This window comes from Pyrgilauda ruficollis, unplaced genomic scaffold, assembly GCF_017590135.1.
Source record: "Pyrgilauda ruficollis isolate IOZ18807 unplaced genomic scaffold, ASM1759013v1 scaffold233, whole genome shotgun sequence".
In the NCBI taxonomy this organism is placed as follows: domain Eukaryota; kingdom Metazoa; phylum Chordata; class Aves; order Passeriformes; family Passeridae; genus Pyrgilauda; species Pyrgilauda ruficollis.
The window spans coordinates 167,066-225,605 of NW_024522873.1; the positions used below are offsets into that span (position 1 = coordinate 167,066).

General features: G+C 46.6%; 3 protein-coding genes across 6 annotated transcripts; 2 read left to right on the top strand and 1 right to left on the bottom strand.

Annotated features, from left to right (window-relative positions):
• Positions 1 to 19,348: 19,348 nt before the first annotated feature.
• Positions 19,349 to 25,149, bottom strand: TYW3 (tRNA-yW synthesizing protein 3 homolog). Its single transcript, XM_041469430.1, has 6 exons — positions 24,991 to 25,149; positions 24,736 to 24,816; positions 23,910 to 24,008; positions 23,041 to 23,112; positions 22,641 to 22,774; positions 19,349 to 22,453 (listed from the first exon to the last, which is right to left on the bottom strand). The coding sequence occupies exons 1-6, from the start codon at positions 25,147 to 25,149 to the stop codon at positions 22,249 to 22,251; spliced, it is 750 nt and encodes a 249-aa protein (XP_041325364.1). The 3' UTR covers positions 19,349 to 22,248.
• A 17-nt stretch (positions 25,150 to 25,166) lies between these two features.
• On the top strand, positions 25,167 to 33,473 carry CRYZ (crystallin zeta). Of its 4 annotated transcripts, none has more exons than XM_041469429.1 (9): positions 25,167 to 25,270; positions 26,008 to 26,135; positions 26,473 to 26,625; positions 27,848 to 28,011; positions 28,563 to 28,665; positions 29,828 to 29,977; positions 30,381 to 30,482; positions 30,632 to 30,727; positions 30,980 to 33,473. In XM_041469429.1, exons 2-9 carry the CDS (start codon positions 26,025 to 26,027, stop codon positions 31,139 to 31,141), a joined length of 1,041 nt encoding a protein of 346 aa, XP_041325363.1. In that variant the 5' UTR covers positions 25,167 to 25,270; positions 26,008 to 26,024; the 3' UTR covers positions 31,142 to 33,473. The 4 variants fall into 4 exon arrangements, with proteins under 4 accessions (XP_041325363.1, XP_041325362.1, XP_041325360.1 ...); XM_041469428.1 differs by having other exon boundaries at positions 28,614 to 28,665; XM_041469426.1 differs by having other exon boundaries at positions 25,205 to 25,270; positions 26,011 to 26,135.
• Positions 33,474 to 34,940: 1,467 nt separating this feature from the next.
• ERICH3 (glutamate rich 3) lies at positions 34,941 to 56,106 on the top strand. The gene is given in 16 exon segments (XM_041469439.1): positions 34,941 to 34,960; positions 37,907 to 38,000; positions 38,611 to 38,736; positions 39,350 to 39,421; positions 41,397 to 41,516; positions 42,668 to 42,817; positions 44,146 to 44,364; positions 44,972 to 45,146; positions 45,913 to 46,108; positions 48,027 to 48,364; positions 50,115 to 50,339; positions 51,655 to 52,122; positions 52,387 to 52,533; positions 53,303 to 55,326; positions 55,835 to 56,050; positions 56,053 to 56,106. Coding segments are annotated over 16 exon segments (4,644 nt in total).
• Positions 56,107 to 58,540: the final 2,434 nt, after the last annotated feature.

Here is a 58,540-nt window from a genome sequence, read left to right on the forward strand (position 1 = left end):
TGCTATTTTTTTCCCCCACTCTATAAATAACTCTTGGCAGGCAGAAACAACCTTGATTGCATGAGATGAAGTAGAGCAACCAGCAGGCTCTACAGCAGAATAAATGGCACAGTGCCAAGAGCTTCATCAAATGAATAATAGCTTCCACTTGACAATCAGTAAAGTGCCTCTTCTCCTGTGGATTTAGTTTTTAATGATGATTAGAGAGGATGGGCCCCTAAAATTTCTCTGGTAGGAATGACCTCCTATTAATTTCTGTTACTTGAAATGCTGAATTCAAAGCTATTTTACAGCTGCAAAACCAAAGGCACTGACATAAAGGAACTATTATCTTTGTAATTGTAGCAACAAGTACTAAATTTGTCATTGATTAAGAAAGACTTTTAAACTTTATGATTCTTCTGTTGTCAATGTCCCTTACATAATGTTCTGGGCTACCCAGATTGCTGTCCTTTGGAAGTAAAATGTTTGCTAAAGTGTGAAAGCTTACCTTGTGTATTAGGGACCCTTTCTATAGTACTGCCTTTGTCTAATTTAATTCCTTCATGTGTTTTTTTCTGACATTTGGTACTGATGGTTGTGGGAAGCCAAGGGCATGTTTCCCTGCGTGGAGCGTGGGAGAACCCTTTCCAGGTGCGTGGTCAGGGTGGGAGGAGTGCTTTGGCAGTGGGGTGCCTCGCAATGAGAACAAATAAGTAAATCCCAGTCGTCACTTTCCCCATGAACAGAGAGATTTTCTCTGCTCTGCTGAGTAAAAAACCTGGGGATTTCAAAGCAGAAGGATTTAATTGCCTTGAAAACAGAGACCTGCAACACATACCCCATGCAAATTTCATTTTTTGTTTTGTTTCGTTTTGTTTAAAATAAAACTGTAGAAAGAAACTTTGGAGAATGCTGTTAGACCCTCCAAGGTGTTGTTTTAATTGGGAGTGACAGGAAAGGCTGATTAGGAGTTAATTCTTTATTAAAATGTAGAAGCAAATTGTAGTCTAGTCTAGGCTTCTGTCCTTGGGCTGCTGCTGCTGCCGGGGGCTCAGGACAGCACGCACCACACAGTGTTTAATAACTGGGTGTAATTTTACAGAGCTATAAATTACTTTGTGTGATCAGCTCTGAAGGTCCCAGAGGTGCCTGTGTCCCTGCTAGCGAGCCCTGAAGGGCAGCAAAAAGCTGCTGATGGGGAGGCTCACGGGGGCTGGCTGCCCACTGCCCTCGTCCCGGGGACCACCGCGGTGGCAGGGAGACCCTTCCAGCCCTGCCGCCGGCTCTCAGCCACCACGGCCACCGCAGGGGCCACCCCAGCACACAGAGGCTTCCCGGGAGCCTGGCTGGCCCTGCGTGCTCCTGCAGGAAGGAGAGAAATGGTAGAGGAAAGCAAGAAAGGAGACAGCATTCATTAATGATCGCGGGCATGTGGCTGTAACTAATGAACAAAATGAGTACTTGGGGTAAGTAAAATAGGTTCCTAAATGAATTTTAGAGCCAAAGGTGGTTTCAGAGGGCTGCCCCAGCATGCCACGCTGTGATGGAGCATTAGCAGAGGGTGAGTAAGGAACGCTCTAATGAGAAATGTTTGTCAGAGCAGGTCCTCAGACTTGTTACTTATGGGGCTGCGGCTGCCACAGTGTGTTGGACTTGACTCCCCACAAAGTGAGCCCTCTGCATCAGTCTGAATCATGCTGATAGAAAGCTCTGGCATCTATGGATCATACTTAGAGGGATGCTGAAGGGAAAAAATAATGACAAAAGACTTAAGACCACTGTCCATATTACTGCATGTACCATTAAGATGCGAGGAAGAACTGAAAATACAAAAATTAAGTGAGTCAGTTGTAACTGCTTGCTTAGAATATTTTTAAATATTATGTTCTCAATTTAATTTTTTTTGTTTCATATTATATTTTTAAAATTTGTGAAAAAATGATTAGTTTTTCACAGTAAAAGACTGACTTTGAATAAAAACTTGGAACTGTTATTTTAGACTTCTAAAATTGGATTTTGGATTGGATATTGAAACTATCAGTTTCTCATAACTGACCTTTTTCCCTACATACAAAATTACTGTTGATGAATCAGCACATTTTTTTGTATAAACGTTTCTCTAAAGCCACTTGGCAGGCAAGAGAAGTATAGACAGCATATGCACAGAGATAGAAATTTATTTCTGGACCTGGTATGTGTATTGTGGGAGTTGGGATTTTCTTCAGTTTTGCCATGAGTGAAAATTATCCTGCGAATCTTTTCTGTGATACATCCTTTGGCTTGCTGTGCTGCGTTGCACTGCGGTTTTTTGCCATGCCAACAAAACCCGAAGTAAGGGTTTTGGGGTGAGACTGTGTGTGCGCAGCTCGGCGCTGGGCGCTGTGCCCTGGCTCAGCGCTGGCACAGAGGTGCTGCCAGCTGCCGCGGAACCGCACGGCGCGCCGGCGGAGCGCGGCTGGAGAGCAGAGCCCGAGCAGCCGGGGCTGCTGCTGCCCTGCACGGGACTCCGGGGCATTCTGGCCCATCCCGGTTTTCTCCTTTTAGCCACTGGGATCTGCACTAAGCAATTTCACAATCCTACTTTGTGGCAATTGGCAGAAGCTGGCTTTCATTTAGCAAGGAGCGACCTATCACTTAGAATTCTCACAAATGATGCGTGATCAGTTAACAGCGTTTAAACTACATTTCTCTGCTATCAGATGTGTACTTCAGGGAATTTTCACTGAAACTACCGGAGCTTTTTTCAAGGTTTGGAAAGTACAATAGAATATCCAATGCTGACAACAATTAATTGTTTTTGTGAGATGTCACAACACTTCAAAAATCATCATCTGCTTAAATTAGGGGACTGTGGGACTGTTTTGGACACTACTGTTAGTGAGCACTTCTGTGACAGTGACCTGTGTGTGACCAAGGTAACACTGAGCCAGGAATGCAATCCTGGCTTGTGGTTTAGGGATTGGAGAGGCAGAGGGGTGTCCAGAACATCAGGTTACACTGTGAGGATTCATTTTCTCCTGGCAGAGGCTGTGCACCATACCCTGTAGACCTTCAAAGTTCATACTCAAATGACATGGTGGTAAGAAAGTGCTTTTGCAAAGTCCCTCCTACTGACAAATGGCCTTTGCACAGTCACGCACCTTCAAGAAAATCCAACATCTTATTTAGTAATTGATGACCGGTTTGTCCTTTCTGTTTGCACCTTCCTTCATCACAGAAGAACATCCCAATGTCTACTCCGGATCTTCAGTGTAAATGTTGGCACTATGGGCACCCTTTGTAAGGCTGTGGCAGCCTGGTATTTCTGTTTAAATGTAAATTTAAATATATCTGGACTATTTCAGAGGCACTAGCATGGTCTATGGAGCTCTAAGTTGTTGTACATCTGTGAAAGCAAAACAAGGTACTGTGTAACACCTTCCCAGGAATGCTGCCAGGACATTGAGTCAAATTCAACTCATATACATTAAAAGTTTGAGTGTATTGTTTCAAGTTAATGAGCTTTAACTCAAGACAAAAAACAAAAGCTCAAACCGGGTGAATACGGGTTTGAACCACACAAGAATTTCTCTCATGATTTCTTTTTTATCTTTAAGTTCAATTGAGTAACGTAATCAAAATACTTCATAATAATGGTAAGCTTTAAAGTGTTTTATTCCAGTAGTGTGGCTTGGTAATTTTGTGGCAGCCTGTAACTCAGAATGTGGTAAAAATAATTTATTGCAGGTATTAGGAATAAAAATTAGTTTAGAATAAAAATGGTTTAGAAACCAACCCCGTGAGAAATTCTTGTGATTTTATCTTGTAGAAACTAATTGGACTCCTTTGGAAAGCTTTGTCACAGAGATGTGTTTTGTAGGGAATCAGGTTTTAGAGAGAATTAATAATTTTCCATATGAAATCTAACTCTTCTCTATATCTTCATAATTTTATAATTGTTAAGAACAATTATTATTGGGTTTTTTTTCTGGAAGATCCTTCCCCATTTCAGTCTCCATTTTCTGACTACATGAAAGAAAAAAAAAAAAATTGGCTAAGTGTTTCAAGGACTTGTTAAGCCCTGAAACCTTCTGAAATCTAAACACACAAGACAAAGGAATTAAGACTGAAGCTTCCCACAGCAATCCTCTGACAGCTGCCTCAGCTGGGAACAGAGATGTTCACAAGTCTTGTACTGCTGTAAACTGCAAGCTCTTACCTGTGCTGCAAAACAGAATAATGGTCCTGAGGGTCATTCTTGTCTTAGCTACAGCTGATTTTCCCATCATGGAGCAGATTCTTCTCACATAGATGGTCATGGTCCTCTTTTATCTGCTGGAGGTCAGACCACAGAAATTTTTGAATATCTGGATGGAAGTGGAATCAAAACTACTGCTTTATTATTTTGGGTTTAGTGTATTTTGTACAGGTTTTATAAGTCTGAGCTATATTTAGCAACCAAAGGGACAGTCTCTCTTCTCAGGGAATGCAACATTTGTTAACAGATCACAAGAAAATGCTGCAGCACAATCTCTGAGGCTCTGAAAGTCTGCTTGGTGATTTCTGACACCTAACACTTTTTTATTCTTAATAGGCAGGTTTTTACCTTTGCAATAGGCACAAAACCTTGAAATTAATAGAAATCCCACCAAGTAAAAATTGACTTTTGGGCAGCTCTTGAGGGGAGGGAGGTGAACTCTAGTGTGTTTACAGTCATGTGCCCACTATTGCCTGGGAATTAGCCAGCAGTCGTAACAGAAAAGAAAGCCAAGTAATTGATGCAAAATCTTTGGCACAACGCCTCTACATCACTGTGGCAGAATCATTTCTGGTGTGACCTAGAACCCTGGAGCACTGCCTTTGTGTATGAGGTGGATGTGCCCTAAAATCACGGTATCTGATCCCCGAGTGGCCAGAGGCAAATCCTGCCCCACACACTACTGCACAGGTGACGAAGATTTGGCTCCATTGAGTAAAAGACAGGAAAGTCTTGGTTCACTTCCAAAGGCTTTTACTGGTGATGCAAAATCTTTTACAAGACTATGAATCTTGGCTTCTCCAAAGTGGTGTTCCTGAGAAAGTGCCTAAAAAACTGCTTAGACCCCATTGAAGATGGAGTTTAATCCTTTCGGTTCCCAAGTGATTACTTCTTGCTAGAGGAAAATTGGCTGAAATATTCTAATAGTTTCCTGAAGTCAGTATGAATTTGGCTTGAGCTGGTAAACTGCAGAGCTGTAACATCTAAGAACTGGGATGGAACAATAACTATTCCAATATTCCCAAGGAGCATGGGTAAAAAATGAACATGTTCAGGGCTCTGCTTTGTTAATATGGGAGTAGTAATAGATGTGCATTGTGAAATTTAAGATCAGAACTTGTTGCCCTTGCTCTTGCTGTGGTAATCAAAATTATTATATTTTCCCAGTATCATCATACTGATCGTCCAAAATGCAAAGGCAAAACATGATGCAGTTCAGTGACTCACACCAAAGAAAACAATGCTTAATTATCTTTAATAAAAGCTGCATTTTTCAAGAAACTTAAGTCCCAGAACAGCCATGTTGAGGCAATCTGGTATTTATCAGTGAACACAGCCCCTTCGTGGGATATGTAAGTGTTTGCCACAACATATGGAGAAGAACTGATTGATCCCTGAGTGTCCACAGCAGCGTGGGGGTTTGTCTCTGGAGGGTGCTCAGCCCTGGCCCACCCCCATGCTGTAGGTCCCTGGCTTATTCCCTTTCTTCGCCCATGTTTCATTATGGATGTCAGTGAGAGGACAGGAACGAGCTGTTAGAAACTCTCACTCACCCCAAAAGGCTGCAACCACTCAAAGACCAAATTTAGGCTAGTTATTTGATAAGCAATTAGATGGGAGAGATACATTTCAGGAAAAAATGTGTATCCAGAACCAGCAGGGCTGTAATGAGCTGAATTCTGCTGGTTGTGTCTGTGATGTGCAAGCACCTCTGAAAGCTGACTGTTACTGCAGCCAGTTCTTTGGCTGCTCAGACCTCTCTGAGAACCTGCTGTTCAGTCACACCTGTGATTTTTTTGGTAGCAGCAATACTTTACCTCTTTCTTCTACAGACGAAGCTGATTGTCTCCTCACCAGACACAGCCAGCCCTCCTGCTCCTGGAACTGCCTTTTGCCTCTCCCTGTGTCACACCACCATGACAGTCTGTAAGGAGCTGCCCAGTGAAAAATATAGTAAAAACATGGTTTTTCCAAATAGCAGAGAAGAAACTCCAACCACAGAATTATAGAATTGTTAAGGCTAAAATAAACCTCTGAGATCATCAGGTCCAGCTATCAACCCAGCATCAACCTCATGTTCACCATCAAACCGTGTCCTTAAGTAATACAGCCACATGCTTTTTTTAACATTTACAGGAATGGTGACTCCACCATTGCCCTGGGCATCTGTGCCAGGGCTTTACAACCCTTTACATGAAGATTTTTAACCTTACATCTAATCGAAATCCCGTGGTGCATCTTGAGGTCATCTCCTCTCATCCTGTCAATGGTTTTTGCAAGTTAGATTCACTGGGAATAGTATGGCCCCAGTCTTCAAGCAGTATGTGGTCCTTGTCCCCGAGCAGTTGTGAGCACCACTCAAGGCTTGCTGGGCTGATGTAGTTTGTGAGAGAGGCACAGAGCACTGAAGTGGCGCCTGTGGTGCTGCTCGTGAAGGATTGTGAGGTGGGTTTTGGTGCCATGTCCCTCTGGCAGTGGCACATAGCCTTGCTAGCCCAGGGGGTGGCCAGGGGATGGGATGAGAGCAGACAGCTCAGAGGAAGGGAGGGAAGAGCAAAACCACGACTTTGTTTCCCAAACCACTGAAATAATTCTCCTTGCTTTGGCACTGATTCCTAAGCTTCTCTCTTTGCTTCCATGGGACTTCAGTGTGTGTTTAAATGCATGTTTGATTCCTCTCCTGGATTAGGAACCATTGAAAACAGATAAAGTGTCTTGTATAAGGGTATGCAAGCCAAAAGAATGGTTGGCACGGCAACAGCTGAAAGATTTCTGCAGTGCAAGAAGCTGGAATACCCTGAGCAGAAGAATGCTTGTCCCCCCTTTCTGTCCATCTGAGGATTGCCAGGAAGCCCAGCCAGCACCTGGACCCCCCCAGCCACTCAAATGTGGTCAGCCCTCGCTCAGAGCTGGGTGACTGGGTAGAGACATCTTATTTTTTGGTAACTTTGGTCACCTTTGCATTGTATTTATGAAATCTCCAAGTGGACCAAATTTAGCCTTCACTCAGGAATTTTTTGTGTAATTGTTCCTGCCTCAAGTTAGATCTGTGTGTTCGACCATGGGTGTTTCTCCAGCCACAGACATATCCAGTGCAGCCCACACAGGCTCTCAGGAAGACCCCTGTAAACTGACACATTTACATGACTTTTGAACATATTATCACGGGTACTTTGGTCTCGGCCCAACAATGTGCATAGGATTATGGAATACCCTGAGCTGAAACAGACCCGTGAGAACCCTCGAGTCCAACTCCTGACTCCACACAGAGCAACTGGAAAGCTAAACCATGTATCAGAGAGCTCTCTCCAAAGAGTTCTTAAGCCCTGGCAGGCTTGGGGCTGACTAATAAAGTTGTTATTTTTTGTTACTGTAAGTAGCGAGTACCCGATGTTTCATGTGAGTACATAGGCAACTATATTACAGATAAGGTTCCAGCACTCAGGAGTGTATAGCCTAATTCCTGAGTTTGAGAACCTTTGTAGAAAATTAGTAGTGATGAAGACAACTCTTTTGTTCAGCTGTTAACTTTTAACACTGAAGAGCAAATAGGGTCTTGATGGTGAAAAATGCTGAATAAGTTGAATTTTACAGGAGATGCCATGATGAACAATGCTACTGTGACCTTGCTGTTTATTGGGCTGGGTTTGTAATACCACAGTGTTTTGAAAAAATCATTTCCATATGAGCACTGGTGTGAGATTTTCCTTTCTGAGCATACCTTCCTCAGCTTGTCATGGTTTTCACTGCCATGGAGCTGTGAGCAGGAACCTATCTGTTTTCAATTGGTTGCCAGAACACTCACATATTTAGACTGTGCAGTTAAAACTGATTTATATTGTGGATATGAAGTTGCAGTTACAAACTTTTATTGAATAATCATCATTGGTAAAGAAAAAGCTGAGACATGCTGCAGAGAGATGAAATACCTCTGAACCCATGGGCTTTCATCTGAGTGGCGAAGTACAGAGCCATCTGCTATCATCCTGAGGGCTGAGAAGGGCCTGGAATGTTCCATCATCAGTCTGCTAGGAGATCTCAATTTGATACTGAGTGTTATGGTGTATGTGGTAATGGATGTTTTTGTTTCCTTCCAAACATTTTTGGAAGGAAAATCCTGAATAAGGTCAAACCTCCCTTTGCTTTTCTTGCCACAGTCCTGCTTCAGAGGGAGTTCTGTTCACTAACCATGATACCACGCTGGGCATGAGGGCAGCCCATGCTGAACCATGTGTGGTCACAGCCAGAAGGTGACTTTTAGCAGCCCGTGCCTCTGCTATTCTGCTGGTTCTTGCTGGATGGCACATGCCCTTGGGCACGGGCTGGGTGTGGAGAGTGCACCTGTGGTTGGCAAAGGAGCCAAAGGCTCTGGACATTCAATTTCAGTCCCCTGCTATGGCATGACATCTGTGTGCCCCTGAGTAAATCATTCAGTCCCTTGGTATGCCTCCATTCATTTTCTGCAAAATGGCTCACAACTGCATTTCTTAGGGGTTTTACAACGGAAAATATACCCGAGATGGGGAGCTGTGCAGTTTCTACCTGAGCATTGCAGCCACACCAGTCCTCCCTTGGGTCCTTGAAAGTTTCCCTTCTGCCAGTCGTGGTGGGAGTCCGAGGGCCCCCAGTGCAGAGGAAAGGTTTAGATTAACAACTGTGTATTCCTTATACTCACATTCACCTGTCAGCTTGGCTCAGTCTCCCAGCATGATTAAGTCATCCAGGAATGAGTTGAAAGGGTTGCATTCGTAATTAAAACAGGAACACATGGCTTAGTTTCCTTTTACCTGTTGCAGAATGTGGAGCGTGGGGCATGTAAGACATGAAGCTGGATGCAAACTTCCAAGAGGAATTGAGTAATCATCTTGGCGATACTGCCCGGGGCTCAGTGGCTGCTTTTGATGCAGCTATAGGGTTACCAGAGGATTGCTCACATCTCTGTGATTGTTGGAATCCTGGGATTTTGATGACATTTCCTTTCACTGTCTGTATCTCTTCTATTCATTTGTAAGAGGGCATAAGTTTCTAATTAGGTTAAAGGTGTCCTAGCCATGCTGTTCCCTCAGATTCTTTCTCAAGGAATGAAAACTGAAAAGAACAGAGTCTTGACAGTATTTTGGCTCTGGTCTTTGGCTGGTATTGAGTCAAAATGTGGTGTGAAAAGTGTAGGCTTACACTGTTTCCATCTGCAGTGAGTAATAAGGGATTGCAACGAGTAATAACGGATTGCAGTGTTTGGTTTGAGTATCAGCTCAAACCCAGCACTTGTGTCTGTCTGGGGTCTCTCTGGGGTTGGTTCTGCACACAAGTGCTCAGGTCTGTGTGCAGGGGCACAGCTGGCACCCACAGGGCTCCATCACACTGCTGGCACCAGGACCCACAGTGCAGGCTGAGCCACCCTCACAAGATTGTTATTTGGGCAGGCTTTTAACAGCCCAGCCTGCCTCAAAGACCCCCTGACAGATTTCAGTGGCTGATGCTTGCAGAGAGCTGCCTGAGGCTCTGCTCTGGATGTGCCTCCACAGACTCTTGGGCAGTGCAAGAGAAATGAGTGAGGCAAAGGTGTTTAGTACTGTGAGTTATCAGCAGGTGCTTTACCTGCTGCTTTGGACATGCTACAGCCACAGTCTGAGGCTAAATCTCATGTTAAAAGGGAAACTATTATTTACTTGTGGAAAGACAGGTAAAATGGGGCATATATTTAAGTGACACAAGGAATCTACCGGAAAGAAAAAGACAGAGATCAATTCTCTCAAGCTGGGAGCCTCAACTACAATTACAAACCTGTTTTACTCTATTTTACTTGCACTTTCACCAGGAGCTTGTTTTGTTAAATTCCTAGAGGTCTCAGTGCTCCCTATGGCAGGAATGAGGCAGCGCAATGGTTCACTGCCTGCTGCACTTGCCATGATAAAACTGCTGGTGTTAGTATGTATATTTATTTACATACCCAGGAAACTCTTCTTGCAGATTAGTTTTGCTTGGCCCAATTGTACTTTCTCCATCAAATTACAAAATCTTGGTATTCCACTGGTAACCACCCTCTATCCTCAATTTGCTCAAAGACTGACCTAAGCAGGAGTGTTTTGATATAAATGCCAGACTCTGATTTGTTGGAAGCAGTATCTTGCTCCAGATTTAAGACTGTAACTTGGTAGCTTGGACAGGTGTGTCATGTTTGTGTGTTGATTGTTTGTGGCACATGTATTTAAGCTGCTAATGCAGCAGAAGAATTCAGAACCATCCTTGCTACTGTCAGACAAAAGATCAGTAAGGTTGGGAACAGAAAGAAATATTTGTTGGTGAAATTTCCTCCTTTGGTTTTACCCTCAGTCATTTTTCTGACCTAGTACCAGGGTTGGTACCAGCTGGTGCCAGGAGATCCTCGGCCCCCAGGCGTCCTCACAAGCTGTGCTGCAGTGGGGAGCTCTCTGGCTGTGTTGCAGCTGGAGCAGGATGCAAAACTCCCTGGGACACCCTGGCCCTCGCTGGGTGACACCATTGTCACCTTGTCTGCGGCTGAAGTGAGGAACCAGGAAAGGAGCATGTGTTCTGAAACAGATAGAATGGAAATTATTTGGCTGAGCACTTTTCACCCCGCTCTAATTTTAATATTTTAAGGTTGTATTAAAATGCAAACTGATGAACAATCTTCTGGAGTGCCTCATTCATAGCTGTGAAGATCCACATCTTTTCCACAGAGAGGTAGTGTTGTTGTGCCTGTCATTTTAGATTTGAATTCTGGTCTTTTAAAATGCATTTTTCCATTTGATTTGTGTGCTACTTTAATTTTCTATTCTCTGCATACATAACAGTAATGATAATTCCAAATAATTATTATGATAATAGTATGAAGAACTGATGGGTACTATGAGCTGTAGGAAGAAACTGAGGCATGTCTGATATGAAACTCACTGAAAATAACATGACTTTATGTGATGACCAAATAAAATACGTTGTGAAATCCCTTTTGGGTGACAAGAGCAAGAACAAAAAGCAGATTCTGTGTTTGTTGGAGACATACATCATGTTTCACTGGTGAAAACAAACAGAGCAGGCAGTGCATTTGAGTGGGGCTGTAGTTATATACAATGAGCTCATCTGGGTCCAGGTGCAGCCATCAAGGAAACATTTGATACTGTGAAGTTCCTTAAACTTCAAATGATGGTATTTCTAGAAAGTGAGTTATTTAATGTAAGTGTAAATACCAGACAAGAAAGGGAGCTGCTTTTCATAGCTTGGGAAGTCATGTGCATTCTCAATATAAATAGAATTAACCATTTCATACCTTTGCACACCAGGAAAAGGTTTGATGACGCAGGAGCTGTGATATTAGCCCTCTGTACTCTGTTGATACTTGAAACTGTGACAGCATTTCCTGCACTTTTGCCAAAAACTAGGTGTGATCTGTCTTCTGCCTGCAAAGCAGCCCTCCTGCCCCAAATCGGGGGCTGTTCCCAGCTGCTGTCTGCAGGCTCAGCTTGGTGATTTTCCTCTCTTCACACCCTGGGCTTTTTTCCTAGAGCCAGCCCAGAAGGGTGTCCAGACCATGGCATGTCAGAGGGGAACTGTGGCTGCCGTCCTGCCCAGGATGGAGGGGTCCTGGCTGGGACCCAGGGGGCTGTGCCTGGCCACTGCAGGGGCTGGAGCAGCAGATTCCACCAGCTGTTGGGTGGCTGTGTGTGCACCCAGCGCAGGAAAAGCCCGATGGTTTGTGTTCATGGATGTGCTGAGAGCTGGACTTGGGTAAGGAAACTGCTTTAGGCTAAGCAAAACATTAATTTAATATTAGTAAGGAAGACAGCCTCCAACTGCATTCCAAATTATTTTTTTTCTACATTGAAGAGTAGGAATTAGTATTTTTTTCACTATTTGCCTCCCTTTTTAAATGATTTTTAAGCAGTCTATCAAGTTGGTAAAGAAAAAAGATGGTCCCTTTGTAATGTCGTTAAGTGGGGGGACATCAATGTAGTTTAACACATTAGGGAGGGAATTAAATAAAAGTTGGTTAGCAAAACTCTGGGCCAAGCTCTACTGTCTGCAGATATTTATTCTCCTGAATACAGATACCAAATCTTTTCAGATTCTAAAGGCTGTCTTACACTTGTTTCTCAGTTTCTAGTACTAGAGAAAACTCCTCACGAATATTGTTTGAAATTCTTACGTTTTGGCCTTCACTGGCATATTTAGATCCTGCAATGTATTGGCCATACCTTTGTGCAGGACTAGAAATAAATTACCCTGGGTCAAGTTCTGTTTATACAGTGCACTGCTCTTGCAGAATTACCTCCTTGACTTAATAACTTCCTTTTGGATGACATTTCTGCCAGAAAGAAGACAAATTGGCTAAGGTCAGCGTGCGGATCAGCTCAGCGTGTAGGAGGAAATTGCAGCGGATCAGCCAAATTGCGATGGGCTGGCCGGTGGCAGCGCGGCTCGGCCCCACGGCCCAGGGCTCTCCAGCAGGGTCGTGCTGCAGTGCGGCCAGTTCCAACCTTTCTGGAGCAGACAGAGTTCAGCTGGAGCAGTGCCTGTGAATTAGATCGGCGCAGGGATCCTTTTGGATCCTCACTGGGTGTGCAGCTGCCGCTCGGACTGCCTGTGCTAATCCGCACCCAAAGCGCCCGCGGGTCTCCGCAGATGTCACACTGAGAGATTTTCCTGCATGTTCCTCGCACTCATTCCTGCAACCTTCTCTGAAATTGTTGTCTTACAAGTAGCTGGGAGCTGAAAGCTTGCAGCTGAGCCCATTCTCATCATCCACAACGGCAGGGGGGAAGATGCTGAATTTGCTTCCTGATGAGTGACATTGAGGCACAGGACTGAAGGATTGGATGCAGATCCCATAATCCCACTCTTGATGAGTACCTCGGTGCTGCTCTTTGTAGATCTGTATGTTATAATAGACCACATTACGTTAAATAGAATATGTTATGTTATACAGAACATATTATGTATCTGTTATATATTTAACATTATTTATTTTACTTATACATGTGAAGCCAAACAAATCTGAGTTGGTGAGGAACAGTTATACTGAAGTCAGTGGCTTTATATTGCATGGAATTGGTGGTAAGAGACCAGTGGAAGCTGCAGGTATTGGCCAGAGTGGAGCCAAAACCTTTGCAGAGCCTTTGCAGAAAATGCTTGAGAAGCTGAGCTGCCCCTTGGCCCCTGTCCATGTCACAGCCTGCCCGGGCAACGTTCCCTGGGGCAGGGACAGTGTGAGCCACTCCTGCAAGTGCTGTTACTGCACCTCAGCCCCCTCCAAAGTGCACTCCCATAGCCCAAGCACAGAGGGGAAAAGACAACAGCTAAACTGCAAAACATTTAAAATGGTGGCGTTACATTTTCCCTTTGCAAATTCTTGTATTTCTTCTGTGTTCTACAACAAAAGAAATGCAAAGGCCTCCTTTTAATTAAGCTCTTTATCCTTTGAAGTTATTTTGGACTTTTTTTTTCACATTGGTGATGTAATTTATGTAAATAATCATCTGTCTATGAAAGGAGTGTGTCTGTCAAAAGCTGAAATAAAAAACATCCGTCATTTTGAAGTGATTAACATTCTCCAGATGTTTAAATCATCAGATTTCAGGAGTTTCCCTTTGTTGTGATAATGATATAGTATCCAGAACAAGAATGTTTACTTTTTTGTAGGGGTCAAACATAGATTTTTCACAATCCTATTAAAGCAAGCAGTTTATTGTAATTGTATGTGCAGATGAAAGCATATGCAGTTATTATTATTTCCCTTAATTGTAAACTGCTGCTGGTAATTTTACTGTAAAGCTGAAACAAAAGGAACGTACTTGAAAGGACCACCACTGCCCACTTATGTAATCAATTTATAGATGTCAAGTTTGTACCGAGATGGTTATCCCTCTCCCTGGAAGGCCCGGTGACAGGCTGCCACCCTGCAGCGCAGGCTGTGCTCGGGGCTGCCGGGGAGCGCAGGAGATGTAGCTGATAATGATTAGTGACAGCTCTGAACCGCTGCACTCCGACCGTGCCCAGCTTCAGGCTGCAGGAGGAAGTGAGACACGCATTCCTTCCCGGCGCTGGGCTCGTGGCTGACCAAGAGAATTTTGCCTGTCCTGCGCCGGCCAGCCCGCTGTGGTGACTGGAACCACAGCAGCTTGATGCAAGAAAAAGGAGGGGTATAATCTGGGAAAAGGGGTACATGTGGAAAATGGACCATTTCCTTTTGCTCCCATAGTCCTTGCAGAGCAACACCCTTCAATTCATAAAACTGGCCACCACACAAGACGTGCATCTGACAAGTCACCCCACTGGCAAACTCCTCAGAGCTGACAAAATACAACTGGAGAGATCTCTGAGTGGGATGATGGGTAACAGCACCTGGCCAACCTTCTTCAATGTTTGTTTTTAACAGAACTTCTCCTGAAATATAAATTTAGGAAAAAAGAAATCCCTTGAAAAATACTAGATAGTTGTTCCACACAAATAACCACAGCATCTACCCCAAGATTTCAACTGGGCTGAACTTTTAACTAAGGTTTGTTCAAAATATAACATTTTTTTCAGTTGACAGAAACACCATGGGGGAATGTTGCAAGGACAGAAGCAAGCTGTCGCTGTGACCACTGCTGCTCTCTGCCCCCAGTTTCCCCACAGGGATGGTTTTGGCACCCATCCTGTCTGGCTCCAAATGGGCTGTTCTTAGAAAGAGACACAACCCATTGGAGCAATTTCTTCTGTGTCCCACCCAGATGAGCCGGTGGCTGGTGGCTGGTGGCTGATGTTAGTGATGCACTAGACCCTCCAAACATTTTGAAAAACATGTCTGACGAATGGGTGAGTTACAGATATGCACTAAATACCTGTTCTTCTGCGTTTGCAGTTTCCAGCACCAGGAAATATTAGTTCTGTTATTTTTCCACTGCCTGTTTTTGCACACAGTCAACAGGACTAGCCTTCTAATGCAGCATCACATCATACTACATCACATCACATCACATCACATCACATCACATCACGTGGTAAATGTTACATCAATTTACATGGCATTACATGGCACAGCCTGGCCCCTGTGCTCCCAGGGCCTATCACACCACTGTGCTTGGGGATTTGGTGCATTTCCATTCACCATGCTTGTAGGGATGTGCCAGTGGCCCATGGAGGTGAGTTTTACTGGGTTAGCTGACATAGTGCCGGCCTGCAAATGAACTATGAGGCAAAACTCAGCTATTTCAGGGCAGTAGCAATTAAAGGGAAGAGGTCTATGCCTGTGGCTTCTGGCAGATGTGCTGATGTGTTCCTGAGTCCAAAGTGCTGGCAGGCTCTGTGGCTGGGCTGGAGCAGGGTGGCCCTGGTGCTGCACAGGCTTCACTGGCTGCCACCAGGCTGGGGTGCCAGGGTGAACCCTGGGGTCTGCCAGGCACCAGCCCCCTCAGCTGTGCTTCACACCTCCAGAGATAGCTTGGGAGCAGCTCGAAAATACAGTATGCTAGCAAAACACATAACTTCTGGAAATAAATGGTATAAATACAAATTCTTGGCTAAACTCTGAGTTTCAGGCAAAGTAAACTCAACTCCAGCACCCAAACACCCATCAGTGCTTCTGGCTTACTTCAGTCCTTGAGCAAATTACTTCACCCCTATTTTTCATGTAACTGCAGATCTGATATGTACATAGAGCCAGATGACAACAAGCCAGCTTCATCTGCCTTCTTTCAACTTCATACTTGGAACTAAAGTTCACACAATATTTTCAGAGACACCCATCCCCCCAATCCCCCCTCAAAAAAAAAAAAAAAAAAAGGCAAAAAAAAAAAAAAAAGCATGAGGAAGGCAAAGGGAGGATAAAAGACAAACACAAAATGCAGTTCACTTAAAAATATCTCTGCTTGATGGAGGCTAAAAGGTGGCAGCTGTGCCAAAGTAGTGGACCCTAAATCGCTGAGCAAAAAAGAGCAGGGAAGACTCTGATTGCTCCCGGTACTGTGGTGAATGTGTGCTCTCAGCCACAAATCAAGCAAGCTTAAAAAAAAAAAAAAAAAACAACCCGGAAAAAAAAGACTCAATCAAGGCAATAATGGCCTCCACTTCACAATCAGACAAGTGCTTCTACTTCAGAAATCCTACCATTTATGGCTGATTGCTAACCCTAGCCTCATTTCTAATCTAAAGGGTGAGTAATAATTTGGAAAAGGAATTATAACAACTTCCCAACCATTTGGTAAATCGTCATTACTTTAAAGGGGTGTTGGGGAGCTGTTGCTGTTTGTCAGATATTTTTTTCCTGCTACTGCTCTTCTACTTCCACCACCCCTTTTCTCCTTGATCTCATACTGGAAGGGAAGTAATGTACAGTGGAAATATGTAAGAAAGAAGAGACTGGAGGGACCCTCTGACCGTGGGACTCTGACCTGTAGAAGTTGCCATGAGGCACAGAAAGGTGAAATGGCTCTTCCCTTTGTAGGGTGCCCAGAGATTCATGCAGGGATCAGCTCCTGCATTAACTCCCTAGAGTGGGAAACCTTCTGCATTAGGAACCTCCCAAAGGAAAGGATAAGGACCACCCATGCAGGTGGATGGGTGATGCTGGGTGCTGGTGCAGCAAGAGCCTGCTGCCCACCTGACCCCCCAGTGGAGACACCCTGGCATTTGGGCTCCCCTGGTCGGGAGCAGCCAGCTGGATGGAGCTGGTGCTTTGCTGTCCCAATCCTGCCTGGACTGTCTGGAGTAGGCAGAGAGACATTAACATTTGACCCATAGGTCATCCTGATGGGAAGTACCAAGTCTGGAATCCTGAGTTGCATTTATCGCATTTATTTCCTGGTTCAAGCAGGGAGAACTGCATCTGTAAATATTTTAGTAATTATGTGAATATTTTTTTCCATCTTCTGCAAGTCTACTGTGATTTTCACATGCACATCAGAGTTCATCTTAGAGGTTATTCCAACCAAAGCAATTCTGTGATTCTAGGGTCTTCTAGGGAGAAAATATCAAAACAGAGGACTTGGACAATGTTCTTCTGGCCATCACCTGTGAGTGCCACAGCTGTCCTGGACAGAACAAAGGACTTTGCCCACTGCTGCTGCTCTCAATGACAGAGTGTTTAAAAACAGATAAAACTTGATGCAGAAAAAAAGAATCAGGAGGGACCTGTGCTGGGGGAGACTTGCGCACAGCTTCACCTGGGTTATTTATTCTAATCCTGTGGTAATCATGATGGTGTTTTGATAATAGCAGACCTTTGTGATCAAAATACCTCTTATTTCAATGATTCAAGGACAAAATGGATGCTATTGTCTCCCTGGATGAATGTGAGATGTTTTATGAAAGGTACGATCAGTGTGTTCAGAGAATGACAAAATTTTCTTTCCTCTCTTGGGAGGTAACTGCAGCACCGGCTGTGCAGCACTGAGTCCCTTACTCCTGGGTTGTGCTGTGAAGGGATCTGTGTCACAGTTATTTATGTCTGTATTTTAAATATGATTTGAAAAGAGACTGATTCAAAAATTTTCAATGACCCAGTGAAATCTGAACTACTTATAGCAAGACAAGAAGTATAATGCTTCAATCAAAATAGCAACTTGAAATGTGTTTTATTAAACAGAGTTCATTTAATACTACCCCAGAGTGCTATGGATGTGAAAACACATTCTTGAATTGGAACTGTCATATCTGGGTAATAGGAATGAAGGAAAAATGGTAATTTTTAATATTGTACATTTTGGGATAAATTCTGGTCTCATATAGAACTACCCACAGCATTCCTGCGTATTTTCCAAAACTGGTGTGTCCCTGGATCCTGTATGTCACTATGAGGTAAAAATGTTACAGCAAAAACAATACACCCTGCACAGAGCTCTAAGTAAAATCCTGGCAGATTTAGCTTTCCCATCATTCTCTCTGCAGTATTTTCAAGGCGTTTCAAGTGAGAGAAAACAAAACAAGTCTCAGGCTAAGTGCAATTGAAGAAAACTCTGAAATAAGGCATCAAGAGATGCAAAATAACAGAAAAAAAAAGTGGATTCTATGTATAAACTCTGTGTGCTTTTCCCTTGTAAATATTCCTTGATTTTTGCTAGCCATATTATGCAAAAATATTTAAATTAGCAGTTTATAAAAGAGCAGTGCTGCCCGTGTAACATGGATGCCGAATCTATCGGGGACGAGCAGTTGGGAGGTGATGGGACCATTTATATCTCCATTAGTGGATATTTGCAGATCATCCCAAGGAAAACAGGTTTTTCCTTGTCAGCTGTTCGGTATTTCGGGAGTTTAAATGGCTTCTGCTACCAGCCGGAGCGTGAGCGCGGAGAGGCACAAGGGCTAATTTCTCCCGGACGCCGGGCGAGCTCACCGGCCCCGGGCTCCCCGGCGCGGGAGCGGGACCGGCGGCTGCGGGGGCTCAGCGCTCGTTCGGTGCCCGCGCTGGGCCCGGACCCGGCGCCGGCTCCCGATCCCCCCGGTCCCGCCGCCGCCGCCAGGCACCCACCGGGACATGAAGGCAAGGAGGAACTGGCGGACCAGGGCAGGCGCGGAGAGCTACGCTCCCTGTGCAGCGTTAAAATACGATTAAAAAGAACTTACTAGGTCCTTATTTAGAGAAACGACAAATCCTGTTCTGTTCACACGGAGGAACTCCAGTGCCTGTATGAATGAATTCTCACCCGCCGTTAGTGCTGCTCCTGCCGGCACCTTCCACCTCCGCCCGAATCCCCGAGACAGAGGGAGGGTGCCAGCTGAGCCCCGAGGGGACGAGCCCAGCATCGGGTTCTGCCCGCGCAGCATCGCGCTCACCGCCCGGTCCGGGCTGGGGCAGAGCCGGGGGATGCGGAGTGGAGCAGAGCCGGGCGGTGCGGGATGGGGCAGAGCCGGGGGATGCGGGATGGGGCAGGGCCGGGGGATGCGGGATGGAGCAGAGCCGGGCGGTGCGGGATGGGGCAGAGCCGGGGGATGCGGGATGGGGCAGAGCCGGGCGGTTGGGAATGAGGCAGAGCCGGGCGGTGCGGGATGGGGCAGAGCGGGTGTCCTCTGCCAGCTAGGCCAAGCACCCAACAATCAGAGCTGTCAGAACTACCCCACAAAAATCACGATTACAACTCTAAAACCTGATTTTGAGAAAAATATTTCTCTTTTCTCAGGATCCTGCAGAAAATGAAAACAAGCTTTTCCCCTCAAGTACAAAATTGACCAAAATAGTGTATCTGCTCAGGTACCATAAATAAACTGCATCCAGAAAGTGGAACAAGATCTTTCATGTAATCTCTACAAGGAATTTGGGTGTCATTCTCTGATTTAAGAAAAAAAAAAAAAAGCTGAGAATTCTCTGACCTTTATCCCAGGTAGCTGCCTGCTGTCACACCACTGCCAGCACAGCATATTTGACAGCAATTCTTACCAGCTTCATTTTCTCCTGGTGTGAAGAAATGAAGTTAGCAGCTCAGGAAATGTAGGTATTTATATAATTTTTAAAGACACAAATTTTTTAAAGACACACCTTTTTGAAAGTTCTATCACAAAACACCAAGCATATTCCCCTGAAGTACTTTCAACAATGGGTAGATCAGAAGTAAAACATTTCCCATAATATCCAACTATGTAAAATCAAATTCACAAGATATTACAAAGTAATTGTGTATTTTCAGTAACCAAAACTACTGAAGAGCTGCTAAGCCTCCAGTGCATGATACATTTAATATGATAAATTAAAAAAAAACTTGAGACTGATTAAATTGAGACTTGGTTAAATTCAAGTGAAGCCCTGCAGGAGTGGAAGCTGAGAGATGCAAAGCCACCCTGGTCTGGAGACATTTAACCCATGTGAAAACACTGATTTCACTGCGTTCTGCAGCTGTTACTGCCATGCTCTTGTAAACCATTTTAAGTATCTGAATTTCAGAGGAAGTTGTTTCAAGCGAACACTTGTGCTCTGACATCTGTGATTTACATGCACAGAATTACCCCAGCGACTGGGTCAAGTGACTTTGTGCCCAAGTGCATGGATGTGCTGGGGAGCACAACCGGCTCGGAAGCTGCGGCACAGCCACAGGGAATGCTGCGGCGCTGATTTGAGTAGTTTCCTGGTGTGGATGTGAAATGCTATGGGGTGAGAAATGACAATCAGCTCCTGGAATGAAGGAACCCATTTGCCTCCCCTGAAATAACTGAGTGCACAGGGCGTGAAATTGTAATTTTAAGAAATTTAACACAGTGAGAGCAAGTATAAAAATACGTTTTAGATTAATTAAGTGGCTAAGCACACTTACAAATTATGAAGATTTGATAGTTTTAGGAGTCCTGTTGCTTGTGGGTGAATTTTCCTGCAGCCACAACCCCCAGAATCCCCCTTTCAAGGGTGCTGCCTCCAGCTGCCTCTGGATGCTCTTCCCAGTTGCTGCCTGTGCCCTGCACACTGACAGCCCAGCACAATCGCATACAGCAGCTGGAAATAAAACACAGCCTGATAAAATTAACCTCAAAATGAGCTGGTAGAACTTGGGTGAGCACGGGACAAGGTCTAAGGGCAGTGGTGCATGAAGGAAAGTGTTGCTGGTCCCAGAACAGTGTCAGGGTGGTGAAACCTCCTCAGTATCACCCTCTGCAACCTTGGATGGTGTACCAAAAAAAAAAAAAAACCAGAAAAAAGTTGCAAAAATTGTTCTACATACTGAAGTAACGTTTCCCTGATCCTTCTCTGTTTATTTTCTTGTTGTAGGGTCTTGTTTAGTTTTAGTACGAGATCCCCAACATTCTTCAATCATTGGCGACGATGGAAATAAATGCACTTAGGGTAACATTTTTGTGTCAAGATGCCAGAAAGTCTTCCTGAATTTTTTATCATTTTTCAGAGGAATGCGGTAATAGTTTCTGACAAACTGTATTTCTCAGAATGTAAATACTGTAGTGCTGTTACACAGGGTGAGGGTTTGGGCTGTTACAGGGCCTGTGGGCACTGCTTGTGCTTGGTGCTGGTGTTGTCAGTCCCTTGAGCCGTGTCCAAAGGACCAGTGCCAGACATTTTAAGAAATGTCACATGCAGAGGAGGGTTCAGACTATTCTGAACAAACTCCCTGAAATCCACAAGCAACAACTACCTCCTCAGTGTGCAAGGCATGCCCCCCAGGTGGTGAAGAGGGATCTGCAGGAATAGTGGGACTCCCAGCAGTGGGAATGGCAACAGGGGTTCCCAGGGCTTTGCAAAGGCAGCAGGCTGGGGAGGACCCTCTGCATGGAGGCAGATGTTGCTTTTTGTTGATGGAAGCCCTGGGGTTTGAGCTCAGCCCAGACAGGCAGCTGACCCTCAGAGAGGAGAGGAAGGTCTGTGGAAAATGGTGACTGCAAAGGTCTGACACAAGCCCGCATCCCAACAATGCTGCAGTAACACCTGTGGCAGAAGCCACATCCCCACACCTGAGGAGCTGCTGTTTTTTGCCCCACTGTGGGCTGCTCCCACCACCTGCCTGCTGCCCCATGGGCTGTGGGACTCCAGTTTTGTTCACACAGCTCCTGGCCAGCAGCTCAGCACTGTTAGAAACTATGCCCCTGGGTTGAGTCATACTTTAACCAGTCCGTCCAAACGCACATGAGGTCTCAGACCGGTGCACACAGCGCTGCTTTGGAAGGTTTCTGTGGAATTTCCACCACATGTACTGGCTGTCTCACAAGTGGATGGTCTTCAGTCTTCATTGCCTGTCTTCCCCTTCCTGAAGGAGAAAACTGCAGAGCTGGCTGGCTCTGCAAAACCCAACAAGTTGGAAGTGAAGTGCTGCCACAGAGAACACAGTGAAAATCTGCAGCAAACCAGTTGTTTCTGGGACAACTGATGGAGTACCACTTTGTGAATTCAACAGTACACTTTAAAAACTCACAAAACATTCTACGGCTTTTGTTCTCTGTGTCCTGTAGCTACACCTGCTCACTATTCTGTTAATTACCTTTTTTCTGGTCAATGTCCATGAGAGTATTACTACTTGGAGCACAGGAGTATATAAATATCTTAAAAAGAGCATTAAAATAACTTTTTCAGTTCACCATTTGCTTTCAAATGTCTTAGTCTATATCATGATTTCAGCAAACAGACCAAGGCTGCTTTCAGTATCATCCTGGGGCTCCAGCTCTCTGCTGGGATCAGCCTGCTCCCGAGCAGTCCGTCTCTTTCTTCTGTGCACATACACAGAGTGGCTCTTCTCTGGCCCCTTGGGAAACAAGGTTTCTGCAGGGACAGCAGCTTCCAGAGCCAGCTCCAAGCCTTTGTGGAATCTAGACAGAAACAAGTCTGTAGTTACTGTTTTTATAGATTTGCTCAGGATCTGCAAATTACTCTGAGAAACTAATGCTTTTAGAATGTAATCAAAACATGCAAGGGGAGAAAAGTGGTTACTAACATTTTACTTAATACTGAAGAAAAATTAGATGTCATGAACAGAACTGGTGTATTTTTACAAACCTGTCAATCCTCCTTATGTTCTCTTCCATTTTCTGATTGGCTACATGTACCAGAAATTCAATATATTCTTCAGAGACCATCAATCTCCCTTTGTGGCTCAATGGAACTTCTAAGCAGTGAGTGCTCCGCACAGCCTGAAAACACACACATGATTTACCTGGAATAAAGTTTTTTAGTTTACGAAGGTTATTTAAATAATGTAGGGAGTTCATTATAGTAAAAAACCTGCTTAACCATATGATTATTTAGGTTGCTGTCACCTAAAGCAGCAAGCTATTTCTTTGCTATAGCATGCCCTGTGACAGCTCTTAAGCACCAGTCAGGTCTTGGCTGGTACAAAAATAAAGGTTAACGTAACAATATGACTTCATTACATCCCTTACAGTGCCAGAGTCCTTACCATTGTAATTTTTCCTCCTCTGCCAACTGTAATACCAGAGTTCCTGAATCCAGAGTCAATAGCCACCGAATGCTGCAGAAAAAATAAATGCTTAAGCAGGTCTTGTACACCTTCACAGCAAAAAATATTTATGGACGTGTTGCAATGCAGCGTACAATCTCAATTTTGCAAAAAACGTATTCAAATAATCTACCCAGACTTATTCAAAAATAGTTACATTAAAATACTTTTTAAGATCAAACCCACAAATGGAGGGTGTTTTTCAGAGGCCCACGGTGGATCCTGACTGAATCCATCAATGCACAAGGCATGTTACGTCTCTCTAGGCACTGAACTATTTTATCCCAATGAGCTGGAACTTCACAGACAGTTGTGCCACCCTTTGACAACGACAGTGCAGCTGCACTCTACACGAGCCCCTCAGCCCTTCTGCACTAACGCCAAAACCAGCCCAGCATGGCACACATTGCTCTCCGCAGTCATACTGCAAAAGCAGAAGGCAAAGGCATCATTCAATGCACTGAAAATGGAGCCAAATGGCCTGGCTGGTAGCAAAGCACCATCTAAAATCCAGCCCTTTCAGGCAGGGAGAGCAGCCCAGGTCCCTCAGGTAGTGCTTCATGCAGCAGTCTGCTTCGGCTCGAAGGCTGAATTGCAGGTGAGTCTTTTTTCTTTCTCAGTACGGTAAAACTCTCACCAAGTTTAAAGCTGTGTTTTTTCTTCAGCTTACTTTACTACCCTGATTATTAAACACACAGCGCACCTGGGACTGTTTCTAAGTGCAACTGCTTACCGAGGAGCCAATACTTTTATTTTTGCAGGCAAGAATGTAACAGAACAATGCCACATTGTACTTGACGTGGCTTTACCAGCAGCTGTGCATCCTGCAGCTCCCGACACAGCACGTGAAGAACAAACGGTTCAAACTTGAACACAACATCACCAGTGGCTTTCTTGAGTGCCGTCATCTGGAAAATACACCAAAATATTTATATAAAAGTCAGAGCACTTCCTCTCGTAAGAGTTAACAACACCCTACTGCATCCTCCATGGCCTGAAATTTTATCAAGTTTTGCTTTGCTGGAACGAATACTAACGAAAACAAATATTCTGGAGGACACTTCTGTGCATGTGTGAGAATGTATATGTATGGTAAAGTGAACTATGAATTGAGTGAGAAAATGCTGATCTTGCAACTGCCTCTTTTGTGGGACAAAGCAATTTATGCAACGAGTAGATTATTTTGAAAGCATACTAAAAATGAAAAACCTCCTACTATAAATGTTTTTAATTTTGGGGTATTTAATGATACTAAATTAACAATGCAGTATAAGAGATTTCCTGTTACACCACTTTCAGGTGTCTGTCTGCTAGCCCAGCAAGCTGGGCTCAAGAGATTTTTTAATTCAAGTGTTTTAAATATGACTCCTGACAGCAAGGAATTATATAAGTTTCTGGAATATTAGCTGCCTTTGTAACTATGCAGAGAATTTGACACTGAATTTAAAAGCATTCTCTTTAAATGGGTCTGAAGAATTTACTAAGCAACACATCCAAGGAAAATTTAATTTTGAGAGTAGGGTATCAATTAATCGCAGTAGCAGAAATAAAAGCCCTTTGACATGACGTGTTTTCCATGACACCAGGAGCATTTCCATGAATAAATACAAAGGCTGTATCTCACTGTGCCCGTACCAGATCGCCTTTGGCACATGGGTCATGCGTTACCAGGAGCCACGTGCAGTTCTTCTTCTGGATCCCCGTGCCATCTGTGTCCTAGTGATGGACAGAAACCATTAAAATGGCTTGGCAGCTCGGTGAGGTTTAATCTCGTGCTGCTACAAAAACGGTCCTTGGAAATAAAGAAGCATCCCCTCAAAGCAAGAGCCCATTCACACTGCGACCAGACCCACCGCCACGATCACCCTGCCTGTCCCATCCCTCACCCACCGTCACGATCACCCTGCCGTCGCACGAGCTCGTGGTGCAGAAGCGCTCGCGCGCGTTCAGGAGCCGCACGAGCTCCGCGGCCCGCGCGTCCAGCGCGCGCTTCCGGCTGGGGTCGGACTGCGCGAGCCGCTGCGCCTTGCGCCGCGCGAACGCCGCCATCGCGGGGGGACGGCGTCCCACGCCGGACAAACCTCGGCGCGCGGCCGAGCCGGGGCGGGACCGGCAGTGGAACGGCCCCGCCCCCGTCCGCGCTCCGCCGCGGGGCAGCGGCGCTCCGCAGGTAGGCGGTGGGCACGGGGGCTCCCGGGCGCTCCGCCAGCGGGACGGGCCGGGAAGGCAGCGGCTCTGCACCACCCGTGCGAGGCTCCACAGCCACGGCGGCACGGCCGGGCTACACGGGGGCAACGGCTACACGGGGGCGGCTCGAAGGGGCGGGGCCTGACCGCAAGGAGCGCTTCCGGGGCACGGCGTGATCGCGAGGCGGTGGAAAGGGCGGGGCCTGCCGGCGGAGGAGTGTTTGTGGGCGGGGTCTGACGACAGAGGCGTGTTTGTGGGCGGGGCCTGACTGCACAGGTGTGTTTGTGGGCGGGGCCTGACTGCACAGGTGTGTTTGTGGCGGGGCCTGGCGGCGCAGGTGTGTTTGTGGGCGGGGCCTGACCACACAGGTGTGTTTGTGGGCGGGGCCTGACTGCACAGGTGTGTTTGTGGCGGGGCCTGGCGGTGAGAGCGGGTCACGGGGCGCTCCGGCCGGGCCCGGCCCTGCGCCCCCTCGGCCGGCGGTGCCCCGCAGCCCGGGCCGCGCTTCCCGCCCTCCCCGCGCAGCATCCCGCAGCATCCCGGAAGGTGCTCCCAGCGGGGAGGCCCGGGGCTGCTCGGGGCCCTGCCCGCCTCTGCCCCGGTCCCTTATCGCAGGATCGATCCGCACTTCGGCCCCGCGCTGTGTGCCGTGTCCAGGCCGTGTCCGCAGGCCATCGCCGCCACCTGAACAGCCGCCAGGGCTCTCACTGTTTCTTTTAGCAGATCCTCTGGCCGCCATGGCAACCACCAGGAGTGCGATGAGAGCGGTCCGAGTGTTTGAATTTGGTGGCCCTGAAGTGCTTAAACTGCAGTCAGATGTGTTAGTTCCTGTTCCAAAAGAAAACCAGGTATATGTGAGCTCTGTGAAGGAAAATAGTGGTAATGAATGTTAACAAGTGCCTGCAGGACAGAATGAGAGACACGGCCCAGAACCCGACACCTGGAGTACGTGAGTTTTGTCAGTGTGTGCACACTGCTTGAGATACCATGCTTAACAAAAGTGGGCTCTTTACTCTGCGGTGGGCTATATATTCCACGTCCAGATATCCCTGAAATTAGCTTCGCTTTGACGCTGGGTTGTTACAGAGGCTGTTTGAGAATTCAGTACAACTGCTACAACACCATGCTGTGAATTGAAGAACTAAATCTTTTTAGTTATTGCTTAAGAAGTGTCTTTTCTTTTAGGTATTAATTAAAGTCCATGCCTGTGGGGTAAATCCTGTTGATACATATATTCGTTCTGGGACTTATGCCAGGAAACCAGCTTTACCCTACACTCCTGGCTCGGATGTGGCTGGGGTGATTGAAAGTGTTGGGGAACACGTGACGGCGTTCAAGGTATTTACACACTGGGTATAATTCACTATTGTTTAATGGGTCCTCTGGCTGATTGCTGTGCTGCTGCACCTGGTTTCATGGCTTATAATCACGTAATCTCTTCAAGGGGGGAAGCCCCTTCACGGACTGGTAAAAGCACACAGTGGGATCCCACTGGCAAACCAGCCTGCTGGTGGGACTGTGAGGAATGCTGTGCCCTCCTGAAGTTCAGAGGTCTCAGGAGAGGCACTGCACTCTGTCTGCTTAAAGCAGTGATATCTGGTGTGCAAAAGTTGGGGTCTGGAGCTATTTTTATGGCATTGCAGAAAAGGTTGAGAATGGATGCTTCTTGCTGGGGGTAGTAATTTCAGGCAGAACTGAAAATTTTTCTGTAAAGTATTTGAGAAGTGGAAATTGCTTACTTATAAAGCTCCATAAATTCTGTTATTTGTTGCTGAAATTGTTCAAATACTGTATTACTCCTGTCTAGTAATTTTACTTGGATTTCTCAGTGGAAAAGTCTTGGGACAGGAGAAGGCAAATATCAATTTGCTAAAAGATATCTATGACGTCAATTTAGTTTTTTAATTGGTTCTCCCATTTAAGTCATTAGACATTTGGTCCCAAACCAAAATCAAAATTGTAGGTAAAATTGGGCTGGAATTTCCTGATTTGGAATTTATGTAACAATTTTGGGAGGTCTGAGAGCTAGGGTTATCAAGAGAGAAGAATCATCTTTGTTCATATTTTCTTATCAACAGCTTGCTGTATCTGCTCTGTGTGACTTTTTGCTTCCTCTGACAGTTGTGATTGGCTTGAATGAGAGAGAGATGTCTTAGGGTATATTAAGAGGATACATATTTCCACATTTAAATAATTTAGAAATGTTTCTTTTGTGTTTGTAAAAGCTTTTGAGGTTTTGCATTTGTAATCTGTGGATGGAATTCCTGACTTCAGTCAAAGTTCATGAAGGTTCATATTAATGAGGCAGGTTTGTGTGTTACACTGCAGGGTGGGGTTATAATTATGATACTTAGATTCAAGTATAAGAAATTATACAGTTCATGTTGCATTGATAGTATGTATCAGAATTTTTAAAAATTTCTTTGACAAATGTAACTGGTTATTTTTGATAGAAGAGGTTTTAGCAATAGCCTAAACCTCTGTAAATTTCATCTTAATGTTTATTAAGGAAAAATAAGGGAAATGATTGATTTCTGTGTGTTCCCTCCCTCCATTCTAGAAAGGTGACAGAGTTTTCACCCTTGAAACACTTTCTGGAGGATATGCAGAGTATGCAGTTGCTGCAGCCAACAGAGTCTTTCCTTTGCCAGACAAACTGGACTTCAGGCAGGGAGCAGCGATCGGGGTGCCCTACTTCACTGCCTACCGGGCCCTTTTCCAGAAGTAAGGCACAAAATCCCTGTTTGTGCACTTTAATCTTTGGTATTTACAATACCGAAGTTCGTATTTTCACTGCCCTTTAAAAGGGGGAGGTTGGTGAGAGGGAAATGTTTAAAAACATTGCACTGATGCAATTGTCAGATAATTGTGATCTAGAAGCTTGTGACTGTGTTTTCCTGTTAAGTCTTTTTTTCTTGATAGAACCTACCTGGAAAGGCTTCATAGAATAAAATATGTGACTCCCTTTCAGTGCTCACTGGTATTTTGGCTGGGGAAGAAAAGAGCAATAGTTCTAATTTCCTCAGCAAGCAGACAGGTGCTGTGGAGCAGAGCCATTGCTTTCCTGTGGCAGGCCAAAGTCCTGGACTGAGGCTCAGTGCCAGGCTCTCACTGGCTGCATGTTGCTTCAAGTCATCAGTCACAGGATTTATTTTGCCTCCTTGTTCTCCCAAAAAGGCTTAAGATATCTGTTTAGCCATAAACTGGAATATAATTGTAACAAACTGGAAGCAATGCTGTGTGAACAATGAGGTGTGGTGTCAGCCCATGCTCAGGCAGTGTGTGCTGCAATCCCAGTGCCAACATTTCCTGTGTTCTTCACTCAGAGGCTGTGCCAAAGCCGGGGAAAGCGTGCTGGTCCATGGTGCTAGCGGCGGGGTAAGTGTTCCACAGAGGCAAGTGGTACAGAGCACTGCTCTCTGTCCTTGCATCTGCTTCTTCCTGGGGTGTGAGTTATGCTCATATTTGTATCAATAGATCAGCAGGTTAGGTTTTTATTCCATATACTCTAGGATACACTTCCTTAGGAAAACCCTGTTATTCCCACTACGTGTGAGACTGCACGAGTGCTGGTGTGAGTTCCCCAGTCAGAGGGTCACACGCTGAACAGGTGTTTGTTGCAGGTGCTAGTTGGCCTGGAAGTTTTATTGCTGATAGCAGAAAGCTCTGGTTTTCCAATATGTACAAATTGTTCTCAGTCCTCTGAGAATAAGTCACTGGTGCAGGGTGACTGTGCATTTCTGTTTACATTCTCATGTTTTTACCCATGAGCCAACAGCTGGCTGCACAAGGAGAGGTACTGGAATATATAAACCTGTGATTGAATACTACATGAAATTGCACTTCTAGTTTTCTTTGGGTTTTCAGGGCAACCTTATTTTAGATCTCTATGACTCAACATTTTAGTTTGTCTCCCACACTCTGCACTTGCTCACTTTCTGGTGATGCACCAAACAGCTGCTGTGAACAGGCCAAGTTTCCTTAATTATTTGTTAGACAACAAAAAGATGAATTCATATCTTATTCTGAGATACTAGAATGGCATTTAGCATCATAAGTATTTTTTTAAATTTTCATAAATGAAATGTAGTGCTTCTATTCTTACTGGAGTGCAAGGCTGGTAGGAGACACTGAGAATTCACTTTCTAAAGAAGTAGTGCTAATAAAATCTGTGCCTGCAGATTTTCTTTGCAGTGTATAGTGCTGGTATTAATAGCAGGTGATTCTGTGAAGAGAAGAATTTCCTTGGATTTGTATCAAAAATATAGGGCCCAGGTTTGACAGATACTCAGCATTCTACACTGATGTGTGTCAAATGCTGATAGCTATTAAAAACCCTCAAAAATTTACTATGCCTCGGTAAATGTCTTTTCTTTTTTAAAGAGTATTTGGCTGTCTTTAAGATCCAAATTATTGGCCAAAAAACCACTTTACCACAATAACTTTTTAAATGGGGAAGTTCCAAGTTGCTGGTAGACTATCTAAAATTCTAAGAAAGAGGTAAAATAATTTTCTCTTTTGTTTTTTTTTCTCCCCTCAGGTGGGACTAGCAGCATGTCAGATTGCCAGAGCTTGTGGTTTGAAGGTTTTGGGTACAGCAGGAACTGAGGAGGGCATGAATGTGATCCTGAGAAACGGTGCTCACCAAGCCTTTAATCACAGAGACCCGAATTACACTGAGAGAATTAAGGTAGGCCTGTGTCTGGACCCAGGAATGCAGGTTGTGTTGTTCTTAACAAAGTGAGAAAAGTTGTTTGCGGAAGACTTTGAATTAGATTTATGTAGGATCAATAGTGCACTGCCTTTTTCATTTCTACACAAGGAAAACTTTCTCATGCTGGAAGAGCTGAGCTTTCCTCACAAGCAGTGGCATTTAGAACTTCTTACATTCAGCAAATTCTAGTGTGGGATCACACCAAAAGCACAGCAAAATGTGCTACAGTTCAGCTCATTAGCTATCAGCTGCAGTACAAAGGCTGTATTGAAAATTTAAACAATGAGCTGTAAAGTGGATACTTTCTGTAGTGTTTAAAATAAATGTAGTGTTTAAAATAAATACCAAGCACTAAAATAACATCCTGTGTCCTGTACAGGCATGCACAGGGCCGGGAGGAGTCGATATCATCATAGAAATGCTCTCTAATGTCAACCTGGATGCTGACTTGCAGCTGCTGTCCTGCGCAGGGAGGGTCATGGTGAGTGTTTGTGTCCTGGGCAGGAGGGTGACAGTGGGTGTTCGTGTCCCAGAGCAGGGAGGTGATGGTGGGTGCTTGTGTCACTGATTTTGTGCATTCAGCATCACACTGAACAGCTCTGACTCGATGCTTTGGACTCCTTTGGGCAGGTTGTGGGCTGCAGGGGACGCATCGAGATAAACCCAAGAGACACAATGAGCAAGGAGTCCAGCATAATTGGAGTGAGTCTGTTTCTTGCAACCGAGGTGAGAAGCATTTCTGTTTTTAAGTATGCTTTATTGGCTTGTTCCAGCACCCCTTTATTTACAGTTAAAATTATTTGAAGGAATGAAAGAATAATCTCACTGTAACAAACTTAGTTCATTCCTTTATGTTTTGATTCACTCTCAGAATATCATAAAATATTTTCTGGTTGTGGAATTTAATTCTTGCATAAATTGCCAAATACTATTTTGAACTGCAAAGACCTTGTCATAAACACTGTTTGTTACATGCAGGAGGAAAGGCGTGAATGTGCCACAGCAGTCCTTGATGGCATAGAAGCTGGCTGGCTGAAACCTGTTGTGGGCTTGGAATATCCCCTGGAGAAAGTAGCCAAGGCTCATGAAGACATTATTTGTAGCAGTGGTGCCCGAGGGAAGATGGTGCTCCTTCTGTAAAGGAGCACCTTTCCTCATTTTTTTTGTAGCTGTTCTAGCTGCACCTTTGCTTACATGGTTCACCGAATGTATGTTATAAACACAGCTTTGATCATGTTTGACAGCAGCAGAAAATGCTCACTTAGATGAATTAGTTAACATTTTCCTTTTGTAATGAGCACAGTTACATTTACTGTAAAGTAATTTTGGTAGCTGTTTTGATTGATGTGGAAATAATAAATTTTCTCTGCTGGCACGCTTTGTGCTGCAGGGAATGGTAGGGTTTGGTATCATGGACCATGTGAGGGCAGAGTGAGGCCACTGCAGGTAACACAGAATGAAGATGCTTTTTACAGATTCACAAAAATAAATAACTCACTGTGCGTGTTAATTAGAACTGTAAATTCTTTTAACCACAAAATTTTTACTCAAATTTCTCAAATTCTGTCACATAATTTACTTGAAATAAAAGCTTTTGCTGACAAAATAGTTTACTTTCCAGGTCAAAAGATGGGCAGAATCTCTGAAACATGAACTGTTTGGTGCCGAGGCAGTTCTACTTGTCTGTGCCTCTGAGGTGACAGTATCCTGGCTCATCCATAGGGACTGTCACTCTGGAGCTGCATGCTGGGATTTGCCTCCTTGGAAATGATGATCATGGCCAAAGCAGCTGATTCCTGGATGGTGAATGGCTGATTGTGAGGATTTCAGTTCTTCCTATGAGCTTTATTAAAGTCTCCTGGATCCCTGGCTGCATGGCTTGGTGGCACAGAGAGTTCCTGTGGAATTCCTGAGCTCCATCCACTGAAGTGGGCAGGGCACAGCCCCAGCACCAGGGCTTGTGTGCAGATGTCTGTGTGGGGTCACTTTGTCATGACAGCAGGGCCATTTAATTGTGTCTTGTTCTCATACACCTTAAATCCATTGCACAACAGATGGTGTTGCCAGGAAAGATGGTGGGATGCTTCTGGAGTTAATGATTTCAATTTAGTGTTAGAGTGAGTGGTTTCAGAAAGCTGCTTGGGGAGAGAGGGGTGAGGCCAGCTCAGCAGTGGGAATGTCTGCCAAGGTGCAGCGGGGCCCTTCTTCCCTCCAGGCTGCCCCAGGGCAGTGAAGCTGGTTTCCTTGTTTGTAGCACTTCCCACGGGAGTAGGGAGCTGTGTTTTTTTATGTGAAGATTCAAGTGATTCACCTGGTGTAAGTGATGTGTGTAGCCAGTGTCTCAGCTGATTATCCACGTGAGAGGTGCTGACTGTTCCTGTTGTCTGAGGCAGAATGCAGCCTGAGCAGTGGTGTCATGTTGGGAACCTGCTATTCCTCTTGACAACTGTTAGAGAAAGTAAAGCACCTCTTGATATCAAAGTATTAAACAGAGGTTAAGAGTAATGACAGATATGATTGTGGAGATGATGTGCATATAAAAGCATATACCTTTCCTCTATATTCCGTGTTCAAATATTAAATTATTTTTAATTCGGTTGTAATTTAGTAGGGGTCCATGACATGAATGAGAGGCTGATGGTTTGCAGTGGCTCCTTCCTTGCTTAGTGCTGCCACTGCATCGTGGATGGTGTTTAGAGGAGAAATTGAGAGCAAGTCTCTGGTCTGTGCTCGTGGTTGTTGTCCCAAGGGCCATTGGTGTAGTGGAGTTTGTCACCAGAAGGTGTCAGAGCCGTTCTGTGATACCACATTATCGCTGCTCTCTGCCAGGTGACCTGGCAGAATGGCACAGCAGGACTGGGGCTGACTTGTTGGGAATATCATATAATGTTTATTCTTCTGTCAGTTTCCAAGGTATTGTATAAATGGAAGGAATTTTTTTAATTTTGGAAGAAGTAGTGTGACTAGAGCTAATGAGGAAGGGCTCAGGTATGTCTGATTTGTGCAAGCTACCAATCTAGAGAGTGCCATCCTGGAGAGTCCTTGGTTTCGCTCTCTTTTTGGGACATGCTGCCCCTTGGCAGTGCAGAAAAGGATGAGGAAGAGAGTGGTGGCCACAGATCACTGAATTTGGTGGAATAAGTCTCTCAGTTTGCTGAGAATCTTGTGATTTGACTGGATGGGATTTTGGAGGCAGTGGTTCCCAGTCGCAGCCTGCTTGGTGCTGCCAAAGGTGCTTGGAAGGGTTGAGCAGGCTCAGTTTGTGCTGACCTTGGCATCTGCAGGAGAGGTCTGGGGTTCAACGTGGGGAGTTGTGTACACCACCAGGCTCTGGAAACTGCTGTTCTGTGTGTTTGTAAAGCATAAAAGAGTGGAATTGTTCTGAAAAGCAGCTGCTCTTGGTTAATCTTATTGTGCCCCAAATAAATGCTGCTTACATTTTCTAGTCATTAAAAGTGTAATTGCCTCTCTATTGTAATTGTCCTGTGTCTGTTCCTGACTTCTTCCTGTCTGCAGGATGATACAATAAGTTAGTCTGAGGCTTTAATTACAGAGTTGGGAAGATAAATATCAAGAGAATATTGATGTCAATAATTGCTCCCTTTACAGAAGGCAGATCAATATTGAGTTTGGGTGGATCATGCCACAGAAAATTTGAGGATGGTGAAGCCTTAACATTTTGGAACAGATGCATCAGGAGGCATGGCTGTCCCTGCTGTTCCTCACTGCAGGGATCTTTGCTCACATCAGTCACTCTGGCCCCTGGAAGCATTACCTTGTGAGTTTGTACTTCAATGGGACTCTCAACAACTGCAGGAAGAGGGGAAAAATGAGCATGGAAGGGTGGTTGTGTCTCCTTTATTTCAGTAAATCAGGTGTCTGTTGCCAATGCACACTTCGGTGCTTCCTGTCATCTGTATTGAGAGATGGAAACCAGGATTAATATTGGAAGTGCATCCTGTCACCTCATCATATATTTTACATTCCTGGATCTGTGTTGTATGAAAATGCCTTCTCCACACTTATAAACTTTCACTTACAAACTTTTTTTCTTTTCTTTTCTTCTTATATTCCCACACCCTTCCCCCCTCCCCCCCTTTTCCTTCATTTTCCTTTTTCCATCTTTCCTTTCTGTTTCTTCTTTTTCCTTCCCCTCTCCTGCCGGTGTCCCGCAGCCCCACGCCAGCCCCACCCAGCTGGAGTCTTGTGGCCGGTTCCGGGCTCCTCACTACCAGGCAGACAAGAAGCTGCTGGAGGGGGGTCCAGCAGAGGGTCGCAGAGATGGTGGAATTGCATCCAGAGATGGGGAATCGGCGTACTGCATCTGAAGCATCTCTGTAACGCCGAGAGCCTGCCCAAGGTGGGCGTGCTTGGTGTGGAAAAGAGACAGCTGAGAGGGGATCTCACCAATCCATGGAAATATTTCCGAGGGGTGCCACAGAACGGTGCCAGGCTCTGCTCAGTGGTGCCCAATGACACGATGAGGAGCAATGGCCATGAACTAAAGCACAAGAAGTTCTCTCGCAACGTGAGGAAGACCTTTCCACGGAGGGTGGCAGAGCTCGGAAAGAGCTGCCTGGGGAGGGTGTGGAGTTTCCCTCTCTGGAGACATTCCAAACTCACCTGTTTGCGTTCCTGTGTCACCTGTTCCAGGCGGCCCTGCCTTGGCAGGGGATTGGACTTGGGCTCTCCAGAGGTCCCTTCCAACCCCAGCAATTCTGGTGTTCTGTGATTCTGGGGCGGCGGGCGGAGCACCGACCCCCTCCCGTTTCTCCCTCCCTCTTGTGTGTCTGTCCCTCCCTTTCTCCCGTCTCTTCCTTCCTCCCGTCCGTCCCTCCATCCCTCCCTCCATCCCTCCCTCCATCCCTCCCTCCCTCCGTCTCCTGGCGACGCCGGGACGCGGCGGCAGCGCCGGTGCCGGTGCCGGGGCAGCGCTGCCATGAGCGCCCCGCAGCCCCGGTGAGTGGGCCGGGGCCGGTCCGTGTCGGGCTTCCAGCGCTGCGGGAATGGTGCCGGGCTCGGGGCCGCCGGCCGCGCCTCCCTGCTGCCCGCCGGGGCAGAGAGGGGCGCTGGGGGTGCCCCGACCCGCCCGAGAGAGCCCGGGGAACCTGCCCGGCAGCCAGGGGCTCCCCTTCGGTAAGGCCGTGCTCGGCGCAGGGGATGGAGCCGTGGGAATGGGGCTGCTGCTGCAGGTGAGTCCCTAGTTACCTGCCCTCGGAGCGGCAGGCTTTGAGTTCAGAGGATCCGGACTTCCCCGAGCTGATGTCACAGACAAACAGCGAGGAACAGAGAATCTCTGCAGGTCTCTATGACAGAATTTGGCACATCCTGGTATAGTGGGCTATGGTCTGAGTAAGCAAGCAGCGGTACAGCCTGCTCCTGGGCCACAGACAACATCATCAGCAGCACAGCCCTTTGGCTCCCCGTTCCGTGTGCGGCTGTGAGGCTTAAGACTTCCTCAGGGCGGGGGGAATGGCAGTGGGTGCCAGGCAGAGCACAGGCACCGTGGTCCCCTGTGACTCTGCCAATGAATAACTGAAGCTTTGGTGCTCTCTTTATAATTTATTTGGTGATCACTGATTTAATTGCACTGTGAAATATTAACTGTGAAGGTTTGCTTTACAAAGCACGTAGGATGTCTGCTGTGGCTTTGTCTTGATATCCTTCCAAATGAGTGAGAGTGGTCTTAAAATTTACTGTGGTACACAGCTCTGGCTCTGAGCGTAGGGCTTTGGGTAAGCTGCCAGCTGAGAACAAATATACTGTTAATAAATAATAGTGTCGATGATCATAGCATCATAGAATTCTAAATAACCTCAAATATAAACTTACTGACCTAAGTGACATGTTGTCACTGGCTGTGGTGCCAGAGAAACAAACATTGATGCTTGTCTTGAGAAGAGCTTCAGACATACTCCAGGAATGTACAGATCAGTCAGTTTAGGTTCTGTGCCAGGAAAATTGTCTGCTATTCTAATAAAACCCCAGCATTTTTAGAGAGAAGAATGAACAGGATAAATGGGCAGAGATAAAGGAGTCCCAGGAATACCCAGGAAAGGGATGTGATTACTGTGACACTCAGGCTGAACAGAGCTGTTTGAGGCTGGTGCTTTCCCTTTGCTGTGTTTGTTCCTAACAAGGATTTTGTCAGTTCTGCACTTCTGCCTGTTGCAGAGGTTTCAAAGGTGATGTTTGTGTGTGGTTCTTTAATACTGGAACCTTGAACAAGACAGCTCAGACAAGAACTTCTCTTATCCTTTTGTTGATACCAGGAGCAGGCTAAAGGGGAGCAGTGGTTGTTTTGCTGGAGTGCTCCTGGCCATCCCCGAGGCACGGGTCCATGCCAGCATTTATGGCTGCAGGGGATTCCAGGGCTGCAGCTCGTGGCTGCTCTGGCAGCACGCAGCCAGACCCCGGTGGGCCCGCTTGCATTCTTTCCAATGATTTAATGGGTGTTGGTTCAGGCCAACACATTTCCTTATTTCCTCTAATACCCTTTTGAACTCTGAATTTAATTCAGTATTTTTGAGGGCCAGCCTGTTCATGATTTAAATGAGAAAATACATGTTCTGAGACTTTGGTGAAACAGAAAGTGCCACATCACTGTGTTCAGATGGGAGCTGCATTTTAACTAGTTATGTGGTCCAAGATGTCTTAGGTGGAAGGAAGTAAATTAAAGGAGTTGGATTGAGTTTCTCCTCTGCCTCAACATGCCGTTGCCAGGTGATACCATAAATGAATACTTAGCAAAATTGGTAGAATCTGGTGGTTTCAAATGCAAACTGTGGATTAAAATGGTAACACAGAACATTTGCTATCATACCAATGTTCAACCAACAGGCATAAAAGGGTAACCTACATTGTTTGTTTAAAGTTTAATTAATTGTTGGCAGCTCCCTTTGAGTTTATTGTTAAACCCCATGTAAAATTCCTGTAAATCTATGATCTCTTCAAGATATTTCTCATTTCTTTCCTTGAATATGCTTTTGTGTGTGGCATATCAGCCTAGCAATAGACATATAACTGAGTTTTCCAGCTGGAAGGGATGTAATAGAAGCACAGTGCATTTAAATCTACAGCCAAAGAAAACAAAAGAGTTCAGTCTCTTGTGTAACTTGAGCCCAGAGAGCCCAGAGGTCAGGCTGAACATATTGTGTGACAGGTACCTGAGTGTATAAACTGTACAAATGTGAAAGGATTTAGAGTCTTACCAGCTGCATCCTAGTGTCACTGACTTCTCTACTTGTCCTGTTTTCCAGAGGGTGAAGTAAGATACAGTTGTGCTAAGAATAGTTGAAAAACATAACTGCTAATTATGAATGCTTCAGTTTTTGTGTTCACCTTTCACATCTGAGGCTCGGTCTTTTGAAGCTTTGCTCTCTGCTAATGTGATGGTTGTAGTGAGGCCCTGGCACAGGTTGCCCAGAGAAGCTGTGGCTGCCCCATCCCTGGAAATGCTCAGGCCAGGCTGGACGGGGCTTGGAGCAGCCTGGGCCAGTGGCAGGTGTGGCAGCCACCCGCAGGGCCGGCAGAGTGGCTGGGGAGCAGTGTGTGTGCAGCTGGGGCGCAGCTCCCGGCGCAGCGCTGTCCTGCCCGGGCTCGTGCCCAGGAGCTGCTGCTGCTGCCGGGGCTGGCCTGGTGCTCCCGAGCCCTGCTCCTGGCAGGGCTGTCCCACACTCTGCTCTTGGCCTCAGCTGCAAGGCACGCGTTTCTGACAGGAGTTCCCAGGAAGCCACCACATACTGCTTTTACATAATCTGATGGGCATTTACCTGATCAAATCCAGGATGATTTACTAAGGCAGCATTTTGCGTAGCAAACAAAATTGGGTAGCTCTGTTTAAAGTAGACTGTAATAATTTGTCAGTCAAAGGGATTATAAACATCTCCATTTTATTTATTGCAGCATTCTTGAAACCTATAACAGTCTTACAGACAAACACCTGGTTGGATATTTCAGCAATGCCAGGATAAGACGACATCTTCAGAAATCAGGACTGGTGAGACTGAAAAGTTTCCCTCAATTCTACATTAAATTCAAAATGTTTTTATGCTTTTTTCCCCCTCATATTTCCTTTTGCTCATTTGAGTTTCCCTCTGCAAAGTGTTTCAGTTTGCAGATATACAGCATCATATTGGTTCACTCATGGTTTTTTTGCTGTGAAATGCAAGCATCTTTGACTTGTTTAAATAGCTTCAGTGTTATTTTTCAGAAGTGTTTAATGGAAAACGGAAGGATTTGGTAAAGGTGAATATGCTGAACATTTTATTAAAAACACTGGTGCCCTCCTAGGTGTGACTCTTCTGCACAGGCAGGTGCAGTAGGGCAGCAGGTGTTTAATCCTTTCCACCCCTTTGGGCAGTGGCCTGTGGAGGGTAAGGCTGAGCCCTAGGCTGTTAGGAATGTGGCTGCTGCTCCTCCCATTTGGCTGGTGGAGTTCACGGGCTCAAAGATAAAGCAGTGCTGGAAGGTGGGTTCCAGCACCATGGCAGGGCCAGAGGTGGAAACAAACCAGGAGGAGGAAGTGGTCTTCTGGGAAATTGTACTGTTTCAAAACATACTTTATTTCACCTCCTCCTTTTCAGTAACACTGTGTTTGTGTATGGCAGATCTCCAGGAGCGGAAGGATAATACCCGAGAAGGAATACCGTCTCAATGCCCTAAGGAGGGACCACCAGAGACACGTCCAGGAGTGCTTGGCTGATGCCATATACCACAAGGTCCTTGACATAGAGGTGTGCCCTTGCTGGGGATGTGTGAGCTTCTCAGGTGTCTCCTCACTGACAGCCAGGGGCTGCTAACCTGTACTGGACTGTTTTCCATGTGTGCTCTCATGCTCCCCTGGAAGGCTTTTTCCTGCTGGGAAAAAGGACAGACTTTGTGCTCGAGGTTCCCCACATGGAACCTCCATGGGCCTCTCACTGTCACACCATGCTATTGGGAGAGCAGGCACTATCCTGGCTTTCTTATTGCTTTTGACAGCTCTCAGGTTATGAGATGATATTCACAGGGCTAGTTTGCTTTAAAAAATTCTGATAAAAGCAAACGAGTTTGAACATATTTATATACATGTTATCTGAGTACAAAATTTGGGCACGTTCCTGTGGGATATCAGGAATGGAGTTGGTTCCTACAACTTTACCAGCTTTACCAGTGCTCAGTTGCTCCCTTGGCTGTGTGAATATATGCAGGTGAAATGCAAATAGATTCAATCCACAGTAGTTTTATTACAGGGCTCAATGAGGGTAGTGGCTAGGGAGAAGGCATGGGACAAGCAGGACAGAAGCAAGAGTTCTTGCACACTCATGACAGCCAGTAATGGGATTTCTCTTCCTCTTATATTGATAGCATCATCATCAGCTGGGGCTGAAAAAGAGACTCGATTATTCTATGAGGAAAGAGATGATGCAGCCAGTCAAGGTAAGGCTTCAGCACTGCTGATGGGACCTGGCAGTTTTGCCTGTGTTGAGTAATAACCATGAGCCTGACCAGTGATTCATTGAGACAAGTGCTCTGCCTCTGACATGGAAAACTACAAGAAACAGGCAAGTGGAGGATGATCCTGCCCCAGTTACATCTCCTTCGTCCAGAAGGTCAGGAGCTTCCATTTATGCATTTAATTCCTTCTGAATCTAGTTATTCTATTTCTGCAGTGTTTTTGGTTGGGTGATTTAATCATGAATTGCATGAAATGGTACCTCCTTGCATTTCTGCATAGTAATAAACGTATCTGCTGTCTGATATGTCTGTTTGATGCTCCATTGTTCTCGGAACGACAAAAGTTATTAAATGTTCTCTTTTTCCAAGGCATCTGTCGTTTTACATATGTTCTTCACATTCCTTCTCAGTTTTCCAAGCTGAAGGTCCTCAGTCTGAATTTTTCTTACCTGAACCATTCCAGGCTTCTCATTACTGTTGCTATTTTTTTACTTTTTCTCCTTCTACTATTTCTGTTTTGAAATGGAGAGCCATAACAAGATTAATAATTCAAGATACATTCTCCTCCCAGTAATTCTAGACCTCTGTGCTTTTAACTGCTGATGAGCACTGAGCTCATGTGTTTGGTTGTTTGCCACTCCACAGGATTTGGGCAGAACTGGCATGTGAGAAATCAAAGAGGTTTTAGGAGTCTTCATTTAGGTGTCATGTAGGGTGAACTTGATTCTCTAGTTATAGTCATGGAAGTCCCATAGAAGTCAATGGTTCTTCTCCCCATGCAATCACCTGAATTCATGTGCTTTTAACTGCTGATGAGCACTGAGCTCATGTGTTTGGTTGTTTGCCACTCCACAGGATTTGGGCAGAACTGGCATGTGAGAAATCAAAGAGGTTTTAGGAGTCTTCATTTAGGTGTCATGTAGGGTGAACTTGATTCTCTAGTTATAGTCATGGAAGTCCCATAGAAGTCAATGGTTCTTGCAATGGTTCCCCATGCAATCACCTGAATTCATATGGGAAAAGTCATCCTCATTTTGGCAGAAACATGCTCAGAATTTTATTTCTGTATTAGGAGCCTGAATGCTTTGAGAAGAGTGCCTTGAGAAGGTGGCTGCTTCATTGAGCAGCTGGTAAACAATGTCAGGTCTGTTAAACTGTAAATAATACATCTATAAGCAAGTCATGGGGTAAAGAGAGGAGGAGATTTTCCTGAAAGACACTGGTCACTATGGAAATTGCAAAAGCATCATTTGCTGATGGAACTGCTGTGGTAGGGAGTCACCCCATGGAAGCAGCGATTCTGGCACCCTATCAAGGGATACTGGCTTTGAATACTTTTGGAACTTAAACCAGGACTGCTTCCTTCAGAAAGACACCTGCAGACACCTGATCTGTGTGTGCTGTGCTGCCATGCTGGGATGCAGGAGCCTGGCTGGAGCCAGCGGTGTAATTTAATTCTCACCTCGTCTGTTCAGTGAATTCATCCGAGTTGCTTGTCTGAAAGGAAAGGAGAAAGGCAGATGGCTGAGCAAGGGAGGGTGAGAGACAGAGCTGTCTGTTTCCAGTGGGGCAGCTATCTCAGTATCGGGTTGGTGAGATGAGAAGGTGGGGAGAAGCTGCAGTCATAGCAGGGAAGTGACAGGTGCACTCAAATTTAAAAAAGAAAGAGACCTTCAAACAAACCAAGAATTGTGAGATACACAGAAACAGCCATGGATTGAATCTAGTGGGTCAGCAGCTGGAGAGAGCTGCAGGAAAATGAATCAGAGGTGGGGGACAAGTCTTTGTGCTTGTCCCTCACATTCTCCCATGATTTCCTTTCTTTCCTTAACCATCTGTTCCATCGGGTCCAGGCCAGCTGATTGTCACAGCTGTCCAGTGAAAGGCAGATGTAATGAGACAGACACCGCTGGTTTTGGATTCGGTGCTTCAGAGACGCAAATTCCTTTTCTTTCAGATGGAGCAATCAATGGGAGAAGTTGTCCATATGTACTCCCCACATCCACCCATCGCTCCCCGGAACCACCACGCGCTCTGTCCTTTGGTGTCTGGAGAGAGAACTGGTCGCTCACAACAGGTGAGTGTCATCAGCCTCTCCATGGGCTATCGTGGAGGCACAGGCAGCTGAAAGTGTGCCCGTGGACCTTGGTACAAGGCATTCCCTGCCTGGATCATTCTGGATTAGGGCCTCATCCTTGATCACTTGAGGCTGATTTCCTGTTTGCTGGCTTGTGTTAAAGAGGAATCCCCAGAAGCTAGTGTTGTAGGAATGGCACTTCAGAACCTAGAAAAAAACCCCAAAACCTTTGCTGTCTGATAAATCTGCGTCAGTCTTTCCCTTTTAGCTGCCTCATGACCTCAGGCAGGCCAGTATTAGTGTGTTGAGCATTGCCAGTGGACACAGAAAAGGTTATGCATGTTGTAGAGCCCTGAAAATGGTGGGGGGTTGAAGGAATGAAATCAGACTGGTGCTCATTTCAGAAGGCTGTGTCTAGGAGCTCTGACTTTTGCTCTTTGTTAACAGCAAATAAGGAATGTTAATATGATGAAAATATACTTGAAATATAATGGTACTAAAGCCTGAAGTCAAAGGTCAAATATTTAGGTCAGTTTCAACTGCCTCTCTATATCAATAATGATAATTGATGCAGATTGAAAAGAAACTTCTGAGTCCTGAATAAACTTCTCTTCATATAGAGGGCACCTAGATTTGGAGTTGATTTTGATGGTGGACGTTGTTCTCTTTATCGCCGAACCAAGAAGCCTGCCTGCTGTCAGGTGGTGAGTTAACCTCAGTTAAACAGTGCTGTTAGGTGTTAACATTTCAACTTGGTAAACAAGGAAAACATGAAATAAAACAGTCAGAAAAAGCTGAATATTGAGCAAAAATAGGTATGTTTTTGTTGTGCATTCTCCCTGGGCCCATGTGCTGAAGTCTGTAGAACGCTGCTACAGTTTCTGTGAGTTCATTGTGTTTGCTGTGTGGTGATGAGACAGTAGCAAACCTCGTATTTATGGCCAAGAGTTGTTTTGAATGGTCAGTTAGAGATGCCTAAAGGAGTCTGGCTTTTTGGAGGCGGACTAGAAAATGTCATGTCCTGTAGGTACCTGAAATCACTCACCACTTCCAGATATCTTCATCAGTGCTATTATTTTTCTTTGCGGCGCTGCTCTGCACTGGAAGCTATACATTGAGATTTTGTCATTGTTTTCTTTCTCCTTTTGTAGAGTTCCTTGCGACCAAAAACAGCTCCAGGAGATGTACAGCAGCCCCCTCGCCTCCAGCCCCTTCTTGGCTGGGCTGCAGCAGGGTCTGTATCAAAGGCTTCCAAACAGAAGTGCCATGCACTGGAACATTATCAGCAGTTTGCCTGTGGGGTGAGGCTGCACTTAATTCTGAAATAAACTGTCCCACTTCAGGGACAGTTTTATAGTATTGTTTACTGTGGTTCCCAGAACTGTGTATGACAGGGAACATCCCTTTCAAATGGCATCAATTGTTATTTAAACTGTCCTTTTTCACTTCCCCTTAATTTTCAAGACACTGTCTTACTGGTCTAATGCCCAGTTCTTGATCACAGTGAGGAAAAATGTGATGACCTACCTTTTATAGTAAAAAATCCTTCTGCATACAAAATTTTCTCTCTCTATGTAGATTTTCTCTTATGTGGAGAGAGAGGCAGCACCTGGTTGACTCCAGGAACTTTGGAATATTTTCAGCTGCAAGTCCTACAAGTTTTTATCATCACCTACAAAGGAGTTGCAAAGTAGCAAAAAATTTCTTTTTTTGATCATTCCTTCTACTAAATCACACTAGTGGGCTTAGAGAATGAGAGTCAAATATGGTCATGATATATTTGCAGTTACTTTCAAGTGATATTTGGACTTGTCTTCTGTTCTAGAAAAACATAATGTGATTGGTTTTGTGATATGCATTCCATGGGGTGAGAGGGCTTTGGAGTGGGACTGTGATCTGCTACCACGGGCTGGCAGACACTGTGTAAATAGCTCCCTTCTGATCTGTGTTTGCTGTGTTTGGGGTGGCCATGATTCTTTCTCCAAGAATTTGCTGGTTGGTCCTGTTTATGTCTACTCAAATTGTGGGTGATTTCATGGTTTCTTTAGTGCTCACAACTGACAAAACAGCTAAATCAGAGGTAAGATCTGAGAACACGATGCAGAGCTCAGAGCCATGCAGCATTTACAGAACTTGTTCTCTAGTAATGTCTCACTCTTATGGGCTGTGTTCCATTTCATTCTGCAAGAGGACTAAATCTCTATTCAGATGGGGAAGCAGCGTTTTGAAGCACATCTTGTATAACTGATGCCAAGTCATGTTTCTGTCGGACGACTGGCTGCTCTGGGGCTGTGCTTTCCAGCTGCAAGGGAGCAGCAGCTGCAGGGCTGTGCAGGGCTCTGTCTGAGATGAGATCTCGCTGGTGCTGGAGCCAGGGCTTGGTGTGCACTGCTCTCTGGATCTCTGACAGTGACATTTTCAAGCAATATGAATGTTGCCTTGCAAATTAAAAGAAAGGGGTTTAGCACAGAAATATTTTAATGAGCAGAATTCCAGGCCCCAAGGTAAGGAGCTGTTTCAGAAGGATGCCTGTTGCTCAGTGTACCAAGAAGCCAGTCCATGGCCGGTCCCATATGCTCGGGAGCTGGTTTTGCAGAAGCTGTGTCACTTCATTGAAATGTTTTTCCAGGGGGCGAGCAGTGAGTTAACGTTTAGGAACCCAATGGATTACATGGCTGGCGTGTCACCCTACCAGCCCCCTGCCAGCAAGCGCCGTCGCCGCCGGGTGCCGGTGCCGCCGCCGCGCCCGCACGTCGGGGACAGGTGCATCCCTGGCATCAGACGTGGGCTGCCCGTAGAGAGATGGTTTCATCCCACCACTGGATTCAATGAGCAGTTCTTGATCAATGTAAGTAGTCTGTGTCCACGCACAGGTGCGTTACATTCCTCACTGGTGTGTTTGCTTAGTGCTGAGAGATGTGCATACCTAGTTTGCATAAAGAAAATGTATAACTATTAAAATATATAATTGCTATGCATGTCCCTGTAACCTAAAACACTTGGTGCTTCTCATCAGTTGGGGAGAAAAAAGGTGCTGAACAACACCCTAGATCAACAGTTATTCAAAGCCATCCCCTTCAGTCAATCTGATCCTGTTCTGGCACTAGAATCTCAGGGATTTGTGAAATGCCCTGAGTCCATGAACACTGCATCAGTGACACTGTCTCCAGCCAGTTTTAATTCCTGTAAATAAAGTTGTAGGAACCCTGGTCTGGGTGGGATGATCTGGGTCATTAAACCCGGTTCTTGAATTTTGGGGCTATTCAATGCATTGGGTTTTCAGTTGGAAATGTATCCCACACCCTCTGCATGTTACAAAGCCTTCCCAATTTAATCAGCCCAGCCCTTGCTATAAAAGCCCCGAAGTCTCAAGTGTGGGCTGCGCAGATGTGAGCTTTGTTTGCCCCTTGTTGGAGCTGGGAGCTGAAGGCATTTCTGTGCATTTTCTGCTGCAGAACACCAAAGGGTTCCCCAAGTCCCCGTTGTGCAGCAACGCCTTGGTCACCATGATCTACCTAGGAAAGAGTAAGCACGTGTCTCTCCGTGATTACAAGGATGAAATCAAAGTCTATCAGCAGTACTGTGGAACAGAAAACATTTGTGTCTATAAAGGCGACCTGTTGGAAGGAGGTAAGGATGGAGTCAGAGAGTTCATATTGAGTGTGACAACATTGCTTTTTTGCTAAAACTTTGCCCTGACATCAGAATGATTACAGCTCAGCTTGGTCAAGATATATGCATCCAGGAATGTTTAAACCATCTGCCTCCACATTAAACCTGGATCTACTGTCCCATGATTGAAAGTGAGGTTACAATTACTTTTGCAATGTTGGTAGAAGAATTTAGAGAATTGATTTAACAAAACACTTGTGGCTTATGCTAATTTTCTCTAGAGATATATGGTTAATAGAGCAGCTGTAGTAATAAACTGTCCTTAAAAAGGGGTTATCTGAGTTGCTAAAATACATCAGTGAATGTTGCTTCTTATTCCAGAAGGAAAAGTACATACTGGGAGCCCAGTTCCCATCTCTTTTTGTGTGAGTGCAATTCCCTCAGAGCAGTAAAAGACGAATTGTGTTCTGGGAAACTGGACACAGGAAATGGCTGGGAAGCTCTGGCCTTTGTCCTGCTGTAGCAGTGAGTGGCCAGACTGACAGTGTGACATTTGTCCTAGCTGTCCCACTTTAGGATTCTGGGGCTGGCAAGAGCCAGGGCTGTGTGTGTGGAGGGGTAGAGTTTAACCTACTGATTCAAACTGTTGAGCAGACCTGAGAACCCCAGTGCCTGTCCACAGAGGGCTGGGTGCTGTGGTGATGCAGTTAAGGTACAGCAGTTGCTGCAGGCTGACAGTGAAGCACAATGTTTTCCTGTGAACCCTTTCTCTCTGTCATTGCAGATACCTTCCAGTTCATCTCTAAGAGGTACCTCGGTTACCCATTCAGCCTCACCTTTTATCTCAACGGGCTCCAAGTTGACAGGCTGAGCTGTTGCTGTGAGTACAAAGGCTTTCAGTGTAAGAGGCCTGCCCGGCTGCGGCGCAAAAACACCTACTTCAGGGTGCTCCATGTGGCAGGAGCACCTCCTTGCTACAGGTATGGAGAAAGCACACTTCGCTCACAAGGGCTTCCTTCAGAGAGCTTCTCGCTTGTTTCTCGTCTTTCCTCTCTGGCTCCACGCAGCTCTAGAGCCCGCTCAGTTTCTCAGTGCCCCTGGGAGGTGCGGGACGAGGTCACCTGTCAGCTCTCACATCCAAGGGCAGCAGCACAGCGGCTCCCGTGGCTCCTCAGCCTCCCCGAGCTGTGGGGACGGAGTGGGGACAGTGCTGCTCTTGGAGCTCGGGGCAGTGGCTCTGGGTGCGGCACTGTGGCCACAGCGGCAGTGGAATAAATACCGAGCGTGCTGCTGGTTAGCTGGGGTTTCCAGAAGCCTTTTTGTGATAATTGATTTTTAAACAGCTCTGCCTCTGAAGTGAGATTCTGTTGTAATAGTCCTAGTTCAGAATAAGGCAGCACTGAATATTTGCCACGGTTCAGAAAACAAATCTGTGCAGAAAGGTCTTGGGCAAATGTCAGTGCTGTGACCAACAGCTGTGATTCTGCCAAGAGGCTTTAATTTTCATAAAATCTTCCCTTTCTGTAATTGTTAATTCAGGCCATACATAAACTTACAGACGTGGATAATTTAAAATCTTTTGTGTTATTTTAATAAATAATTTTTAAAAGAGCAGCTTGCAGTTGGAACAAGAACTCTTCACAGAGGTGTACTCTGTTCCTTCAGATAAGGACTGAATTCTAAGAAAAAAATGCTAGTTTATTGTAACATAGCTTTTGCTCCAGTCTAACAATGAACATGATTTATGTTCATTGCATGTTCATGGCATGTTCAAAGGAGTGAGAAGCATCTGAATTCAGAATGGCTATAGTGGCTATAGATTTTAGGAAATGCCCCAATCTCAGCTTTTTGTGATTTCTATAAAAATTTGAAGTGAATTTTCAGAATTTAATATAGTATTCAAAAACTGGATTAATTAATTCCTAAGTTACTCCCCCTTTCTGTCCCCCTTTCCCTCTTAGTGATATCTCTCTTTTCCTGCCTCTTATCAATCCAGCCAACCTTATCTAATGACTAAAAATCATCTCCATTAACCTGATTTTCCCCATAAATCACAACTATTTTCTCACCCCTTCAGGCCAAGTGCACTTGGGTTTGTTTTCTGCTCTGTGACATACATTGGATGCCCATTTGGTTCCCAGTAAAAGTCCCAGTTGATTCTCCCTGGTGGGTCAAGGCTTTGGCTCACAACGAGGTGATGCTGCAGTGATTTCTGTACCATGCTGTACGCCTTGGTCTCAGAGCTTTCTGCTGGCCAAGGTCCAGCATTTCTGTACAGCTCCTGACTGTAAGAGAGAGAGAATATCACTCCATTTTATACGAGAGGGGCAGTCTCAACAACTCATTCAAAATGTTTTGTTTTCCATCTGTTTTGATTTCTTTTAAGTAGGTAATTAGAAAATTGCCAACGTTCAACCTTCTTCTTCCCCCAGATAAGTCTGGGGGAAACCAACAGATAACAAGAAGATAAGTGCAGAAACCCCCAGCCTTACCCACAAACCCTCAGTTATCACACTACGGGGAGTTACAGCAGGATCTGGATCCAGAACACTTCTGACTCAGAGCTTGTCTGCCTTTCTCAGTGGTTCTGTCTTCACAGCCAGTGCTTGGTGCAGCTTCAAATTAATGGGCACTTGTAATAATTTTGGTTCTGTTTGTATGTCAGCTGTCAGCTGTAAGTGTAGGCAGCATTACTGGCCTTCAAGGAAGAACTGCATCTGTGTTAGGGGAGCTCTCAGGGATTTCAGGGTGCTTCTCCTTGTGAGTCCCTGTGGCGGTGCAGAGGCAGATGGGTGTTTGGTTTCCCTGCTAATAACAAGCTGAACTCACTATGTCTGCTGCCCTCCGTTGTTCAAAGGCAGAAAAATGTGACACTTCCCAATTTGTGTTATTTTGTAGGTGCTTTCTTGCGATGGGCCTGGACAAAAAGCTGTTCCCTCCCAAGAGGAAGATTAAGTACTACACGAGGCCGCACATGTGTTCCTGTTCTCCTTACTGCGCGCACAGCGAGCCCTGCGACAGCAGCGTGGTGCAGAAATCAATTGAAGGCTCAATGTCACTCACCATACCAAGTCAGGAAGAAAGTGTGCAAACTATTGACGAAACACTGGAGTCTGAAGAGGAGTCCAGCGAAGAAGATGATGATGATGATGAAGAAGAAGAAGAAGAAGAAACGGAAGACCAATCTTTTGAGGAGACCGAAGACACCACCACTCAGGAAAACACCAGTGAAAGTGGTATAGTATTCCCAAACATGAGCAGGGGATGATGAGAAATGGGAGGGGATGGTTCTGGAGAAGGTATGGGATTGCAGACCACCAGCTTTGACTGGGGCATGAGAAATGTGGTGATGTCTGTATTGGGGCCACAGAATTAGAGTGGCTCCTTTCAGCCACGCAACAGGATGAGGTAGTTTGCAAGAGCCAAGAAAGTGAGTAGGGAGGGTGGTGAGGCAATGGCACAGGCTCCCCAGAGCAGCTGTGCCTGCCCCATCCATGGAAGCATTCAAGTCCGAGTTAGACGGGGCTTGGAGCAACCTGGGATAGTGGAAGGTGTACTCAGCTATGGAAGAGGTGTCAAGCTCAGTCTCTGCCTTTACTTCCTCCTTATCATAATCTTCTTTGGAGGCAATCACATTCACATAGAGATTTTAATTCCTACTTCCTATTCCTATTTTTGCTTTCACAGTTCTGATGTGTTGCTGCTCATCTGACACTCGTTAGTCCCTCCGGATGTGTGTTTGGGATTAATGAAGCCTTTTTCCTTCAGGAGGAACTGCCCTTCTGACAGAGACCTCACTGCCAACACTGCAATTGGAATCTCAATTGATTTTTAATGCAGAAAAAATAAATCTCCTTATTCCCTTAGTTCTCATTGTCTTGATAATTGATTGTTTGCCTAACTGGTTCTGCTTCAGGAACTCTTCATTTCTGTCCTTGGTGTTCTGTCACTTCAGTACGTTAAAAGCCCCGATGGAAGGAAAGGAGGGCAGCAATAAAATCTGCAAAGTGGGGAAGGATGGCCACAGGGGACAGCTGGTGTGGCAGCAGTGCAGCTGGCCTGCACGGTGCAGGTGTGTTCCCTGCGTGCGCAGGGAGCCCGCGGCAGCAGGGCAGTGGTGGATTTTAGGTGGGAATCCCCAACATCCCTGGGATGTGCACAGCACAGCTCTGGGGGACGGGGAGTCCTTAATGCATCTGCATGAAGAGGGTCTTCACCTCCAGAGCCAAGCAAAGTGCTGTGGAGGGCGGGAGCTGGACTCGAGGATCCGTGTGGATCGCTTCCAGCTCAGCTTACTCTGGTCTATCAGATGTCACAGGCTAGTGCCTGGCTGAATTCCAGAATGTGGATATAAGTGGTAATTCTGTGCAGGCTTCGTTTGTACTGGGTTTCCCCTGGGCCCTGGAAGAGCACATTACAGCAGTGTGATAACAGAGTGCCTCTGCAGTGCCCTTTGGCTGGATTTCATTAAATGCACTGAGCTTATAAGACACTTCTTTGCTATTTAGTCATGTCAATATACATTTATGGTACTTTGCACTATAATATATTACCTTTCTCCAGTTTTCTCAATTGCTTGTAATTTTTTTCATCACAACCAGTTTTTCTCCTGTTATAAGAGATTCTTACATTTAATTTCTGAGTTTTCCCAGCTCTAAATTTTTCTAGTGCTTTCCGTGGCTGGCAATTTTGTTTATTTTTGTTTTAATATGTTACTCATCCCTGTTGTTTTGCTACATTTTTGCTACTCTATGAAGAACACAATGTTTTTTATGATAATATGCTCTTACAATTCTTATCTGTGGTCTTAGATTCTCTCATGGCTTTAAAAAGACTGAGGAACTTCAAGGGCAAAAGGAGATTAATGATGTTAATTAATATAAACTCAGAACATTAACGCTGGCTCAGTGTTTCTATCTGCTTAAAAAGAACTTTTTTAATTGTGAATTCTGTTTCCTGTCTCACGGTACAATTCTTCTATTTTAGAATATGATGAAGATTTTGAAGCAGATGAAGAAGTTAATGAAGAGGGACAGACTGGTAATCAAATCAAGGGAATGTCAGAGTCATCCTCAGATGATAAAACCCATAATTTAGACTATGGAAAGGAGAGTGAAACCTCATCTCAGAAGGCACTGCAGGCCTCTGGCAGTGAGAAAGATGAAAGTGGAGGATATTCTGGTGACAGGGACTCTGAAGATGATGTACCAGGTTAGTTGTGTTCATAGCAAGGCTTGGAGAAGCTGATCTGATGCATGTTTTACAGTTTGCTGTGTCCAGTATGCATGTTGAGTCTGCATAGGAAAACCGATGCCCTTCCTACTGAAATGCTAAAACACAGCTGCTTTATCTGCTATTAATTGTGCCACTGAAGTGCAGGGAGCCCCTGGCAGTGAGAGGTGGGCCTTTGCTGAGATGGAGCAGGCAGCAGGCAGGCTCCCAGACCCTCGGCAGGACAGCCCTCCGTGTCAGCAGGCACTCACACGTGGGAATCTGTGACCCCTGACACCTTCTGAGGGGTCCCAGGAAACCTGACAGGCCACCCTGGGGTTTAAAACTCTGTCTTTAATGGCCAGAATATGGCCCTCATTTATTTGGCTGTGCCAGAGAGCTGGAAATAGTCAGATCGCGTGAAGGGAAAGGCGATGGTGCTGAGCAGGGCTGGGAGTGGGACTGGATGATCCTCGTGGGCCCCCTCCAACTCAGCTGATTCTGTGATTCTGTGATTCTGTCTGTAGAGGAACCCGCTTGGTTTTCCCATGATGGAGCAGTAGTACTCTGGATGGGAATCTTTAAACTGGGGCTGTAGGGTTTCTTGGTGCAATGTGTTTTTCAGAACATGCACTCCTGCATGCATTATCGTTCTGACACTTTTATTTTCTTTGCCTGACTGGATTTTTCGGTCTTGAGTTAGACCAATCTCTTCTTGAACCCATGTAGATTGTGGACAGCAGCAGGGCTGTGCAGCAGTCAGCTCTGCTGTTCAGCTCACTGTTAGATGAAGGATTACGGCCTTTTTCCCCCTCAAATTTTCCATTTTTGAATTTAATATGATGATGTCTGTATGTTTTTTTAGAGGAGACAGTGAACTTCATCTCCAGTTCAATGTGAAGGGTTCACACATGGTTTTGGAGATCTTTCTAATATTCAATGAGTTAACAGAAGGGCACTGAGGGGCTGTTGCCATGGTTGAAGTCTTTTATCAAATGAAGCTCAAGGCTCTGTGCTAAACCCTGTCTGAGCCATATTTAGAGGTGCATTTGGAGGTGTATTTCTGTGTGATTGACAGAACTACTCTGATTTATTTCTATTATCAGAAAAAACCCTCCACATTAAATGGCTTTACTTTTAATACTTCATACATCTAGGCAATGTTCTTCTATTTACACTTACTGGAATTTTGTCACAATATCCTCAGATGGTATAACTCAGAGAATGCTATTGGATGGGATTGTGTCCCTTTGTGAGTGCCCAGTGAACACAGAGGTTTAGTGACAAATACTAAATTAAAATTTGCTGTTTTCAGAGAGGAGGCCTGCAGACTCTTTCTCATCCATGAGCACACAGTGCAGCACTGAGACTGACTCTCGTGCTGAAATGAAGGCAGACAATGTGAAGTGCAAAGAGGACTGCAATATCAAAAGTACATCTGATAGTGCAGCACATGCACACTATGGAAATGAGAATGGGGAGAAAAAACTGCTCAGAGTGGAGGAAAATCAGGACAGTTCTGCACTGGAAAATAAAGGAATAGATGAAGCAGAAAAGACAAAACCAGAAGATCTAACAGCAAGAGAAGATACTAGAATTTTTCATGAAAACATAATGGCAATGCAGCATGAAAACCCTGAGGGTAATGGGGAATTCAAACACACTGGGTCAGGAGAAAGCAACATGAATGAGGAGGAGAAATGTCCTCCAGTGCCTTGGGAAAGCAGAGTATTGAACAGTGAGGATGGCAATGAAGAGTCTCCTTGTGGTGAGTACAGTCCCTGTGCACAGCTCTGCGTGCCTGTGCTGCTGCACTTGCCTTGTGCTCACTGCTGGTGCAGCACGGGGAGCTGGGGCTGCTGTCAGCTCAGCATCCACTCAGAACACCAACACTGGCTCACTGCTTCTCTGCTAGTGTTTCAAGTGCAAGGATTTGTCAAAAAAATTAATTTTAAACCATTTTAAAGCTGAGATGGCTGAATGGCTTCTACTCCCCTTTTGCTCTTTAATGGTTTCTCTTTCTTGCTTCCTGTTTTCTTTGTGAAAGTTTTTGAAGATTGCAAACCAGTCCAGGAGGAGATAGCAAAGGCAACCGAAAATGATCATCCTGTGAATTCTGACCCTGAGCCTGGTGATTTGTGTGCCAGTGAGGAAGAAAAGAACACAGCAAATACAGAGCATGGTGCCAGTGAAGGTAAGATTGGCTGTCAGTCAGGGACAAGGATTAAATTACTCACCTGAAGCCTTTTAACAGAAGTGTTTGCCCTTTCCCTTTCCTTTGGCCGTCAAAGTCTCCTTGTGCTTTTTTTTCTTTCCTAACTTGTAAAAAAATCAGGTGACAACTAGCTGGCATCTGTACTAATGTATAATTAATGCTTTTTTGGCCATTAAATGGTTCTAGGAGAAGAATCCAGGCCATGATAAAACTGTGAGTCAGGAAATAGCTGTGGAAAGCAGGAATGTAGTGAGGTTCCATGTGCTTCCTAGTAGTGTGCAGCCCCTTGGGAAATGCCTTGGCTCCCAGGGGCAGGAATTAACCCTGCATTATTCCCTGGTGTAATTACAGAATCCAAGCTGAATGTTCTTTGTCCTTTGCCTATTTTACAGCAGCAATTTGTCAGCTATTTCTGACTTTCTAAGTGCACTGTCAAGCTTACAGATGTTGCACACGCACACACGAGCTCCCTGCAGGTAGGGAGGGAGGCAGAGCAGGCAGCACAAGCACAACTGGCCCTGCATCAACATTTTTAGTTAAACTCTTTATGGCAGATGCCAGAACAGCAGTACTAAAGACACGGTCAGAGCGCAGGGATGTGATGAGAAGCAGCACAGAAAGTTCTCTTTGGGTGCCCAGGCTGATGTCCCTCATTGCTGGGCAGAAGTGGCACCTTTAGCACTAACCCTGAGAAGCATGTAACACTGACGGGTGCTGAGTAAGCCGATGTTTGATTACCCCCTGACAGCAGCAGGTGGAAGTCCCCTGGCCGAAGGGAGGAGAAGCCCTGACGTGCAGGAGGCAGCAGCACCGGCGGCAGGGCCGGGACAAGGCCTGGAGCAGGACGGTGCTGCTGAGGGAGGCGCTGGCAGCCGAGAGGCCGCAGGAAAAGCTGCAGGCGTGGCGGATTCGCTGTCCCGGGCAGGCACGGGGGCTGCGCTGCGGGAATCCGCGCCTGAGGAACATCCCCAAGGAAAGGGAGCGGGGGAGGCGGTGAAGCGGGGCACGGAGGTGTCACCTGGGGAGCAGGAGGTGCTGCTGGAGGGGATGGAGAGAGAGGTGGCACTGGGAACAGCTGGGGGAGAGGGGCCAGCGGGGGCACTGCCAGCACGGCAGGCAGACAGAGCCGTGCCCCGGGGAGAGGAGGGGGCTGCGGGCACTGGTGAGGAGGAGGCTGCAGAGGAAGGCCCCAAAGGAGCAGTAGGGCCCCCAGCAGAGGAAGAGGAGGGTGAGGCAGTGTCCGGGGCAGGGGAGTCCCTGGGACAGGGAGGGTCTGCAGGGAAGGACACGATGGTGGGTGCTGTGTCAGAGGGAGAGGAGCCTGTGGAGGATGCTGATGTGGCAGCAGATGGGAAGGCCAGAGCTGTGGGCCCTGAAGGAGGAAAAGTTGTTCAAGAAGACTTTTCTGAAGGGGAGGAGGCTATGGGGGAGCCTGGGGCTCTCCGGGAAGCACTAGGGGATGTGGAAACAGGAGAAGCAATGTCTGGAGGGGAAGGGTTTGTAAAGCCAAGTCAGTTTTCCCAGCTGAAAGTGTCAGGGGAAGAGTGGATGGAGATGGGGAAAGCTGTCCCAGGAGCTGCAGCAGCGCCTGAGAGTGCTCAGGCTCTCCAGAGAGGGGAGAACACGATGGAAGAGTCTGTAGAGGCTGACAAGGGTCCTGTACTGGACGTGGCACCCGAGTTAGGGGCACTGGGGGGTGCTCGAGGGGATCCCGTCACTGAAGGGTCATCAGAGGAGGAGAGGCTGGCAGTGCAGGAGGAGGAGGGTGCAGCAGAAGCACTTCGGAGTGGAAACCCATCTGAGGGCAGCAAAGCAGAGACAGAGAGAGCAGTGGAAGGAAAACCCGAAGGAGAGGTGGTGGGAGGGTCTGCAGGGGCGGCCGGAGCGGGCTCGGGGGATGAAGAGGAGGGCGCAGATGGAGCAGCAGGTTCAAAGGAGCCGGCAGCTGGGACGGAGGGGTGGCTGAGGTGTGGGCAAGTGACAGGGGAGGGGAGGTGTCCCGGGGAGGGGGTGGTGGGCGAGGCGGCGCCGCCGGCCCCGGGGCTGTGCGGGAGCCGGGCCGGGGAGCCGGGGCTGGTGGCCATCGCTGTGCTGGGCGGCCGCGCCGGGCGAGGAGCCCTGGCCGGGGGGCCGGCAGAGGCTGGGGCTGGCGGGGTGGGCACAGGGGCGGTGGCACAGGAGGGGGTGATAGGAGCAGTGCTGGGGGCACAGAGCGGGACAGGGGCGGCAGGGGCACAGGAGGCGGCGGCCGGGGAGCCCGGGAGGGCCGGGGAAGGGCTGGCCGGGGCACCCGGGGCTGGTGGGGCAGCGGGAGGGTGCGAGGGCCGGCAGCGGGAGGCGGGCGCGGGGCGGCTCGGGCCCCCTCGGCACCGAGAGGTGCTCGGGGCCAGGCCGCGGGGCGAAGAGCCGGCTGCAGAGAGCTGCCCGAGCACCCCTGGCCCCGGGGACCGGGCAGCGGCACCGAGCGGGACAGGAGGGTCCGCGGGAGGCGAGGGGCCGTGCCCCGGCACCCCGGCGCAGCTGGCAGCCCCAGAGCCAGGCACAGCGCGGGGCAAGGACGGGCGGCAGGAGCAGGGGATGGAGCAGGCAGCAGCGAAAGCCGAGGGGGAGCAGCCCTGTGGAAACACGAGAGAGGGCGGGGTGGCGGGTGTCTCGGCCAGGGCTGGGGCCGCTGCTGGAGCCGGGGAGCAGAGGCAGCGCAGCCCGGTCGGAGGGAGCCCAGGTGTCCCGGCAGCTGCTGGCGCGGGCCAGAGGAGCCGCAGTTCCCGTCAGGTGAGTCCTGCGTGGGGCAAGGATGTCACTGCTCTCTTCACCCTGTGAGTAACACAGCCACCTGTCACGTTTCACTGGAGCAGCTCCTCAGCCTGCAGCCGCTGCCCCCAGCAGCCCCCAGGCTGGTTCCTGTCAGAGACTGGGGATGCACCACCTCGTCCCATTCCTTATCCCTTCCTTAAATGTCTGCTGATGGTAGCTGGGTCAGGGGATGATAAATCCTTGTGGGTGGCGGCTCTGCATTGCTTCCTATTCGCAAAATCCCGTGCAAATAAATCCCTCTGCTGCGGCACCAATTCTCACAGCCCCTCTGCCCTCCCTCCCCTCCGGCCGTGCGGAGCAGCTCCCTCTACCCAGCATGTCGCAGCTCTGGTGGCATCGGGTGAGCCCTGGGAGCACTCGGCTTCCCTGTTACTCTGGCCTCTCCTTGTAGATGTCACAGCAGCACCTCAGTAGCTCCGAGTTCAACACGTTTTCGGTGATGTTTGGTTATTGTTTTGTAGGATAGTGCAAACTCAGACCCACTCATCACGTCCTCAGAACAGGATGGGGAAGAAACTCTGCTCTGAGCTTTTTCTGCAGCCCCTCAGTGCTGTGTCCTGTAGCATGCCCTCAGCTGTCCGTGGCTTTGTGCCGGCTGGGATGTCACTCCTCTCTTCACTCTGTGGGTCACACAGCCACCTGTCACGTTTCACTGGAGCAGCTCCTCAGCGTGCAGCAGACAACTGCAACGAGCTTGTGTTTGCCAGCCCAGGAAACAGCACTCCTCTGGAAGGATGAAGACTAATCACAAGGATTGTTCCACAGCTGTCTGCCTTGTTTTTCTTGAGAAACAGAGAAATACTGGACTGACCGAACTTCCCCTCCTCCCCTAGGCACCACTTGCTCCTGCCGGCAGGCAGGCAGAGCTTTTATCCTGGGATCTTCCCTGCCCCATGCCAGGGGAGGGGAGCCCTCCTGCATGCACAGTGCCCCCTGTGCCAGGGGCGTGTGGGGGGCTTCCCTCCCCTTGGGCATCCAGGCTTGCTGCTGGCCGCACTTCAGGGCATTCTGGGCACGTGGAAATTTTGTTGAAAGCTGTTAAATCAGAACGATTCTAACAAGTATTTGTAAATGCATGAAGCCTGGCCTTCTGCTTTTGCTGGAGTCACTCAGGAGTGGTCCGTGAACCTCAGCTGAGGCTGCCAGGAGGGTGGGCAGTTCAGAGTTGTCTCAGCCTGGTGCTGGCTGCCCATCTCTGCTGCCCAAGGCTGTTCTCAGCTCTGCTGCACCTCTGGCCACACTGGACCCTAGGACCCTTTTGGGCCGGGCACCTGGGGCTGGGTGTGCAGCAGCCTCTCGGCACTCCAGGCTTGGTGGGTGCAGCAGACTCAGCCACACAGTGGGGGACTGTAACTGTGTTTTCAAGTAGGGAAAAGACACTGAAATGAGCAGGATTTTGAGTGGATTGGTGCTGTGAGTCACTTCAGGTCAATATACATGGAACTGGAAACTCAAAGATGCTCAAGTGGCTGCTGTGTGTTTGCTCCTAGAGATGTTCCTGTCCTAGAGATGGTTGCATTTGTGTGTTCAGTCTGCACGTGCCACAGAGGATTGTGTTTTCTCTGTCCATACTCACACCTACACGTTCACTCAGGCCTATTAAATACCTGAACCAGTCTGTGCAGCTCCTTCAATTTGTGCCAGGGCTTTAACTGTAGGAATAGCCCCTGCAGTGCAGCAGGGCCTGAGCTTCAGTGTCTGTCTCTGCTTGCCAGTGGGCTGACTGATGGTGGGGTGAGTGTTTGTGCCACTAAAGCTGCCTTGTGCAGGCACCCCTCTGAAGCTCATGTGGGCATGGCCACACCTGGGCATTTGGACACATGGGCAGCAATTCCAGGGGGACAGGTGAGCAGACACACACAGGGATGCAGGGATTTGCAGAGATTCCCTGGGAGCCCCTCTGGGGCTGCAGGAGATCCAAGGCATCAGAGAAGGCCTTGATGAACAGAGCAGTGTGACTGTAAGGAACTGGAATGCTGACAGATCATTATTTAACATTCTTGAAATATTTATAAGTGACACTTATGTGTATGGTTGTAACAGTTGGGGGAAGGAATCCTGTGGTTAGGAACACATATGTGGACTTCCAAAACATTAGTGTCCCTGTCATTTGAGCAGGCAGAAGTTTGGTAATAAGCAAAACCATGGAAATGGATAATTGTATAGGTTTGGAAAAGCTTCCCATGGTCCTTTCTGCTTTTCTATATGGTGCTAATTAGTAATTAACTTCAAAGTGAAAAGTAGGTTGCACTTAGGGAAAAAACAAGATGTGCAGCAAAAAGAAAAAAAAGACTAATTATTACAGTGAGCATATGTGAGCAAAACAAACTATCCAACAGTGTTGCCACTGGCAAAACTCATTCTTGGCTCATCAGGAAGGCTTTTTTAACTCCCTGAAGTGTCAGGTATTTTCAGTTGCCTGTCATTGGCTTCTGATGGTTGTGCCTCAGATGTGCCTCAAACAGCTGGAGCCTGGTGACATTCCACAGCTGAAGAGATGCATTCAATCAGTTCAAAACCACGCCAGCTGTGCACTGTGGACACAGGACTGGAAAAATTTAAAGTCTAGCTCTTGGAACTGGGCACCAAGCCCTGGCATTTGTGGCAGATGTGTGGAACAGCGACTGACAGACACCACCAAGGATGCTGGGTGTGGACAGCATGGGCAGCTCATCCATCTGTCTGAAGTGAAGGCTGCAAGGTTTCCTGCCTGGGAATTGCCTGCGGGGTTTTGGGGCTTAGCTGTGCAAACCAGACAGGACCGACCCCTCTGCCTGCCCACTGGGGCTGAGCCTCTGAGGCAGCCCTTTGTGCTGTGCCAGCCGTGCACTCCTGCCTGTGCTGGCTGGGCTGTCCTAGTCCTGGCTGGGCTGTCCTGGCTGTGCTGTCCTGTGCTGTCCTGGTTGTGCTGTCCTGGCTGTGCTGTCCTGGTTGTTCTGTGCTGTCCTGGCTGTGCTGTCCTGTGATATCCTGACTGTCCTGGCTGTTCTGTGCTGTGCCATGCTGGGGAATGTTGGGACCTGCTGCAGGAATGCCAGGCTCACTTCTGGCTGCTGTCCAAACCCTTGTCTGCTTGGAGGCCAGATTGTTTTAATCTAGATCACCTATTGCTGATATGTTAAACAATGTAAAATATCACTACAGCTGCCAGGCACTGGCAGGTCTCCAAAGC

Bases quoted from the DNA above. Each gene is read 5' to 3' on its own strand.
- TYW3 (XM_041469430.1), bottom strand. From the start codon at position 25,149: ATGGCGGCGTTCGCGCGGCGCAAGGCGCAGCGGCTCGCGCAGTCCGAC. The intron at 24,009-24,735 runs GTACGGGCACAG...TGTATTTTCCAG, and splicing joins CATGTGCCAAAGGCGATCTG to ATGACGGCACTCAAGAAAGC. The intron at 22,775-23,040 runs GTAAGGACTCTG...GTGTGTTTTCAG, and splicing joins GAGGAGGAAAAATTACAATG to GCTGTGCGGAGCACTCACTG.
- CRYZ (XM_041469429.1), top strand. From the start codon at position 26,025: ATGGCAACCACCAGGAGTGCGATGAGAGCGGTCCGAGTGTTTGAATTT. The intron at 28,012-28,562 runs GTAAGGCACAAA...GCCCATGCTCAG, and splicing joins TACCGGGCCCTTTTCCAGAA to GCAGTGTGTGCTGCAATCCC. The intron at 29,978-30,380 runs GTAGGCCTGTGT...TGTCCTGTACAG, and splicing joins ATTACACTGAGAGAATTAAG to GCATGCACAGGGCCGGGAGG.